The sequence below is a fragment of the Coffea arabica genome, chromosome 5c (assembly GCF_036785885.1).
Source record: "Coffea arabica cultivar ET-39 chromosome 5c, Coffea Arabica ET-39 HiFi, whole genome shotgun sequence".
NCBI classification, from domain to species: Eukaryota; Viridiplantae; Streptophyta; class Magnoliopsida; order Gentianales; family Rubiaceae; genus Coffea; species Coffea arabica.
The window spans coordinates 3220215-3282074 of NC_092319.1; the positions used below are offsets into that span (position 1 = coordinate 3220215).

Sequence of the window (61860 nt, forward strand, 5' to 3'; positions counted from 1 at the left end):
ATTATTTGTTCAGACACTCAAGGGGACCTTCAAGAGGATCTCACAGTGGATGCTTAAACCCTCAATTGGGCGCTACTTCCTTGTTTTTGATTGGTGAGTGTCAAGTGTGTGAAAAAGTGTTACGTGCTTAATTGTTATTAGTAATTAGGTGTTTTGAAAATACCGAGTCGAGTGTGTACTTTATCACACTCATTCTCATTTAAGTGAAGTGTATTTGAATTACTTGAAGTGAATATTTAAGTGAAGTGTTTCAATGATTATTTATACTATGATTGCATAAGTCGATTGGAGTGAATCTCCTCGACTCTTAGTGGTAATAGTGGGGGACGCCCAAATTTCATTGGCCGACCTTGGACTCGAGCCGGTATGGGTATGGTCGGGAATCTTGGTAGGCCATGAAAAAAACATAAACTTGATATATTGAGAGATCTTACTTGACATACTCGAGTAGTATCGCCTTATATAAAAGAAGAGCCGGCCTGGTACTGGGGTATGTAATGGTGAATGGGGAACGGGTAAGTGAAGTTTCTACGGACTAAATACCGACCCGGTTGATGGAATGTCATCGCAGGGAGGTGATTGATCGAGCATTGGCAAAGCAAGTGAAACTTAGCTCCTCAAAGCTTCCATATCCTTGAATTGTTTCTGTTTACTTTTCTCACTCGAATTGTTAATTACTTGAATACTACTGTTGTATTTGTTAAATTGTGATTGCTACGTGGATTACGTGCTTGCATGTGTGTTTCTTGGCCTCACTGAGTATTGGCTTATTCCATTAGTTTGTTTTCCTTAACAGGTTGGATTAGAAGATTTTGAAAAAGCCGACTAGGCTATACTTTTGATTGGAATCTTGGTTGTAAATGTTTAGTCAACTTTTAATTGTTGTATTTTGGGACTTGATGTATCTTTTAAGAACATGATGTAAGATTTGGATATTTAGTTAAGGAAGCGACTTTTCTTCATTTAGATTTGTATTATTTGGTATGTATTGTTAAGTTTGAATTGAATTGTCTTGAGTTCTGGCGAGAGTTGGGCAGGCGTTCCGTAGATACCCTTGGGTCCACCCTTGGGAGAAGTGAGGGCGTCACAAATTGCAATAAAAAATGTAATTGATAGTATCATAGAAAAATGAGAAAAATTATCAAAAAAAATTAAATATCCTCTTTCATTCAAAACCTTTAATAGCTAATTTTGTTTTATATTTTTCTATTATCCCATCTAATCTCTACCACTTTCAAAAAACACATTTAGGACCAATAGTTTTATAACTAGATTGTAAATCTATCGATTTTCATGTATAATTCAAAATTAAAAATCCATTTCATCCTAATAGCTTCTTACGAAAAACTAAACTAGGTGACAATGATGCCTTTTCAAAGGATTCAAGTATTTCTTTTAAATTGTACATATAATTATCTAGATCATAATCTTTTTTCTTTTCTAATTCTTTTACTTCTTCTGGACTTAGTATCATTTATATTTTGATCTTTCATAGAAGATACAATTATTATTATTATTATTTTGATCCCCATTATTTCTATGCATATAAGGAAATTTACAAAAATAGCATCTAAAGATTCAATCACCACATTATTTTCTAAATTCAATGATCTATAAGGTTTACTTGATAAAGAATAGCTAATAAAAACACATGTAGAAGCTTTCATGCCTGATTTTGGCTTTTTAGTATCAATAATCTCACATAAGCCAAACAAACCCAATCTCTTAGATGATTTAAATTAAGCTTATCGTGCTTGCACAATTGAAAAATAATTACTTTAGTATGTTTATGAGATATTCCATTTAAAATATAACAAGCAATCAATTAAAATAACTTCACTCTAAAGATCAGATGGTGCGCTAGAATTGATAAGTATCATTTTAGTCAAATCAATTAAAATTCTAGGTCATTCTATATATTTTAGAGCATGGATTAGATCAATTAGTATTAGGATTGGAACTACTTGTAAGACTATTATTATTTTCACCTTATTTAAGAATATGGCAATTTCTTGGTGCTCCATCTATCAATCTGCAAAAGATACATTATTTTTCCATGTATATCTTGCTGACGGATTTTGTTACAATGTTCACATATTTTAGCCATATTAAGAAGATTTGGGAAGAAACGTGTCTCTTAAAATAACACTTTGACGAACCACTTGAGATGAATCCATTGGTCGAGATTGTGGCCTTCTGTTGGGGAGGTTCCGTATGATAGGGTGGTTGCCTTTAAATTGTAAGTTGCCTATTTCTCCTTTGCCTACTCTTTATCTTCCCAAAATATGTCTTGCTGATGTCCAAACTAACTTCATATATTTATCACAATTGGCATAAAAAATTTCCCCTATCTAAGAAAAGACTCAGTTATTTAACCGTTTCTTGAAGGGCACCATTTTTATAGTTTCGTCAGTCATATTAATAAAACATCCCAAGAATAGAAAAGTAGAACAATATCAATTCACAAACATATTGGAACATAGACAGAGCCATAAATTTTGCTTAGGGAGCAAATAATCAATGTATATAACAATATAAACAATAAAACAAAGAAAACATGACAAATTTAAATTCTAAATTCTAAATATTAGACCTAGAATTATCTCTTGCTGTTTAGAAAAGTATAAGTGATTTCGCTTTTCTCAAAAAAATTATTTTAGAATTCAAGCAAATTAAGTTTGATTTGATATTATTGTAAGATAATATATAAAAAATCATATAAATCATATCGTCAAAATTAGGTGTTAAGAAGAATCACCAATTATAGTAAGATAAATTATATAAGTAATGAATAATTAAAGATTGACAAAAATAAAAAGATTTAAAAAATAATAATAGAACTTCTCTTGGAGTATTGGAGTTGGAATCTAGAGATCGATAGATGAATACAAGAGACTTGAACTTTTATTTGTTATAATGGCATTTCTAATTGTATTTGCTACGACACTAATATTTTGACTTTTTGTATTAATTGTATTTTTCTTTTGTATTGTACTTCTATTTTATTTGATTTTTTTTAGCCAAGAAATTAGATATTGATATTTTAATTGATGTTTTACCTTGGTTATGAGATAAGATTTTTGTGTATAATGAGAAAAATGTGTAGATAAAGAATGTAAAAAGAACTTGTCAAGAACTTTCAGTTCATAATAAAAACTACTATCAAACACAGCTCATTGATTACTAATTAGGTTTAGGAAGCAAGATAAGTGTGATTTTGTTAAATTGTTAGAAATAGTCAATATCAACCATAGGTTTTCAAAAAAATTTTAGGAAGGCAACTACCTTTTTTGGCACCCTCGCTATGTTCTTGTGTTAGAACCTTATTTAATATTATTGAATTCTTAAATATGTTGGATTCGAATCATATAGAAAATTGTATTTAAGAAACACACTTTAAAACTTAACTCATGTCAAGATATGGTCGAAGAAAGCCATGACCATAGCTATACCATCTGACTATTTCTACCTGACCAATTAAGAAAAAAGTCACGATTTGGGGTAGAACATCATTCGACACTTGCGTAGTATGGAATTTCTTCCCAATTTATGATAACCATCTTTTCTGCCACGTTAGGATTTGAGGTTTAATCAAAAGTAGGCTAATTGAACTTGTTAAACTTCTTGAAATAGTATTTGACACTTCTCTATCAACCATCTTCACTGCTTGATATTGTTATCACACTTACATAAATTAATACACTAAATCTAATGAGAAAAAAAACACTTGGTTCACGTTGTTGATTTTTTGAGTAGTGTTTCATGAGAAGTACTCTCATCTCTAGATCTAGAATAGTACGGTTAATATCTGTGATAATTCCCTGAGAAGGACATTGTTCTCCTAATCTTTCTTGTCACCATCTGATTCAAGATTCTCTAATTCAACTTCTTCTTCCTCCATAGTTTGCCAATCATTTTCTTGAACAGAGATAATATCCTTATGCTTTCTCTTTTGTGCCATCCTGCAAACACAAATTTAATTTAGAAGCTAAATTGATCTATGACAAACTACCTAATCTTCAATCAAAACAGTAAGCCTTCGAGTATAGAAATCAAAGATAAAATCAATTAACACTAATGTTGGCCAAGTGTCAATCAACTAGTTTCAAATATCCTATCCAACATAAGCACTAATTTCACAAGTCACATTGCAATTATTCATTCTTAAAGCACTAAAAATAAAATTCATACTGAAACTTTGATACCAACCAAAATGTCACAATTCATACCCAAAACAGGATACCGCTATATTTGAAAAAAAAATTAAAGACACAAGTCAGCAATATCAAATTAAACTACAAGCATCAATAAAAATTTCGAACTTCTATAGTACAATGTCAACCAGAAGATTTTAAATTTTCAAAAGAAATCCAAACTGGAACCTAGTACATACACAATTGTATACGAAATCCAAATCTAATCATGGTTTATATTATACAAAACATACTTCATTCATCAGCTAAAAACAACTTCTTTCTTTCCATCTACCATTCCTAAGAGCTATCAAAATCTACCACAAAGAACTCATCTCTGCTACATGATAATAATGTCAACTGGCTGAATGAAAATTCATTCAACAAATAGCATATATACTTCTTTATTGGGCTAAATATGTTAATATACATAATATGATTTAACTTTCATTAATACATATCCATAAATAGACCAAAATGTAGTCTTAAAAAGTAAAACACAATCATATTTCACAAATTATAACATTCACATTCATACATGAGTTCAAGACATAAAGTTACCACATAGACATTGGATAATAAATTGTTGATTTACTTAGGTTTATACGGTTTCTAATATCTATCAACTACTTTTGGTTGGTGCAATTTTCAAAATCACTAAGTACTCTTGATTAGTGCTTTTCTCTAGCAATTGTTAACTATTCTCGATTAGCACAATCAAAATTAGCTCTGTCAATGTTCATTAAATGCAAGAACTCTAGCAATTAAGTTATTCATCAAGCCCAATTGACCACAACTATAGATTCATAACAAAGAAATAAAATAGACACATTCATGTGATTTGATAGATAAACTAACTTTCAAGATTTATAAGAGTTCAATAATTTCATTTTCAAAATATAAAGAATATATACACTATTTATCGTGTCCAATAAAGAACTTGTGTACTAACTCAATGAATCCCAATGCTTCTCACCTATATAACAAGTCACAATTTCTAACCCAAGAAAGTAAAATGGCAAAATCATAAATACTCATTGAAACTCTATCCTAAATTAACCAAAAATTGACTTAAAGAAGGAAAAGTGGCATTGGAAAGTTTTTCCAAGTGAAAAGGAAGTTAATCAAACTCAAAATATTAGCTAGACTAAGAACTTAAATGAGATCAAAAGAAACTATAAGTGAAGCGCTAACCAATTGCCCACACTTGTAAGCAATTGATTTGACTCATTAAAAGGAACTAGCACTTGTTACTGAGTTGGGAAACTAATTAGTGACCAACTTCTTGAATTGGTTTGCATGCATTAAATCCATTCGACGCCAACTTAGCCAAGATTTCAATTAAAATGAATCAATTTTTCTTTTTATCTTGTCAAACCAACTCATACTCATTTCTCTATGAAAGTAATGACTAGCCCAAAACAATAACAAGTAATCACAGTAGCTCAATTTCTAACTTCAATCCCTACAAATACTTAACTACTCAACAAGAATAAAAAATCAACTCAACGAATAATGCCCAAAAGATTAAAACCAAGACTTAATTGTACATAAAACCCAATTCATTAACTTAAGACTAAAAACCCCAGACAAACTCAAGGGAACTAAATTTACCTTAATTGATAGGCAAGATAGAAGTTCTTAACTTCTTCTTGTTTGATCTGTTCTAATTCTTCAAAGATTCCCTTTGATTGAAAGAAAAAGAAAAGAATTGAGAAAGGTTTAGAAGGAAGAAGAAATTAGAATATATTTGAGGAAATTTAAATACTATTTTCCTACTAACTATTTTATATTTCACAAGATACAACTATTCTCTTTTGCACAAAAAGTCTTCAATTTTCAAGCATTTTCAATTTCACCCCAAAATTTTATACTTTATTTTAAAACCCTAAAGATTAAACTTGGGTATTACAGCTACACTATTACAAAATAGTAAGGAAGAGTAGTCTCATGAATTATTTTCAAAGTTTGAATATATGAATTAAAACAAAATAACCCATATTCTTTATCTCTATCACTTTTAAATCATTCAATCTTTCAATCAAATTATTTTTCTACTTCTATCATATAGATTTAGAAAATATCAAAAATATCACTTTAGCTTTTTGATTAGAGAACACCAGTATGTTTTGAAAAATCATCCATAAATGTTACAAACTACCCTTTACTACCACGAATTAAAATTCTTTTAAATTCACAAAAATTTGTGTAGGTTAACTCTAGAAGTTGAAATTTTTTTAAAGCTTTAGAAGATTTCCTTATTATTTTTTTATTCTAAAAGATTCATATTTGTCAAATTCATCTTTTATTTATTCTGTCAAAGCAAAATTGTTTAAATTTACCACATACTAACTATTTATATGAATTGATCGTGCATGTCAAAGATTCATGGAAGAATGCATATAAACAAAAGGGTAATGTTATTTGCACTCCCTTTATATTATTTGCACTCCCACTATCCTATTTTCATCTTAATGAGACCATATTACTCCTGCTCTAATTCCTTTTCCTACTCTATCTTGTGTTCACATGCAAGAAAGTTGGGCACAATTGTCGTACGTGTCCAAAAGGTAAAACAATTTAACTTTTGCTTCTCTTTTTCTAAATATACATAACTATTTTTAATTTATGTTTCATATTCTTATTTTAATTTCAATTTTGTAGATTTTTTTATGAGCACAATTGAGGTTCCATTGCATTATCTGGATACTAGATTTTTTTTTTGAAATATACTACAAAGATTTACTTCCTCTATGATGGTTATATGAGCTATTCTTAGTAAACTTTTTGAAATAGACTTTTTGAAGTATTACTAGATGATCTCTTTTGCTTCAAGTTAGATTGTCAAACCCAATAGCTCTACACTCTCCAAAACTTTGTGACTCTGAGTTCCAAACATGAAATGACTCGTGTCCTGATGGATGGAAGACTATTGAAGACTGGTTTCATACCTGCAGATTGTCATTGGCTAGAAACAATTCGCGTGCTTGAAGATCTCTTAGGAGCATCAATTTGCTTTATTCAGTGGATTTGACTTCACCTTTGCTTGGAATCTCTAAAACACTACATGGTTATCATTTTGTTGCATATACTAGAATAAGGGTGGATTTGATTTCACCTTGACATGGAATAAGGGTGGATTTGCTTTATTCAGTGGAGTGGATTTGATTTCACCTTCACTTGGAATCTCTGAAACACTACATGGTTATCATTTTGTTGTACATACTAGAATAAGGGTGGCTGCAATTTGCTTTAAAAAAAAGTATTAGTGTCTTATTTATGAGACATTGGTTATACTCAATTTTGGGTCATCTTTGGCACAGGGGATTTTTTATTTATTTATTTTTTTGGGTTTGAACTTTGGAATCTGTTCATATTACATTGCTAGATTGATCTTTGGAATCATATAATTTGGTGAAGTTTTGTAGAAAAATACATAATACATATAGATTAATCTTTCCTACACTGACACTATCAGTGTTTGATGAATGACAACTATGCAAATTTTGAATTTGAAATTTAACTTTTGCACACATGTCATGAATCTAATGATGATAGTGTATACACTGTCAGTGTATATAAGATTGCTCAATACATATTAGTGACAATTTTAAATTAGCCATTTTAGTGTGTAATGGAATAATTAATTGGTTTTAGAGTGTAAGAGAAAATCTAGCAAAGTTAATTCATGGGCAAGGAGATGAAATTAGGAAAGGGGTAATATGGTCTCATCAAAACAAAAATGGGATAATAGGAGTGCAAATAACATTATCCTAAACAAATTGTGAAAATTTTATTAATATTCTCAATTTTTAGTTTAAACATGCCATCACATCTATATCTTTTACCAATAAAAGTATGGAAAAATGGCCAAATTAGTCCTTCAACTTTTTTCCTTAAATCAATTTCATCCTCAATCTTTTATTTGGATGGTTTTAGTCCCTTAATTTTAGTTGCCAATTTCATCTTTTTGTGGCAGCACCACTAATTAATGTATTTCTTGCACAAGAATCACAACAAATTAAATGCGATATAGGAACTACAAGGTAGGATCATTACTAAAAAGAAAAAGAGAGTTTTTCCATGAAATAGAGGGACTAATATTGTAATTTTAAAATTTTATCATCTTCCTTAACGAGATTGCTATTACTTCTTTTAGACTCAGTTACTCACATTCGACATCACTAACACAAAAATCAATACCAATGGAATTTCCTTTTCAATCAGTGTCTCAAATTTCAATCATACTGTTTCTTCTTGAATTATAATAATTTGCCTAATTTTCATAGTTAATCAATAAATTTCTATTGCTAGTTCAACAAAATTACATAGCCATGAGCCTCTCTTCTCCAGCACACTCAGTCTCCTCTTTCACCTCCTCCATCCTCTAGTCTTGGCAGCTATTCTACTTGCCCACTTTTTCTATTTGTGCCGCTCTGCCTTCTTTCATCAATCTTTGGCTATCAATTTCCTCTAAGAGAGCCGTAGAGGTTAGGCCAAAGGAAGGATACAAACTAGTAATTCTCTCTTACGTTTGAGATTCTATGGCATGTCTCTACCACGAGTTCCACCATCTCTACCAATTCCCACGAGAGAGAAGGAAGAAATCGATTGATAAAAACTGCCACCTTTATTATCAAATTGTTTTGAAAACATTTTACTTGGCTAAATCTGTGACGCCCCCACTTCTCCCTAAGGCGAACCAAAGGGTATCCGCGGGACGCCTGCCTAGCTCTCACCAGGACTCAAGCAATTCCATTCAACTTATAGTCGGACCACACAATACAAGCCAATAACTTAGATACAATAAATGCGGAAGTATTCAAACTTAATAATAGTCATCCATTCTCCAAACCACACGTCAGAATACAGATTACATTTCGTCCAAAGGTTACATTTCCATACCAAAAGTACAATTCCAAAACCAAAGGCATAATCAAAAGTAATAACAAGCCTTAAACAAAAGTACATCAAGAGGGCTTCTCCATTTTACCTCCGAGTTCAAACCTGTCAAGGAAAACAAATCTACAGGGTGAGCAAAACGCTCATGAGGCCAAGAACACACATGCAGACACATAGTTCAGATAACACCCAAATGACAATTCATGTAATAGCTTGCAAGTAATTAATAACGCCAACAAAATGTAACCAGAAACAATTCAAGGATATGGAAACTCTCAGGAGCTAAGTTCCACATTTGCCGATGTCATTTGTATATCTCCCCGTGATGACTCTCCGTCAACCGGGTTGATATTTTCATATCCGTAGTTCACCACTTACTTATCATCCGTCCACCATACACCACTTCGGGCCCGCACGACATTTATAAGGTGATACTTTACGAGTATGCCAAGCGAGATCTCTCAATAGATCAAGCTTATCATGTAAATCTCATGGTTCACCGAGGTTCCCGACCAAGCCCATGCCGGCTCGAGTTCCAAGGTCGGCCTATGAGTTTGGGCGTCCCCCATGTATCATGTAAATGTCGAGGAGATTCACTCCATCGACGTATGCAATCATAGCATACCATGTCATATATTCAAGCATTCAACAGGTTTAAGCATGTATTTTAGGTCATGTAAACCAGGCAGAGCATGTTAGACATGAGTCATTCGTGCCAAATAAGAACGAGTGCGATTAAGTACACACTCGACTCCATTTGTTTCAAAATCAAATAGACTGAACATGTAATCAGGTAAGTCAAGCATGAATCAAGACTTTAGAGTTCAAGTAGGCATACACTTGACACTCACCCGTTATGCAAGTAAGTAATATTTTCTGGAAGTTCAAGTGTGCACGGTAGGATCCTCTTGAAGGTCCTCGTGTACGCCTGGGCAAATAATAACGTATTATCATTCATATATCCCAATTATCAAGGAAGATTGTACACTAGTACAATCTAAGAAAATTCCACGAAATCGAACCTCAATTACTCGCAAATCGAGATTCAATTAGAGTTTCTTAAAGTACAGGAGCATTTGGGTTTTTATCTTGGAAATCGAGGTTAAAATGTTTGCATAATGTCGAAAAAATAAAAAGTTTTTGGAAATCTCTATTTCCTTGAAAGTTGGAAATTTTCAGTTTTGATATGGATCTTTGAAAAATCGTATCTCACTCGATACAAGTCTAAAATTGGAAAAATTTATACCGTTGGAAACCTCTTGGAAATTACTAAAAGTTCTTAGAGGACACTGTTCCATGAATCTAAATGGAAGGTATTCAAAAATGAGTTTAAAATTGCAGTCCCAGATCACCCAGGATTGAGCCGGGGTTGGTTTTTCGCTAACTTTGAAAATTCGGCAGAATTCACTCGTTACAAACCAGCCCTTGAAATTTATAGCTCAATTAGAGGTGCAAGTAAGGTTTAGGGTAGAATAAACGGATCGAGAATCGGAGTTTCGAGCACCAAGATATGGTAGCTCAAAGTTGGGAAAAATTCAAGACTGTTACAAAATTTCCAGATTTGGTTCCGACTTTGGACCTTTTGTTAAGTGTCGAAACGGACTTGAATTGACACCAAATTTTGCAGTATAATACTCCCATATGAAGGGTATCTCTCTATCAAATTTCATGGAAAAATACCCTCAGAAATGTGGTTAATCAATCAACCAAAGTTTAGAAAAATCCTTAAGGCAATCTGTCCAAATCTAAGGTTTCAAAAACGAGGCAGTCGCCGTATTTTGATCATAACTCCCTCAATTTAATTCAGAATTGGGAATGGTTGATAGTGTTAGAAAATACATTCACAGGGCTAAAATTTCACAGAAGAAATCGTTTCAAGTTTCAGCATGCAACTAGCTCGAAATTAATCCTAAAATTGCAGCATCATCAAATCATTTCGGCAGAACGGAGAAACAGGACAGCCGACTTCAGATGAATGGTGTGGCTCACACACATGAAACCAAAATGTGCATTATACACTGTTGGAAACATGGAAACGTTTAGTTTCAAATGCCGCTAACGACACTTGATTTCGACGTCGGAGTACGGAGTTATGGATGAAATACAAACACTGGTCTGGATTACGACGAAACCGTTTTCCAGATTATTAGTTTTTGAAATAAATTCGTTTGACCCACCAAAATTCAGTATTTTTCAATGAAAATTTTTACACAACTACTAGAACATATAAACAACACAATCAAGCCATTAAATCCTCAAATTTCTGCATTAAAGCGACCGAACAAAGCAGGGGTAAAATGGGAACTTTTTGCTTCAAGAGTTCAATAACGTTTCTGGCAACAATGCACCTTTAATCTACTTCCTTAAGCTCTAATTCAGCAATAAAACCATCATCAAACATCATCACAGCCATCAACCCAAAGTGGGAGTTCATAGAGCCCACATTTAATAATTTTCCAACATCCACAACAATCCATAAGAGATCAAGAGTTAAAAGATATACTAGACTTCCAAAAATCAAAGTTAGAAGGCTAGATTAAGACTTACTCTTAGTTGATGTTTAAGACAGAGATTCGGTCCTTTTGAAGCCTGAAGAAACCGTGAAAGCTCCTCCCCTTTTCAGCTTAATGTGTTGTCCAAGTATAGAGCTAAGTGTATGTGAAGTTTTGGTTGAATCTATGGAGGTTTGGTTGTGATTTTTGTGAGATTTGTAGAAGGAAATGGTGAAGAGCTGCGGCTGTGCTATCCGTCCATTGCAGTAGCAGAAATGAAATGTGATTCGGATGCCTTTGCGTACAAAAGACGCTTAACGTCTAATATTTTAAGTATGTAAAATTTTAATTGCAACTAGTGCCCTACGCGCGCGTTTTGTGTTTGATTTCCCTCACGTTTGTTGCACTAGTGCACTAAACCTCTAGGACACTTACATTTATATAAATATTATTCATTCTTAATTGTCCCAAAATAATTGTCCAAAGTCCCTCAATTAAGCGCGCACGTGAAACACGTATTTCTAATTTAGGCGCAATAAAAATTGAAACCTTTGAGAAATTCTTATAACGATCGAACCACTAGCTATCACTCGTGTTTTTAAACCTAAATTGTCTATTTTAGGACCATTGTATAGGTCTCAAATTTTGAGCTTATTGTACTCCCAATTGGCTAAAGTGTTTAGACACGTTTTCACTTTTTCGCTAAATAAGCTTTTAAAAAAAATAATTTTTGAAATGAGGCGCTTTAAAAATATAACGAATCTATAAAACCATGTACTTCGATCTAATAAGGCTAGAAAATATTATTCGTGACAAAAATCCAAATAAATAATTATTTTAGCCAAAATTAGGGATTTAAAAAAAATAATAGAATTTTCGAGTTCTCACAAAATCAAACTTGAAATTTGGATCTTTTGCTGTGATTTTAATTAAATTCATATTATAAATTGGTTAAGTCTAATGTGATTAAGGTGAAATCATTCTAATTAAAGATATTTTGGGTTTGATTTCATTATATTTTGACAGATAAAATCTTATCTTTCTTTTGTGGCATTTTATGTTTGATTGAATTCCACTAAGAGAAGAAAAATCATGAACTGTTATGTTTCAATAAAAAAGAAGATAAACTTTAGTCCTTTATTTATTGGAAGATTTTTTTGTTTCTTTTAATAATTACTAAAACTAAGTTCCTATATTACCATTGACTTGATAAGAAATCATATGCCAGAATCATATTTATTGGTGGAGCCACCGGGTGCCCTTGTTAACCGTCTTTTCAATTCTTGAAAACTTTCCTCACACTTAGGACTCCATATAAATTTCCCATTTTTCTTGGTCATTTCAGTCATGGGTCCAGCTATTTTCGAAAAATCCTAAATAAATCTCCGGTAATACCCTGCTAATCCAATAAAACTCCGAATCTCGGTAGGGTTTTCCGGTCGTTTCCATTTCGAAACAGCTTCAACTTTAGCTGGATCCACTTTAATTCCTTCCTTAGAAATTATGTGTCCCAAGAAAGTCACTTCTTTTAACCAAAATTCACATTTGCTAAACTTAGCATACAATTGGTGCTCCCTTAAGGTCTGTAAAACAACCCTCAAGTGTTTCTCATGGTCTTGCACATTCTTAGAATACACCAATATGTCATCAATAAAGACCACCACAAATTAGTCTAGATAAGGTTTAAAGACCCTAGGCATTAGATCCATAAAAGCAGCAGGAGCATTCGTTAACCCAAATGGCATTACGGCAAATTCAAAATGCCCATATCTCGAGTTAAAAACAGTTTTGGGTATATCCTTCTCCAAAATCCTCAACAGATAATAACCCTGCCTCAAATCCAACTTAGAAAATACTACAGCCCCTTGTAACTGATCAAACAACTCATCAATGTGGGGCAGTGGGTATTTATTCTTAGTTGTAACATTATTTAAACCTCTATAGTCTATACATAGCCTCAAACTCCCGTCCTTTTTCTTAACAAACAAAACTGGGGCTCCCCACGGAGAATCACTCTCTTTAATAAAACCTCTTTCTAGCAAATCTTGCAATTGTAATTTCAACTCCTTTAATTCCGCTGGAGCCATTCAATATGGCGTTCTAGAAATAGGGGCTACTCCCGGAGTTACATCAATCTTAAAGGCTATTTCCCGTTCCGGGGGTAGAGACTCCAATTTTTCAAGAAAAACATCAGGAAAATCTTTCACTACAGGCATGTCCTCCAAATTCACTTTATCACTAGGGGTGTTAATAAGAAAAGTCAAATATCCTTGAGCTCCTTTACTTAACAACTTTCTAACCCGAATTCCTGAAATAAGTGCAGACGAAACTAATTTACCATTTACATCCAGTTTCAGGGTTGCTTCTCCTGGAATACGCAACTCCACAACCTTCATCCTACAGTTTACCTGAGCATTATAACGGGCTAACCAATCCATTCCTAAAATTACATCGTATCCCTTAATCATCAATCCCATCAAATCAGCCGATAATTTTCGTTCCCCAATCCAGATTTCACAACCTTGATACACCAAATTAGCAATTAGACTTTGATCCCCAGTAGGCGTTTTAACCTCTAGATCATATGGTAACTTAATTGGCTTCAAGTCTATCTCACTCATGAAATTAGAGTTTACAAAAGAATGTGTAGCACCTGGATCAATTAAAACCCTAACTAAACGGTGAAAGATCGGAATCGTACCTTCTACCACCTCAGTTGTCTCAGGAACTTGTTGATAGTCCAGTGCATAAACCCTAGCCGGTACTTTCGGTCGACTCCCTCCGGCACTAGTTTGCTTAGAAGCTGACTTTTCTGGCCTTTGGGTATCACCTCCCGTTTTCATTTTATTTGGACAGTTCGCAAGCTGATGCTCGGTACTACCACAAGCCAGGCACTTCCCAGACTTCCTCCAACAATCACTTTCAGAATGGTTTGATTTTCCGCAATAACCACACGAAACTTGAGGGGTCACCGCTGAACCGCTAGAAGGCGGCCTTCTTGCCTGTGTCGGTCCACTACGACCTCCTCTAGATAAAGCTCCTCTTGAAGGTCCAGCAGTCCTTGGTCCTCCCATTCCCTTTTCCATTTTGGAAGGCTGTACATTTTTACTAGTTTGTCCAGAAGCATGACTAGAAAAATTTCTCTTTCTATTATGGAAGTCTCTCACTTGAAATCTAGCACTCTCAACCCTTTGTGCCTTCTCTAAAACCTCAGTAAATGTAGCGATCTGGCCTGCAACCAGGCCCTCTTGTATCTCCACATTAAGTTCTTGAACAAATCGCCTAATCCTTTTCCGCTCATTGGTCACCAGTTCAGGAGCATATTTTGAATGTTTAGTAAATTTTCCTTCATACTCCGCTACACTAAGAGCTCCCTGTTTCAGCTTAATAAATTCATCCTCCCTCTTCTCTTGGATTAAGGACAGAAGAAACTTTTCATTAAATTCTCTTGTGAAATTTTCCCAAGTCCAAGGGGTTTGAGTTCTCTCCCATTTTCCTTTTATCAGATCCCACCAAGCACGGGCTACTCCCTTAAATTGGAAAGCAGCGAAATTCACTCTTCTACCTTCAGTGTAATCCAAAGCAGCGAATATGTTGGTCATCCTTTCCAACCAATTCTCTGCCACCTCAGGATCAGGTTCGCCAAGAAACTTAGGCGGGTTAAATTTCAAGAACCTCTCGAAGGCTCTATCCTCTCATCTTTCCTGACCCCCAGGTTGGTTAAACGGTCCAGGGTCTTGTCTATCAGCCAAACGCTCTAGGATATCAGTCATCCTATTAATGGCAATAGCCACTTGATTACCCTCAATATTTTCTTGACCTTAGATCGGTGCAGTTGCCGATCCCTGGTCACCCCCTTGAGGTTGGGCCTGACTAGTCCCTCGCCCACGACCTCGACCACGGTCTCGATCACGGCCTCGACCGCCTCTTAGTCCTTCCATGACCTAGGCGTGCCTAGCGCAAGAAATAAATAAATTATGCGATGCAAAATAGAAAGCAAGAACCAATCAAGAAAACATTGAAATTAACAATAATTTACATTAATTAGCATATCCAATTCATACAATTAGCAAGTCATGGGGTAGTCACAAAAATATAGCACACAGGTGCCACAAGAGTACTTTTAGTCACAGAAGACTAAAGTAAAGCTAGTGCCTCAGAAGTAGGCCACACAGTCATGCAAAATACAATGGCCTCAGCACTTAGCATCACCCCTGCTAATACTAGTCAAAAAGGGTCAAAAGAGGTCGATCAATCTAGACCTAGTCCGCAGCAGGACTACCAGGAGGAATCTCCTCCTCAGGATCCTCCTCCGGATCCTCCTCAGAATCCTGGGCTACCCCCATAGCCTCATCAACTAGCCTAGTGGCATCAGCTACAATATCGGAAGCCCGACTACGGACCTCCTCTCTCAGCCTAGTAAGTTGAGCCCTAGTGCTCTGGAGCTCCTCGTTAACCACAGCAGATGTGGCAACCTCGCCCTCAATCACCTCCTCAAACTCGGCGACCCTCTCGCCCTGAGCGCTCACCATCTGTCGAAACTCGTCCACCTCAGCCTGTAAGTCTAAGTTGGCAGTCACCAACTGACGACGCTCGTCGTCCAAGGCCAGTACAACATGGTTTGGGTAAACAAAGGTCACCCTACAAGCACATCGGGGATATCTGTCAGATAGGGAGTAGCGTACTCGAGTTTTCCCAACCAAAGCTCGATAGAAGATAGGCTTAGGAGGCGCTATATGACCATTGGCATGGCCATTCCCGTTAGCTGCCGAAACTCCATTTCCGTTTTCCATCCCTGCAACATAATAACACCTTTTTGGGTTAGAAATTTAAATCGCTATTTAGTTCGAATATCCTGTAATGCATGCTTACCTAATCGCTAATTCGTCTCCAAATATCACTCTAGGTAAAACTAACTTAGTTGCTAGTTCGCCCCGAGTATCATTTTAGGTATGACTAAGTCATTCCATATCGAGTCTTAAGGGCAGAGTATCTAATATGTTCCCCACATGGATTTCTAACCTAACACTCTGATACCAACTGTGACGCCCCCACTTCTCCCTAAGGCGAACCAAAGGGTATCCGCGGAACGCCTGCCTAGCTCTCGCCAGGATTCAAGCAATTCCATTCAACTTATAGCCGGACCACACAATACAAGCCAATAACTTAGATACAATAAATGCGGAAGTATTCAAACTTAATAATAGTCATCCATTCTCCAAACCACACGTCAGAATACAGATTACATTTCATCCAAAGGTTACATTTCCATACCAAAAGTACAATTCCAAAACCAAAGGCATAACCAAAAGTAATAACAAGCCCTAAACAAAAGTACATCAAGAGGGCTTCTCCATTTTACCTCCGAGTTCAAACCTGTTAAGGAAAACAAATCTACAGGGTGAGCAAAACGCTCGTGAGGCCAAGAACACACATGCAGACACATAGTTCAGATAACACCCAAATGACAATTCATGTAATAGCTTGCAAGTAATTAATAACGCCAACAAAATGTAACCAGAAACAATTCAAGGATATGGAAGCTCTCAGGAGCTAAGTTCCACATTTGCCGATGTCATTTGTATATCTCCCCGTGATGACTCTCCGTCAACCGGGTTGATATTTTCATATCCGTAATTCACCACTTACTTCTCATCGGTCCACCATACACCACTTCGGGCCCGCACGACATTTATAAGGCGATACTTTACGAGTATGCCAAGCGAGATCTCTCAATAGATCAAGCTTATCATGTGAATCTCATGGTTCACCGAGATTCCCGACCAAGCCCATGCCGGCTCGAGTTCCAAGGTCGGCCTATGAGTTTGGGCGTCCCCCATGTATCATGTAAATGTCGAGAAGATTTACTCCATCGACGTATGCAATCATAGCATACCATGTCATATATTCAAGCATTCAACAGGTTTAAGCATGTATTTTAGGTCATGTAAATCAGGCAGAGCATGTTAGACATGAGTCATTCGTGCCAAATGAGAACGAGTGCGATTAAGTACACACTCGACTCCATTTTTTTCAAAATCAAATAGACTAAGCATGTAATCAGGTAAGTCAAGCATGAATCAAGACTTTAGAGTTCAAGTAGGCATACACTTGACACTCACCCGTTATGCAAGTAAGTAATATTTTCTGGAAGTTCAAGTGTGTACAGTAGGATCCTCTTGAAGGTTCTCGTGTGCGCCTGGGCAAATAATAACGTATTATCATTCATATATCCCAATTATCAAGGAAGATTGTACACTAGTACAATCTAAGGAAATTCCACGAAATCGAACCTCAATTACTCGCAAATCGAGGTTTAATTAGAGTTTCTTAAAGTACAGGAGCATTTGGGTTTTTATCTTGGAAATCGAGGTTAAAATGTTTGCATAATGTCGAAAGAATAAAAAGTTCTTGGAAATCTCTATTTCCTTGAAAGTTGGAAAATTTCAGTTTTGATATGAATTTTTGAAAAATCGTATCTCACTCGATACAAGTCTAAAATTAGAAACATTTATACCATTGGAAACCTCTTGGAAATTACTAAAAGTTCTTAGAAGACACTGTTCCACGAATCTAAATGGAAGGTATTCAAAAATGAGTTTAAAATTGCTGTCCCAGATCACCCAGGATTGAGCCGGGGTTGGTTTTTCGCTAACTTTGGAAATTCGGCAGAATTCACTCGTTGCAAACCAGCCCTTGAAATTTATAGTTCAATTAGAGGTGTAAGTAAGGTTTAGGGTAAAATAAACGGATCAAGAATCGGAGTTTTGAGCACCAAGATATGGTAGCTCAAAGTTGGAAAAAATTCAAGACTGTTACAAAATTTCCAGATTTGGTTCCGACTTTGGACCTTTTGTTAAGTGTCGAAACGGACTTGAATTGACACCAAATTTTGCAGTATAATACTCCCATATGAAGGGTATCTCTCTATCAAATTTCATGGAAAAATACCCTCAGAAAGGTGGTTAATCAATCAACCAAAGTTTGGAAAAATCCTTAAGGCAATCTGTCCAAATCTAAGGTTTCAAAAATGAGGCAGTCGCCGTATTTTGATCATAACTCCCTCAATTTAATTCAGAATTGGGAATGGTTGATAGTGTTAGAAAATACATTCACAGGGTTAAAATTTCACAGAAGAAATCGTTTCAAGTTTCAGCATGCAACTAGCTCGAAATTAAGCCTAAAGTTGCAGCATCATCAAATCATTTCGGCAGAACGGAGAAACAGGACAGCCGACTTCAGATGAATGGTGTGGCTCACACACATGAAACCAGAATGTGTATTATACACCGTTGGAAACATGGGAATGTCTAGTTTTAAATGCCACTAACGGCACTTGATTTCAACGTCGGAGTACGGAGTTATGGACGAAATACAAACACTAGTCTGGATTACGACGAAACCGTTTTCCAGATTACTAGTTTTTGAAATAAATTCGTTTGACCCACTAAAACTCAGTATTTTTCAATGAAAATTTTTACACAACTACTACAACATATAAACAACACAATCAAGCCATTAAATCCTCAAATTTCTGCATTAAAGTGACCGAACAGAGCAGGGGTAAAATGGGAACTTTTTGCTTCAAGAGTTCAATAACGTTTCTGGCAACAATGCACCTTTAATCTACTTCCTTAAGCTCTAATTCAGCAATAAAACCATCATCAAACATCATCACAGCCATCAACCCAAAATGGGAGTTCATAGAGCCCACATTTAACAATTTTCCAACATCCACAACAATCCATAAGAGATCAAGAGCTAAAAGATATACTAGACTTCCAAAAATCAAAGTTAGAAGGCTAGATTAAGACTTACTCTTAGTTGATGTTTAAGACAGAGATTCGGTCCTTTTGAAGCCTGAAGAAACCGTGAAAGCTCCTCCCCTTTTCAGCTTAATGTGTTGTCCAAGTGTAGAGCTAAGTGTATGTGAAGTTTTGGTTGAATCTATGAAGGTTTGGTTGTGATTTTTGTGAGATTTGTAGAAGGAAATGGTGAAGAGCTGCGGCTGTGCTATCCATCCATTGCAGTAGCAGAAATGAAATGTGATTCGGATGCCTTTGCGTACAAAAGACGTTTGACGTCTAATATTTTAAGTACGTAAAATTTTAATTGCAACTAGTGCCCTACGCGCGCGTTTTGTGTTCGATTTCTCTCACGTTTGTTGCACTAGTGCACTAAACCTCTAGGACACTTACATTTATATAAATATTATTCATTCTTAATTGTCCCAAAATAATTGTCCAAAATCCCTCAATTAAGCGCGCACGTGAAACACGTATTTCTAATTTAGGCGCAATAAAAATTGAAACCTTTGAGAAATTCTTATAACGATCGAACCACTAGCTATCACTCGTGTTTTTAAACCTAAATTGTCTATTTTAGGACCATTGTATAGGTCTCAAATTTTGAGCTTATTGTACTCCCAATTGGCTAAAGTGTTTAGACACGTTTTCACTTTTTCGCTAAACAAGCTTTTAAAAAAAATAATTTTTGAAATGAGGCGCTTTAAAAATATAACGAATCTATAAAGCCATGTACTTCGGTCTAATAAGGCTAGAAAATATTATTCATGACAAAAATCCAAATAAATAATTATTTTAGCCAAAATTAGGGATTTAAAAAAAATAATAGAATTTTCGAGTCCTCACAAAATCAAACTTGAAATTTGGATCTTTTGCTGTGATTTTAATTAAATTCATATTATAAATTGGTTAAGTCTAATGTGATTAAGGTGAAATCATTCTGATTAAAGATATTTTGGGTTTGATTTCATTATATTTTGACAGATAAAATCTTATCTTTCTTTTGTGGCATTTTATGTTTGATTGAATTCCACTAAGAGAAGAAGAATCATGAACTGTTATGTTTCAATAAAAAAGAAGATAAACTTTAGTCCTTTATTTATTGGAAGATTTTTTTGTTTCTTTTAATAATTACTAAAACTAAGTTCCTATATTACCATTGACTTGATAAGAAATCATATGCCAGAATCATATTTATTGGTGGAGCCACCGCAAACGGATGAAATTGATGACTAAATTTAAATTAAGAGATTGAAAACATCCGAATAAAAAATTGAGAATAAAATTGGCTTAAAGAAAAATGTTGAAGGACTAATTTGGCCATTTTCCCATAAAAATACATTACTATCAAACTCAAAATTTTATTGAAATCAATTCCATTGAGAAAATATCCAAATACTATAAGTTTTTCCTTATTTCAAGAGTATGAAGCACATCTTTACAAAGAAAATGTTCATCTAGAAATGAAGTTTAGTTAAACCTCACTACCACCCAAAAAATGAAAATATTGATAATATAAGAGTCAATAAGTATAACTTCCATACCTTTCTTGCGTGTAGTTTTTGAAATAATTGCGATCAAAATACAAATATTTAGAAGCAACCATATCCATTCACCAACCGTTAGAAACCCCGAGTTTGTCGCTTCTATAATGATATCCACAAACAACTTCTCAATAACTATTACAATCATCAACCTTTGGCCTCTTATTTATCTAAAATTTTGAATTAGCTCTTTAATAATAAAACTTGTCAAAATACTTCAATCTATCTTCATTGTCAATTTCATCAAATTTTACCTTTAAATCTATCATTTTTAATAGTAAAATAGACTAAAGAATCAAAATTGTACTCTTTATTTTTTCTATAAAAAAATTTCATTGCTAAAATTGTTGGAAATCATCCAACAACAAATAACTAACAAAAGGAAGGAAATTTTTCAAAAAAAAAAATCAATAAAGTCAGAAGATTTGGCATAAAGAGCGAATTCATGAGCAACAAAGGCTCAGCATTAGGAAGGACATCCTCATTGGAGTGAACTAGTTGAATTAGATAAGAGATCAAAAGTTGATGATTGAAATTAGTTAGGTTCATTGAATAGAGACACAAATTCTATAATTGAAAAGTATAGTAACATGATTAAAATTTCTTTTTTCTTTTTTTGAAAGATACTCAAAATCATATTCACATGTTTTTATATGAAGGATATAGTTTGTTGTAAAATTTTTCTCATCAATAGAATTATCAACTAGTTTTTTTTTTATTGAGTTATAGAGGTCTTGATTCCAATATTGCAATGTTGAGACTTCCTTGTTTTTCATGATTTTCTTATCTTTATAAACAATAGTAATAAACAATGTGAGTGAAAATTTCTAGAGTTTTCTACAATAAAAAGGTGTAGGATTTATACAATAGAGAAGTGGTAGAAATATAAGGTTGTGATCGATTTCTTGTCTAATCTATTTTCGTTTTAGTCACATGTGTATTTTTTTGTTAACTATTTTCTATTATGAAAACTAGTAGGACATTTGAAATTATATTATTGAATTAGTTTACATTTGATCTTTTATATTTTAATTTTTCTTATTTAAATACAAAGTACATCATAACTAGTGGAGGCATGTGTCTCTGCTGGCCTGTCAGAAAAATTTATCTTTCAAGAAATATTTGTCAAAGTTTTACTTATACCCCTCACTAATTTGCATTAAGAATTTTTTTCACTTGGCTATTGAAGCCATTTGATGAAAATTATTAATAAAGCAAACAAAACACTGATTGTTGGCTATAACAAATGTGCATGAATTACCCAAAAAAAATTACAAGTATTATTAGCTTGTATCATACTTGTATTGATATTATTTTTGATGTGCATATATCGTTATAACTATTTTATAAGAACTAAAAAAACTTGTTATTGTTTGAAAAAATTTAATATTGGAACTCTTATATTTGTTAATGTAAGGTGTTATTAATTTTTTTAGTAGCACTAAACTCATTAGAGTTTTTGGATGAGCTGCACATTACTCGTTAATAATTTAAATAGGCACTTTACCTCTAATTTAATGTTTCCTGACTACAATATCCTCAAAATTTAGACTTTTATGGTTTATTTTTCTAAATCTCTTCTTACCTTCTTCTATTTTTTACTTTTTAATTTTCTTTCTTATTTGCTATTTGTTTCCTTTCTATTCTATTTATTTTTTTCACCACTCACTTAAAAATAATATTAAAAATTATTAGATTTGGGTTCTTATTTCTTTCTTTTATTTCATTTCCTCTTATAAAATTAATAACGCCAAAGTATAAAATCCAAGACATAGCAAAATATGCATGATGTAACTCTTTGAATGATAACATATATAAATATATGTATGATGTTCACCCTATGCACTTTAACATAAATTGGATTGTCAAATTATCAAATTACATATTTTTTTGTGCACATGAGAGGTTCAATAATAAAAATACATGGAAGAAAAGGTTATACTAAGGCTTGAAATAAAAGTAAAGAAAAAACTGACCAAATCTATAAATCTAATATAATGCATATTGAAACATAGGACTTTGGATAAAGAATGGATGGTAGGAACAAAAAAAAATAAAAGAAAATAACAAAAAAGAGCAAAAAAAGAAGGAACAAAAGAATATTAGATATAAAATAGGAAGTAAAATGCCTATTCAGAAAATTGAGGGTGCAAAGTATAACTCATCCCAAACTTCATATACCAAAGAATAACTTTCGATAATTTTGAATATTTTCTATAATCATTTTCCATACTTAGATTTTCCAAAATCTAAACAAATGAGAACATTATGGTAGTGACAATTCGGGAGAAAATAGAATGTTCATAATAGCAATGAAAATGATAGATATTAATTAATCATTTAAGATAATTTAGACAAATGTCATTCATTTTATGTGCCATTTCAATTACTTTATTTAAGTGGTGCCGCACTAGAATCAAGTATTAGCTAATTGTTTTCGATGACTTTATATCAAGCAATATCAAAAAAAATCAACAGATAGGATATTATTAACAAAATGAAAATTATAGCTTCTAGTTTTTCAAGTGCAAACTAATGTTGCAAGAAGAAAAAGCAATTAGTATTGCTGCATCTATTAGTATGGAAAACAACATCTCAAATTAATCAATCGCATGTAACAATTTAGTTATGAATTGCACAATAACCAATCATGCCACTAACATGGAGTCAACTAATTATTCCACCAACATGAAGTCAACTACAGTTGATTATACTAGTCGAAGAATTATCTAATTCTGGTATTAATATGTAGAACACTTCAAATATAAAAGAAAACTACATACAAATAGTAAAGTATTATCATTTGTTTTAGTACTTCTAACACATGTTTAGAGGAATAAGGATTCACGAACATTTTAAATCTGATTCTTCTAGTGGAGATGTATCGAATTTATTGCCCAAAGGCATAAAAAATGAAGGTGTTGGTGTTGTAGTAGTACTCAATGTGTTAATTACTAATGAAGAATCTAAAGGTTGACAAAACTTGACTCTTTTTGAAAAGACATACATGTATTTTATGTGTTTGATACTCACTCAATACACATGAAAATACTAGCAAGATTCTAATAGGTCTTACCCTTTTAAAAGTGTGATAAGCACTTTCAAAGCAATTTCAATTTTTAAGTGGTGCCTTACTGAAAATATTTGAACTATATACTTTGCACATTATTTGGCACAAATACAAAGAAATATTATTATTTTTTGCAAATAAAGCCTACATTTTAAACAAATGTGATAATTTTAGAAAATTCTCACATCAAAACATCATATTTGTATTTCATTGCCACTAAAATTTTTTAGTAAGTTCTATATGATTTTTTTTCCAAGATCACTTGGAATATATAGTTAATATTTATTTTGTACCTTAGCTCACTTATGAGTTGAAATGTGGACACTAATAAAAATAAAAGGTTAATCTCAACAAAAACAAAAGGTTTTAAACAAACTTTAGCATTCACAAATTATTACAATGAGCTGTTTCCTAGATTTAAACATTATAAGGTCTAGTAATTACTTTATATATGAGATATCATTTTGAAAAACCTTCCAGATGGATTCTAATGATAAAGTAGGCACAAACTCAAGAGCATAGTATAAAAAGTACTAGCATCTGTAAAATTATATAACAATATCAATGATATGAACTATATGTCAAGTGTTGCTTAATACCTGCAAAAGTCAAATATCTACCTAGTAGCACACAAAACCAACGTTAAAACTAGAAGTAGATTGACATCACACCTTTCCAAAAAATGAAAAAGAAAAGAAGATGAAGGAATACAAAAAAAAGGAGAAAATTACCTGAACAGTGAGTTGATGATCTCTGGATCTGGAATTCGTGTGGAATTTGGTGATTTGTGAACTTGTGGTATTTGTTGAAGGTAGAGAAACAAAAATATGAAGTTGTTGATGGTGTTGAATAGAGAAATTGCAAATTTTTAGAGAGGGTTTTAGAATTAGGAAATTAGGTTTCTTCGTTTAAGAGGAAGAAGCTAGAGCTATTCATTTCTTTTTTATGATATTTAATAATTGTATACAATTTGTTAAATCATTTTTTCAGACAATTTATGAGGCATATGCTTTTAACATCCAACTTTAGAGGTGCGCCCAAATGTTTGGGCGTATGCCCTTAGTTCTTGGGCATATACCCCAGAACACCTTTGCCTTATGCGATCATATAGGGGTAGTCTTGAAACAGGCCACCCCGTGAACGCCTTTCAAAACATTGAGTAGTCATAACTCCACAATTATTCAATCCTCTAGCAAAATTTTGGATCAATTCCTTCTACCTAATTGTCAAAAACCTCAGTTAGATTTTGCACATAATCCCTAAGTGGCATTGTAAATTCATGGTGGTTACAACAATATTAGCAAGACCAATGGTAGAGAGATCTTAATTGAATTTTACTCATGTCATGGATATGCATCTAATTCATTGTCCAAAGGCATGGATGCTGAAGGTGCTAGTGTTGAGGATATGGACCAACACACTAAATTTTTTGTGAAAAGTTCTAATTAGTAAATTAACTTGAGTTGATTCTTCTTCTGGATCTTTATAAACTCATAATTAGGGATGGCAATGGGGACGGGTGCCCGCCAGGGCTCTCGGGGCGGGGGGTGGGGCGGGGGCAGGGGGGAATTTTTCCCCCCCGCTTAGAAATGGGGCGGGGGGCGGGGGAGTATACCCCCGCCCCATCCCCCGCCCCGCCACCCTCAAAAAAATATATATAATTATATATAATATGTAAGTTAATTAGTTATAAACTTATGATAATGATATTATTAGTTAGATGTATTATATAATGTATATTAGTTTATGTAATATAATTGATATTATCAATTATATGAATAATTATACATGTCTACTAATAGAATTTATTAATTAGTTATACTAAATTTACTAATACATTTATACTAAATTTCTAATTACACTTAATAGAATAACACTTTTTTCTCAAAAAAAGCACAAACACAATAATGAATTAGTGATTGTATTTGTACTAAAAGTGAAAACTTGACTATTTTAGTTATATTTATTTCATCATATTGGATTGTATTCAAATAACTTCTGTTTGATTGTTTTTATGAGTTTCAATTGTAAAATTACAATGAATAATAATTTGGTGATGTGTTGATATTTTAGTATTTGATTATTTATTCAAATTTATCTATGATAAAATTATATAATAAAATTTTATTAACCCCGCGAGGGAAGCGGGGCAAGGCGGGGGTCGAGGGTAATTAATAGGCAACGGGGCAGGGGGCGGGGGAGGGGTCCCCCGCCCCAACCCCGCCCCGTTGCCATCCCCCGCCCCAACCCCGCCCCGTTGCCATCCCTACTCATAATACTACTATACATCCATATATATGACTTGATTCTCTTTCTTGGACCTATTTATGGATGCAAACGATTCTCGGTGTGTTTATATTACAGTGAGAAATTGACACGATGTTATCTAACATTTGAGAATTGGAATGCATGATTTTGTTGGGAAGAAATATGATATTATCATTTGTATAACTTGTTTTTGGGTATTATAGAATTGCAATTATATATCTTATAACATTAGGCAAATGTTTTTAGAAATATTTATCTTAATAGTACACTACATTGTTAATGAACACTTGAATCTTTTCTTTAGTTGTGTATTTTATCAAATAGGGAGAACAAACTCTTGCCATGTGTAGGTAAGATACATCGATCCAGCAATAGATTTAGTTGAAACAATCTTATCACCATGGCTCCACTGCTCTCTTTTTAGTTCAAACGATCATCAAAGTACAGGTATGTAGTGTGTTAGTGCGAGTATCTCGAGATTGTCCTTAGTATGGATTCATTAATACTATAGTATAAGCATTTGGATGATCTTTGAGCATGTCACAAACCAAAAAGAAAGCACATATAGTGATGTTTACTTTTATTTTCATATTCATCTTGGTTAATTGGTTTTATTTTAAATATATAATTTTTGGTTGAAGTATACATGTTAGCCTCTCTTTTTTTTTTATTGAAACCCTAGATTCATTTTTTATTTTGGGACTATTTTTCAAATAATCAATTGTTACTGTTCTAATTACAGGACAAAGTCCCAAGGAATGCCTCGACAAACATTGAAGAGTAAAGTCCACTTGCTAAAGTTGATAGTTGATTTGCCAATTCCAAAAATTGCTATTTTTATGCGCCTAATTTCTGAGATTGTCCACTTATTTGCAGTGTGCCAGATGCGGCCTGGATGTATGTCGATCCAGAAACTGGGGAACTTCGAGGCCACAATGATCGTTAACTCTATAGATATTTGCTTCTCACCATCATCAAGCTTTTTTCCACAACCTGTAGAAATCCCGCATTTCCCATCTTTCTTTTTGTTCTGCTTCTTCTCGTTGGTCATACATGTTAGCCTCTTATTCTTTGTCACTGAACATTTTAAGCTATAATGCAAGTATGTAATCCGGATTATTCTTTCCTCTAGAGTTTAATATTCCCATGAAGTAGATCTTTTTAGCATGTTCTTTATTTAGTTTTTCTTCAAATTTTCTTCCTTACATTGTTATAATCATATCACATGCTTAAAACGATACCTTTTGGGACATCAAATATTTTTATTAATATGTGCAATGCATGCTCTTATAAAGATAGTGAGTTTTAAAGAGAAATAATTTTGAGTGTATCAACTTAAAAAGAACTAGGGTGCTTTTGAAGGGTTTTTTCTAAATCATTTTTAAAAAGTTCCTATACATACTTTTCAAGAAGTATTTTTTGATAGTTCTTTCTATATATGTAAGGGATAATTTCAAAAACCTCCCTTGGGGTTTCTGCTAGTCTCACTGGCCTCTCCTTTGGTTTTCAAAATATCAGGCACCTCCCCTAAAACTAAGTAGCTGATAACAAATCCCACCCAATTCAAAAACACAAATAATATAAAATTCGTTTCAAGAGAGAGAAACAATTTGATTCCACAACAGCCCTCAAGATTTGCATTAGTGTGTTAATTTGATATGAACAGTGCATAACTAATGCAACAAGAATGAAATTTCAGAAGGTGTAAATAGAACTGATAGAAAGGCAAAATTTTTGTTGCACTTTGAAAATTGGAAACCAACATCTCTTTTTGCAACCCTTTCTAATAACATCTATTTGCAGCAGCCAATGTGTAAGACTCTATATAACAACAGTATGAAGTGGCAACAGAGGATAAGCTAAAGCAATAGTTAAATGAAGTGAGCAGCTGTAACAGCTAGAAACAAACACATGGCTTGTTCAAGCAATACACGTGAATCATGGTAATAGAAACTATCCTATGCTGGTTTTCTTGATTAACTAACCAGAAATTAGAAAAAAAAAAAAAAAAAAAGGTCATCAATTCGCACTTTCTCTATTTAGAAGTCATCCACAACTAATATCTCGCATCTCAATTCCATACAAAACAACACCTATGTTCCATAATAATGAAACAAACAATCAAGAAACTCAAGAAAAAACACTATAATCCATTGCCGAAAAATCTCAAAAAAAAAAGAAGCAAATCACACAGAACATAATACAAAGTACATAATGCCATATTTTCCATTTTACGCACAATCGAAGATAAGATTTAATCACTTTTCAAGTCATTATTAAACATGATCACCAACAACAAACTTTAAAATCTGCAACCAAAATATAAAATTTTCCAAAATTTTGCAGTAGAAAAATCTTAGAGGCTAACATTGAGACATTCACAATTACCAAATTTTCCCGCTCTTTCCGTGAGACCAAATTTCCTCTTCAAACTTTTTGAATTTTTTGAAAAAACTCAATTTCTCTTACTCTAATTGAACACTAAAATCTGATATATTGCTTCAATCATGTACATCAATTAGAAAAGGATGTTTAGAATTTGCACCCATGGCAAATTAAAAATTATTTTATCCTCCAAATTGTCATTAATTCAGTTAAGCCTACTAATTGAGGGCTTGAGTAATAATGTCAACATAGTTGCAAAATATCTTATTAGTTATGAGGGTAATTATGTCATTTTGTCGGAATCAATTTACGAATTGAGTCCAATAACCTGACAGGGTAGGTATATGATATTTTGAAAACCTTAGGGGAGCCCAATGAAAATGTCATAAACCTCAGGGAGGTTTTTGAAATTATCCCTATATGTAACTTCGAAGTAGACAATAAGACCATGATTCAAACTTTTAGTATTTATATATTTCAAACTTACTATGATTCAAATATCTCATGGGAGGTAATTGCAAACTTAGTATTTATTTCCTGTAGATTATGATTCAAGACTAGGATTTGTCTAAAATTGCCTAAAAAGCGATACTAAAACAACAAGTCATTAAGAGTGAAATGAAGGACAAAGATAGGGTTGTGCGTATGGGGAAGGCAATTTATGGCTGACGGGTAGATAGAGTTGCAGGTTGGGAAGAAAGCATGACAGGACTGGGTGAGAGATAGGATTGCTTGGTGAAGGAAAGGGAGGCAATGCTTGTGGGAGTGGGAAAGAGGTAAGATTGTGACGAGAAGGGAGACGGGGCTGCATGGTAAGAGTTACAATGTAAGAGAGAGGTAATGTGAGGGAGAAAGATTGGGGCTATCAGTTGAGGAAGGGTGATCTATATCCAAGCAGTTTGTGAAGTTGCGGGAAGGAATGAAAAGTGGCAGGAAAGGGACAAAAAGAGCTGGCTCATGGGTAGACGATGGCAGGGAGATGGGGTTGCTCACTAGTGGAAGGGCTGGCATTGGTGATTTTTAATGTACATATTGGTCTAATTCATGTATTTTCAATATATTTTTTTTTTTGACAAAAGATTTGCACCTCCAGCTAGAGCTGTTAATCGAACCGGGCAGCTCGCGAGCCGAGCTCGACCCGGCTCGATAAGAGCTCGGCTCGGCTCGTTAACAAAGAGAAACGAGCCGAGCTCGAGCTCTAATAGGTACTCGTTTAATATACGAGCCGAGCCTGCTCGGCTCGTGTAAGCTCGGTAGGCTCGAAAAATAAGGGCATTTTCGTCATTTTAATGTGTATGGGGTACTCTGGTCAAAGGCATCTCCCGTCCGTCTGTAGCCCTAATTCATGCTTTCCTCCTTTGGTCTTTCATTTTCTCCTCCCACAGCCGTCACCCCGCAGCCTCCATTTTCACGCCACCGTACGCCGCATCCCTCAGCCTCCATTCTCACCACCGCCATTCTTACGTTCCACAGCCCTAATTTTTTATTTCCCCTTTCTGTCATCTATTTTCCCGTTCCACAGCCGCAGCTGCCATTCTCACGCCGCCGCACCCCGCAGCCTCCATTCTCACGCCGCACCCTGCAGACTTCATTCTCACCGCCAGGCGCCATCCCTAATTTTTGATTTCCCCTTTCTGTCATCTCTTTCCCGTTCCACAGCCGCAGCCACCATATGGAGCAGCGCCATACGGAGCCACCTGGGATGTCATGTTTATTTGCAGAGAGTCAAGTAAATTAAAGCAGCTGTCCATTTTGCACCAATTGCGGTTTTTTTAATTTTTGAAATGCAGATGGCTGCTGTTGCTGCGTTGTGCGTGCAATATGAAGCTGATTTTTCGACCCAACATGAGCTTCGTAGTCAAAGCATTGCAACCTCTGTTAAATACCAGGCCTGGAAATGCTGGTGAAACTGGTCAGACGTAGATCTGTGGCCAATTTTTGAGTTGCTAATGCTCCTCAGGCGAAAAATACAGGAGCTTGAGCAAAAGTCTCTCTTTCACTTTGACACTGGATAAGTGTCAAGTGTATATGATATATATACATATATATATATATATATATATATATATATATATATATATATATGCAGCGAGAGAGATTTATTTCCAAGATTTTAAAGTAAATTTTGTACTCGAGAACATCCATCCGTGTTCCTTTCTTCTTCTTCTCATTATTATTATGCCCATCGTTGTTGTTGTTGCTGTTGCTACTGCTATTTTTGCCCCTCCAGTCCCTGCTCTATTCTGCTTACATTTGTTTGTTCATGTTCATAATAATGATAAAATGTAGCAGGATGTTGTACTCAAAATGTGGTTAATGACCCCCTCGACAGAGTGATTTACATAAAGCATATGTGGGTTTACTTTTTTTTTTTTGGCTTTTGTTTTAAATAAATAAATAATAATACTGCTGCTGCTACTAGTACTAAAATAGAGAGTATTGGAGTGGTGCCAAGCCAAATTAAGAAGTTGAATGGCGAGCTCGAGTTCGAGCTTCGAGCTCGGCGGCTCGATTTCAAAACTCGAGCTCGAGCCCGAGCTCGAGTTTTCTATCAGCACATCGAGTCGAGTTCGAGCGCCTTATAGAGCTCGAATTACTAATCGAGCGAGCTCGAGCTAGCTCGATTAGAGGTTCGAGTTGAGCTCGATTGTCCTATGCTCGAGCTCGACTCAGCTCGTTTAACAGGTCTACCTCCAGCCAAACGAAACCCAAAGTGTTGCTCATATTGTACCCGAATACTGCATAATAACCGAATAATGCACCAACTCCGGGAACAAAGGCGAAAGCTCCATAGCAGTTGGTGTCAATAATCAAGATGCGGGACGTTTGTAAAGCATGCATGCGCCTTTGCTCATACTGTATATACTTTTAAGAGAGACATATATATATATATATATATTATCATTTCGACAAGAAAAAAAATACGACACAAACTCAGAAACCAAAAAACATGACAACGAGAGCCTCTGTAAAATTATATGACGAGGTCATCAATAAGAAACTATGTATCGAATGCAGCTCAATACAACAAAAGCTAAATATTTTATCCAGTAGCAAATATTCTTAACAATTATTCAATCCTCGAGCAAAATTTTCTATCAATCCTCCCGCCTAATTGTCAACTACCTCAATTAGGGTTGGCTCATAGTCACTAGGTGCCTCGTAGCCATGCAAGTTCATGACAGTTGCAGCAACATTAGCCAGGCCAGCACCAGGGAGACCTTGACGGAATTTCACCCCTGGTGCCAATCCAGGACCACCAATTGCAATGGGTACCTACACAGAATCCAATTATATTCATGAAGAACTACTTAGGCAAAAACACCAATTTAGTAAGAAATGCATGTCACAGTTTTCCCACCCAAATGATAATACCACATCACGTCGGCAAGCACCAAGAACAAGATGCCAGTATAACTATCTAATCCTGGAACTCAGATTTAAGGAGTTTGTACGTACCGGCTCCAGTGTGTGAGAGGTAAGAATTTGAACGTTGCCATTCTTGTCCAGAAGAGGTTCCCCTTTCTTGTTTCTCTTCACCATATCCTCAGCATTTCCATGATCAGCAGTTACAACATATATTCCACCCACTTGCTCAATTGCATCAAGGATCATCTACGAACAATCAAACAAGTTCATTCAGCAATCAAGAATAATTCTGCTAGTTTCATCAAATAGTCCTTTACAATTAAAACACCAACCAAACTTCTGTAAGCTGCATCTCATGGCGAACTCCCCTGGGGTTTACTCAAATATCACAAACTTTGCCCAACTCCAAAAGTATGGTACTAATTCAAATAAACAGCACCAAATTGATAGTGCATAAAGAGCCAACTTACATCATGCCCCATCTCATAATGATGACAAACATGGATACAATTTGAAAGAATTCGATTTTTATACTGAATTCTCCAATTAATCAGTCCTATAAATTCTTTGTCAGAAGATAGCCAGACAGAAACTAGTATCGACAGTGTCCAGCTCTCAAACTGCTTTGCAGCACAAAGTCAAACCAAAGACAAGGAAAAGTAAAACACCAACTCAAATAGCCAACAGCATAAGACGATAGATTTCTAACGTGTATGTAGGTTTTGAAAACCTGCACAGGCATAAGGTCTCTCTCCTTCAAAATATTCAGTCTGAAAAAAATGAAAGCCAGCATATCCTCACAACACACAGCAATTAAGACACTCAAGTGAAACACACTAGCATAAGTTGCTGCACAAAGTGAAATTGTAAAAAACTAGTTTGATTATTTTTTTCTCCTCAAATTTTAAAGATAGGTTAAAGCAAAAAGAAGCTGCCAGCATTACCTTTACAGCATCATCTGCTGCCTTGCAAGCCACAACTGTTGCTTCAATATCACCTGTATGCCCAACCATGTCACTATTTGGTAGGTTCACTCGTACCTGCAGGGACATCACCACCATAGTTAAAGGCACTCATTAAGTTGTTATAGTTGAAGAAAAATGTTTTAACTTTGAACCTACAAGAAATTTACCTGGTGGAACTTGCCGCTGAGAATAGCATCTCTGGCCTTCTCTGCGATCTCCAAAGCCTTCATCTTTGGCTTGACATTGAAGGTGATTCCACTATCACTAGGAATTTCAACATATTCCTCCTTTGATGGGTCAAAATAACCAGACCGATTCCCATTCCAGAAAAAGGTGACATGTCCAAATTTAACAGTTTCGCTGTGGACAAGAAATAAAGTAATTGTATTTGATTACTCAGGTCAATACAATTCATGCACAATCAAATTTACAACCAAATAGCAAGATCCCTAAAGTAAAGATTCATATCAGCGGCATTTGCTCCATAAAAGTTTCTCCATACACTTGAAAGAGCAAAGGATCCCAAAAATCACCAAGCTTGTCAACAAGTATAGTCATCAAATGTGGTACCTAACAAATTCCTCATAATAAGCATAACATAAAAACTTTGACTAGAGCCATGTCCAGGAAGCAGGAGAAAAAATATCCCCAGAAAACAAGAGATCAATGAAAAAAACTTGTTCAGAACATTCAACAATCTCATCCGCTAAATGCAAAACAAAAATAAAGAACTGCATTTATACCAACACACCTGCAAGCAAAAGTACTAACGCCATTATGCACTAAATATTCACCAGATGTCCTCTCAATCTCAGGAGGAGAAACCAGGTAGTGACTGGGAAGCTTCAGTTCACCATCATACTGAAGCATTCCAGCATAACGAATTTTAGGGAATCGAACTCTGTCAAATTTATCAAAGTCTTCATACTCGAGGGCCTTGGCTAACATAACCATGCGATCTGCGCGGAAGTTGAAAGTGACAACAGCATCACCATCCAAAATTGGACCAACAGACTTTCCATTCTCATCAACAATAACAAATGGAGGTAAGTACTGGTCGTTGGCCTTGGGTTCCTCCCTTAGCTTCTTGACAGCCTCAACAGCATTTGTAAACTTATGTGGAGCTTCACCAAGAACTTGGGCATCCCAACCTCGTTTAACAACATCCCAATCATTCTGCAAAGAGTTAGTACCAAGTATAGTAAGTGCATCTACTAAACTAGGAAGGAAGAATTACATACCCTCACCTACCATATAAAAAATGTGGCTAGCACCTATTACAGTAGTTGTGAAGTAACAAAAGTAAAAGAAACATTATTTAGTCAGTGTCGAACTTCAGAAACATTGGATCAACTTTTAGACCAAAAATCATGTCATCCAACAAAATCAGTTAGGAACCACATCCAACTCCTAAACAATGTACAAGCACATCATCAACATTTTGAGGATGCATTGTTTGCATTTTTTTTTTGGGGGTTAACTTGAATATAAGCCCAACTCCCTACCACGATAGAACAACCATACTAGCACGAGCATTGTTTGCACATTTTTGTGAACATGTGCATTAGTGTATACACATCAAGAAGTCCTCATGAAACTGGTCTACTACATTTGACGAAAGGGCTTCAAGATGGAAAACGAAAAAAAAAAAAAAAAAGTAGAAGTCGAGTCCTATGAGAAAAATGTAAGGCAACTTATAAAAAGACAAAGCATCAATGATACCAAAAACAGTCACCACAAACAGCTAAACCAAATAGTGTAGCAGCACGTAAACAAAATGTAAGATGCAACAAACACACTTTCAAAAGAATTGACCATCAGTTGACCAGCAAAGTTCGCTAGTTATTTGCAGAAGAGAAGTTTTTAAATAAGGCAAAGCAAGAATCCAGAATTTAAATTGACAGCAGCCTCCAAAGAGAATCAAATATTGACGCAATATAGTCACCTATGCCTTAATAAAAAAAAATGAGCACATGAAAGTAATTACAAAGCACAACATCTCAAGAAAATAGAAATGAGTGCACACAAAAGTCAAACACCTATGCTTTACCTCATAACGATCCATTGTGACATACATTCGTCCGCCACCAGATGCAATCTGTGCATCAATACCTTTCTCTCGCAATTTAGCAAGATCATTCTCAAGAGTTTCCATAAAGCCTACACTTGTACCATCCAATACATCACGTCCATCAGTAAGAGCATGGACCCGAATTCTTTTGGCACCACGCTCACTGGCACCTTTAAGCAGAAGCTGTACCATAAAAGTAATACCAACAGTGATTTATTCTGCTTAGGTCAGCTAAAGTATAAACTCATTATGAGGCTTATTCATTGAAAGGAGAAACTCATAGACAGAAAGGTAAATCAATCTTAAAATCCGCAAAATATACCTGTAACTGATCAAGCCTAGAGTGGACACCGCCATCACTCAACAGCCCTATGAGGTGTAATGTTCCAGTTTCAAAAGATTCCTTGATATATTTGAAACCTTCATCATCATATATCTTTCCAGACTCAAGAGCTAAATCAACAAGTTTTGCTCTGTCCAAATGCCAAGAAATTTAAATCATGTCCAGCTCTAGTTAGAAAATGTGAGTGTTGAACTTTAAAGACTAGTTAAAGGGATAAATTTAGAACTCCGAGATGAGCTAATGGTAGTGAACAAAGTAATGCTGATAGTTTCGAACAACGAGAACACTCATTGGAGGCAAACTAGTGCTACAAAATAATTCATCATTCAAAAATATTGTCTGTGCTCTATTAGTACATTCAACCTCAATAAATTAGAAAATTTTCATTAGGAAACCAAGAGATTGCTAAAGAAAGCAAGCTATAGAGAAAGGGTCTATGATGGCAGGTTCATATGGTACAGCTACATTGCATTCCTGACCTAAAAAGGAAACTCGTTTAATGCATTATATGTTAGTCAAAGTGACACAAAAAACAAAAGAGAAAAACTGCTGGTAATGATTCGCTTGATAAATCAAAGTTAAAAAAGAATTCTACAATGTCCGATCAATATTTATTAGTACCAGTTAGCAACAACTAACACAAGAAGATGCTAATCTACTTATAACGTAGTAGTCAGCGAAAAATATAGAAGAATTATGCAAAAATAAAAATTCAAAATACAAGACAGCAGTTTGCTAGCTCTTTAGACCTTGCTTTTAATCAAGCCTCAATAAATTAAAATAAATTTTGACTACATTGGTTACATTTTATTAAAATTAAACTGGACTTCTGCTTTTCCTTGATCAAAATAAAAGTCAATTCTTACTATGTCCTAATAAAAAATTTCAAAAATTATTCTAAATGGTCAATTTGGTTCATTATAATTGCACTTATTACAATCAATGAGTAAGTAACAAATACTAGATGGTCAACTAATTGAACTAAATTTAATAAATGACACCAAACATCAAACTAGGTAAGTCACTACTCAAGAGCACACTCGTATAGATTTTCCTATAGACAAAACAGTTTCCATAATTTATTTTAATCCCAGAAGCAAAACATAAAACATAAAAAAATTTACGGCAAACTGCACACTGCTTAAACACAATTCAATGATAAAGACCATGCAGCTTTCATTTACATAAGTAGTACACAACGGCGAAAAAAAAGCATCCCACAACCAAAAAATAAAAAACCTCAAAATTTTCTCAGTCTTCGATAAGGGAAATGTTAAACAAACCAAATCATTTGTCATAAAAAACAAATATTTGGAGAAAAAAAAAAGAAAAAACATAGATCTTACCCTTGAGCATAGATCCTGCCAGCACCAAGGGCGTTATGACCAACCTCGCTATTCCCCATATCATCATCCGTGGGCAGCCCCACAGCTTTCCCGTGAGCCTTCACCAATCTCCACTTCTCAGGAGCACCCTTTCAACCCAAAACCAACAAAGCGAAAACAAAAGGGAAAAAAGCCAGCAAACCCAAAGTTTCAGCAGCATAACAAAAATGATACGCAAAAAAAATCACAAAAAAAGCTCAACTATTACATTCTTGAGGGAATCCATGACAGGAGTTTCGGCAACATGGATACAATTGTATTGATTGGGATTGGCTTCACCCCATCCATCCAAAACCACCATTGCAATAACCTTCCCTTTGGGAAGCTTCGGGTGATCATTCAATTTCCATGAAAATCCTGAGCTACCCATTTCTTTTCTTCCTCTTTTCTATCGATTCAATCACTCAACACTACCCAAAAGAAAGAAAAAACCAAATAAAAATCCCAGAAGTTAATAAATCCGCTACTGCTGCAGCAACAATAGATCACAACCAGAACCAGATCTATATAAATTTCAAAACAAATAAATATAAAAACCACTTGGGTTATCGAAAAAATTGAAAATATGAAAACAAAGAAATATAGAGAGAAAAACCTGTTTGTAGAAGCAGGAAAACCAGTAAGATGGCTGGATTTGATTCGTATATATATAGAGAAAGGAGGCTGGCTTGGGGAGCGGTTAGTTGATTTTTATTTATGGAAATGGGAGGAAAGGACGAGAAAGAAGAGTCGCCAAGGCGGCAGAAAACGTGATGTTTAGGTGGGGCTTTTTTGATTTGTTTCTTTTTACTGCGATAAGACCCCGAAGTTCTGGAAATTATGACTGAATCCCTGCAATATACGGTTATTTAACAGACAGGTCCTCTATAGGATGGAGGGGATTAGCAAATGTTTTGTGCAGGCAATTATTCATGGTAGAGGGCTAGAGGCTCCCACCATATTAGCAATGAAGCATGGAGATAGGGATTTGGAAGAGAATTTGAAATCAATGGTAAACTTATCGATTTATAATTATTATTTTAGATATAATGAATCTTCCTCGAATATTAATAATTCAACTTATAATTATATTGGAAAGATGATAAACGAATCGAATTTTCTTTAAAAAATAAAAAAGCAGGCAAGAAATTTAACAAAAAGAAAAAAGAAGAAAAAATAATCATGTCTCTGCATTTTAGGCCGTAAAGATGAACTATGGTTCTATCCTTTTTTTTTTAATAACCTCATTTTTAGTTTTTCTTAATTCTAGTAATTAGTGAGGGTAAATATGTCAGCTAATTTAGATTAGGCCATTCCCCCAAATAAAAATAGGAACCTACATCATTTCCCATGCCACTCTTTGCTTATAAAAATACAATAATGCCTTTATATGTGCATTGGCCACTTCTTTTTGTTGACTTTTCATTAAAATTATCAAAAGTAAAAGATACACATTAATTCATGTCCCCTATACCACATCAGTTTGTTAAATAATTACATTAAAGGCATACTTTTTCACCCAAAAGGGTATCTACTCAATTATTTAGGCAGGCAGGGCTTATTTTAAATATGCCGTAGTATATACCAAAGATGCTTCTTACAGTGCTTGTTTCACAAGAAGGTCTACTCCTCAAGTTGACCGCTGAGTATAGCAATTTAGCTTTGTTTTAAAGCAAGGTGCTATTTAATAAATCTACCACAAAAACTTTCATGATTCAGTAACTTTAATGAATAAACTCCTTGTTGATGATTATTAACTATTAAGTACCCCAATTAAACCCTTGTTTATTTATTTAACCCTACACAATTCGAGAGTTTAGAAGATAAATCATTAAAAATAATTCCGGAATTTGGCAGCACATAGTTTCTTGTAGAGATACAAATGAAAGTATTATTATTTTTAGGCTCATATTCTTTTTTTTTTTTTCCTTGAGTTTGTTGTTCAGAACTTTTGACCGTAGTCCCAGAAAACAAGTTCAAAATTCCAATGACCAATGACCAAGAAATACCTCAACAAGGCATAATGTCCATTTTATGTTCCACAAATGGAAAATTGGTATGAATTTTGTCAAAGAAGAAGTACTATACAGGAAAAACCAATCACCCATCAAGTCATAATCAACCAAACATGTTCAAAACTTTTATGAAAAATGGTCATAACTCTATCTACATTAACCAACGTGGCACCTGCAAATACCAACTAATTTTTTTGAAGTGCCAAGGGAAACTTTAATAAATCCACGAGCCAAGACAATGACACTTGGAAGAAGACAAAAATGGTACTGCCGAGAAATAGCTTTCAACTCTGGTCAACTACAACATCAATACATTAGTATTTGTCTAGTCCCTGAAAGTAGTGGATCAATGTGCCACTAGTATTAAGGATTTCAAAACAATTGCACAAAGCAAATGGGATCAAAGTTTGTATAGATTCGTCCTGATAATTTCTAACAATCTCTCAAGGGGTTTTCAAATCCCCACAAACAAGTTTGAATAGAGGTAAAAAGTGTAGTCTAATAGCTGCGCCCCCAGTAACTCCACTTCTTGGCTGGTTTTCCTGAGGCAAAGCACAAAGTCCCTTCTGGCAACTCTGGCTGGTCAAATGGAGAGCAGAGGGTCTTGACCGCTCCCATTTCCCCTTTTGTCCGTTCTTTAACAGACTTCTCCACCTCCTGCAAAAGGAATGTCAACATTGCAAAGAGCAGGCATGAAATCCATGAAAAAGTAGTCGTGCTGTTCAAATTAGGAGAGAAACAAATGACATACCTCTTCATCGCACCATGGAGCCAAAATCAGCTTCTTTTGGCTCAGAGCTTCAAGGAACTCCTCCCAAGTTTTTACAACCTTGATGCACGCTTCTTTCTTTTGTTTCGCAACACTGAACAGGTTTTGCTGGATTTCATCCAGCACTTCTCTTACCTTTTCAACCAAGCTATCCATGGGGATATCAGATTTAGCCGAATTATCCCGGCGTACAACACGCACCTAAGAATGAGGTAGTGAAACAGTGATTAATATACCATCTAAAATATGTGCCTTCACCTTGCCACTTCAAGCCAACGGAAAAAAATAAATCTTTTTCCACTTCATCCTGGGAAGCATAGAGAACAATGCAAACCCAAAAATGCAAAAGAACAAGCATAGTTCCAATTCTGTTTACCTGCTTGTTAGCAAGGTCCTTTGGCCCTATTTCAATCCTGAGAGGGATACCCTTCATCTCCCAATGTGAATACTTCCAGCCTGGAGAATAATTGTCTCTGAAGTCTGCTTCAGCGCGAATACCTGATTCAGACAATGTTTTCACTGTTGCGGCACATGCATCTAAGATCCCTTGAGTATCAGCATCCTTGTAGGGCACTGGAATTACAATTACTTGGGTTGCTGCAACTTTTGGAGGCAGCACCAGGCCTTTATCATCGCCATGAACCATTATCATCACCCCAATCTATCACATGGCATAAAGAATGTAAAATACAGAAATTTATACCAACTCTAACAAGACAAGTCCATTATTAAGATAAAGGTATATTACTGTTCGGGTGGTGTACGCCCAGGAATTCTGCCAGACCATAGCCTTTTCCCCCTTCTCATTTTCAAAGTTAATCTCAAACATTTTTGCAAAATTTTGTCCCAAGCAGTGGGATGTTGCTCCTTGAATACCTCGGCCAGTATTTGGAATAAAAGCCTAGTAAAGATTTACCAAATCAGTTTTGTACAAAACACTGACAAACAACTGTTGATTACAGTAAATTCAAAGAAGTTCGTTCATTAGAGTACATTTGCAAATCCAGTACCTCAACAGTTGTAGTATACAGTCCACCAGCAAATTTCTCCAGCTCACTTTTCTTCCCCTTTATAACAGGAACAGCCAAGAACTCTTCATATATACGTCTATAGAGCTCTAATATATCTAGAACCTGAAAATTTTAGTTAAAAGATTAGTGTGAGCATGGAAAAAAAATGGCTATTCTCTGCAAGTGGATACCATCTAGACTACATTAATAACTGCACAAGCATCAGCGTGATTCTTTCCAGTCCTATTTTGAGTATCTTACATTTCTTTTGTGTCTGCACGGAATAACATCAAACTGATGAATAAAAAAACATTAATCACAAAAAAAGATAGCGCCTCTAGCGTTCCTGCTCTTTCTTAAATATCAATACAACACCAATATGCAGGGCCAAAATGCTTCCTACCTTTGCTTTTTGTTATTTGTATACTTTCAACTCTCATCAAAGCAGCATTCAGTTCAACTATGACATGTAATATGGAAGATAGCACAAAAAAACAGAATGATATAAAGAGTAACTTGAATTTTGGATAGTATAATGGCCCAAAGAAGTTGAAATAGGCTTAACAAATACTTCCTTCCATTCAATAGAGACAAGTTAATCAAGTTCTCATAAAACATACTTATTCAACCCAATTTCCACTACATATTTACAGGTAATAAGACGGCTGATATTTGATGTACATTCAGCAGTATTCAAGACTTCATTACACCCGGGACAGCAGGTTCTGAACCCGAAGTAGCAATAAAGTGTGCCTAGATGATTTCCGAACTGTATAGGAAAGAACAAGCAGTGATCCTTGGACAATGTCTCAACTAAAAAGTGCATGAGAGAGAGAGAGAGAGAGAATACACTACAAACACACAACGAAGACAACAGAACCTTAAAGGTGACAAACATGTATGCTCTTAAATTTGCAGCAGAACCAAGAGAATAAACTTCAGCATTTTCCAAAGACATTTCATTTCTTTAAGAAAACTAACCAGCAGAATATTCATCTTTGTTTTAGCTGAAGGATAAATAATGGCAACTACATCTACCAAATAAAAGGTACCTCAGCATCTGCCTCCTCCTTTGTAGCAAAAGCAGTATGCCCTTCTTGCCAAAGAAACTCACGACTCCTGCAATACGCAGAACACCATATAATCAATTTTTATTCCCAATGGTAGTTGCAGAGAGATAATATGATGCAAAAGCACCAAACGTTATGGGGACAAAATAGCAAGAAATAACCCAACATACGAGGCCAAAAGGACAGAAAACAAAGTGGGAGCAGGGGAGGGTTCAGAGGGCTTTTATCAGGGGCTACAGGTGAACAGTTTATGGCCCATCAAGCAGGGTCTCCCAGTATAATCATTTAAGAAAGTCAAGTTCTCCTAACTGCTAGAGAAATCAAGACAATCCAAAAGATTGAGCAAAAGAACCAACCCCAAGTAGTCCTACTAAAAGCACCTGATAAATGGAGTAGGATTGCTGAACTCCCATCTTACAACATTGCACCATTGATTGAGCCTCAAAGGTAAGTCTCGGTGTCCCCTTATCCATTTAGAGTAATAAGGATACATGACAGTTTCACTAGTTGGACGAATAGCAATTGGAACTTCCAAATCAGATTTCCCTGACTTCGTAACCCAGGCAACCTGCACAGAGCCATAATTGAAATATAACGATAGCAGCCGGGCTTCGGATCAAATTCATTACAACTAAGAGAAATACTGAAAGGCATAGTCAAGAGAACTCAAATGAAACAGAATGGGGTGTTGAAGAGATGGTTCAAGTGTGAATTAGAGCATGCTATTAAAGATCCAATCACCGAGGTAGCACTTCTATCATGCCATTAGGATAGCAAATCAATAGCAGAACAGATACAGATCCCTAAATCTTAAATACATACAACACAATTAACCTTTTGTAAGAAGAGCCCTCTACATTTCAATCTTTATGCAACTGGAATCTGTTTAAAGTCACTACTTCCATTTAGTCCTATGAATTTTCCCCCAATGATTAAAAGAAACATTAAAAGTCAGAAGACGACTGTCACCTGGACGCCTTTTGTTCCACAAGCTTTATATACCATATTTATAGCAATAAATGCTTTTAAGAGCATTTCCATGTACAAATACTGAGACAAATGAAATGTCATACCAGTGAAGAGAACAACAATTCAAGAAAAATGGCAGTTATGCTACAACTTCTCATGAGAATTGAAACTGATGCAATAATTAGCTCTCCAGCTTAATTGAATGTAAAAATCATGACAATTGTCAATGGGCCTATCATCTTATTTCCCTATACAGTATAAACAATTTAATTTCCTCTCCCATTTTATACCCTATACACTATTTACCATTTAATTTGATTCACAATCCTCTCATATGCACACAAGATGCAAATTGCACTAAATGACACATGGTCTCCAATCCAGAATTCAGTGATTCAACAAAAAGATATCAGCAAAAAGAAGAAAAGTAATAACACATACCTATAACTGTATATAGACTTGGTTTCAGATTAAGCATCAACTATGTCTTCAACATAGCTAAGTCAATTCAAAACAATAGCACTTCCCCAATGCTCAAGAAAAATGGAAAAAAATAAAGTGTTATAGAAAATTCCAAAGTATGATGCAGAGGCAATAAGGTTCAAGAAGATTATTTTCTAACACGTAGTTAACAAACCATGAAACTTCAGAATACAATTTATTGAAGGAAAAACAGGAAAGGGAACAAATCTTACCTCAGGTGCAAACCCCTCAACGTGATCCTTCTCTTTTTCTAGAACACCAGGCGATACAAAAAGTGGGAAGTAACAGTTCTTAATCTTCATTTTCTTAATTTCAGCATCAAAGAATTCCTATAACAGCATAGAGTATATCAACATGCGTATTACATTGATTACTGGTTCACAAATAACGAGATCCAAAAGATTTAAATATTGTGTACTCTGTTAAATAATCCGCACTGCACACAAATCTCATAACTTGGCACTTATAGACACACAAGGTACCTGCAAGCAACCATCATGAGTTTGCAACCAAAAAGTATTTCACACTTACTTGCATGATCTCCCAAATGGACATCGCCCATGGCCGTAGGACGTAACAGCCAGAAATGTCATAATACTCGATCATTTCACCACTAACAACTACCTAGGGAAATTAGTTGAGGCAACAGAAGAGTCATGATCAAATCCAGAAACATGTTTACCAATTTGTGCAGAAGCCAGAAAGAGAACAATAAAAGTCCTCAGAAAACAGCAAGCTGACAATGTTCCAATCAAATGGGAGTGTCATAAAAGTAGATCCTAACACAAAAAAGTCCACTGGGTTGCAGGAATATGTCAGCAACAGAACCTCATTATTCTCCCATCAAAATTTGGATCCCAACAATTTGAGCTGGATATGCTTTTTTAAAAAGAATGACAGAAAAAGGCAGTCGTAATTCTTAATAACCACTAAGGTTCTTATTTAAAGAAGCAGGACCTTTACCATAACAGTTATAAACAGCTTAAATGTAGCACGGATGCATGATTAACTGAAAAGGAAATATTGTAAACCTCCTATCCTCCTAACTATTGTTATGACCTATAAAGGAAGCTCTCAAATTATTTCTTCTTATGTATTGCTAAAATTCTCTTTTTTTTTCCAGTAATTAATGCAAACTTTCAACTTGCAAAAAAAATCCTTGTTCAAGTTCTAAAATTACAGCTACTGCATCATATACCACAAATGGAGGCATAATTTGCAAGGATATTGTAATAGGCTAAGAACAGATGAGTATAGGTAGCCCCCAATGCAATGTCCTATCTTCTTGTGTGCATCCCAAAAAATTCTTGATATCATTTAGCATTTTATATTACTAACTTCTTTTGCTTAAAAAAAAAATCTCAGCTTTCAAGTTTGCATGAAATATTTACATTTTCATAAACATTACTTCAGTCCCCAAACAACCAACCAAACACACAAATACATAGGTAAACAAGCAGTAAAATACAATATTTACTATATGTTAAGAAAGTTATTGTTTTACCTCAGAGTACCACTCTCCAAAATTCTCATCCTTCTTGTTGGTGAGACCAAGACCAGTCTCCTTTTTCACTTCCTTCTTTTTACCCTCTGCAAAATTAACCAAACTCCATAAACATTTCTACACAAATATGAACAACCAAATTACCATAAACAATCTGATAACCAGTATTACTCACTATTACTACCACCCTTGGCACCACCATCAGCACCCTTGGCTTCCTTACCAGCCATAATCGAAATCAATCTGATATTTTGGCAAAAGGCTCAAAAAAATTACTCCATATAATTAAAACACAATTACAATGGTTGTAGAAGAATAATTAATAATTTGAACTCAAAAGCAAATTCTTCAAAATATGTATTAAATCAAGAAAAAGCTGCCTTAGCAATTACGCATTTTCATCAATGCGTTTCATGTAGTTTTAAATTGTAATTATATGAATTTACTTACGAGCATTATGTCTGTATTCAGGTTTTCCACCAGCAATTTTGCTATGTCATAATATGATAAATGAAAATTCTACCAAATTACATCATTAGCATCAATAGCATAGCATAGATTTTATCGCATAACTTCAATGAAACCAAGGAAATGTTAATCTTACTATATAGATATGCTAAAATCACAGTCCTTAAATTAGCTATTGACTTCATTCTAGTAAGAACTAATCGCCACAACAGAATGCAGCTGAAGAATTTCTCAAAAAATCTTTGTGCCATCTTTAGACTTTGGGCATTAGACCTCAAGTTAAAGCAATATAGATTCAATCCTAAACCAATTATATAACATCTAAAAACTCATGAACCACGCGAACTAGTAGAAATTGAATGCAGTACTAAGTTTAAGAACAAATTGGCCCCAATTAAACTTTACAATTTAAAATTTGAGGAAATTAGGTGAATTAAACAATTTACCCACTGCAAAATCAGAAATTTTACCTTCTCCTCCCAAGCTTCAGCTGGCAACTCGCGCCCCAAATCACAACCGATTCTGAAATTTAGATCAAGAGAGGTTTTGCATGAATTTATGCAATTTCAGAGAAGTATTAACAGAAAACGCTGACCCCCTCTTTTCTTTGCCTTACTCGACCACAAGGTTTTTTCGTCCTCTCTTGCGTGTACTTTAAAGCAAACTCAAGGAATTCCTTAATCAGCTTCTTCTCTTGTATTAACTTCAATGTGTAACATACTAATAGAAGTATAAAGATCTTCCCTCCGAGTTAGAGTTATTTATGAGTTCCTTTTATTAGTTTTTACAGTAACTGAAGGAATTAAATAATAGTATCTTGAGTTTCTTTTAAAAGTTCCAGATGCAACCTTAAAGGACTAAAGAAAGAAAAGGAAAACGAGCCTACAGAGAGTATTAGGAGTTCAACCCGCGTCTCTTGCCGACATTGAATGCAGTACTAATTTTAACAACAAATTGGCCCCAATTAAACTTTACGATTTAAATTTTGAGGAAATTAAGTGAATTAAACAATTTACCCACTGCAAAATCAGAAATTTTACCTTCTCCTCCCAAGCTTCAGCTGGCAACTCGCGCCCCAAATCACAACCGATTCTGAAATTTAAATCAAGAGAGGTTTTGCATGAAATTACGCAATTTCAGAGAAGTATTAACAGAAAATGCCACGAGTTTAACAACAGCTATGGTTAAGCCGGAAATTAGGCCTTAATTAGGAAAACGAGTAGAAGAAGGGAGAAATGAGGACAGTTAAGACGGAGAATTTTGGTCAACGGACTTACCGGCGCCGGCGAGGTGATCGATCTCTCTCCTATCGAAGCTGACGGCAATGAAGAGGATCGAGAGTTAGGGTTAGGAATTTCTGATTTGTTCTCTATTTTATTACCCTCAGACTGATCTTTTTGGATTTCTAGGTCAAAGGATGGTGAAATGTTCATCTAGCATATTTGGGAAAATTGCCAAATTCGTCCATCACATTTTTGAAAAAGCATTTTCAGTCCCTCACATAATGTGAGTCACATTTAAAATCAATCAAAAGAGTCCTCCAACATAAAAATTTTATGCATTTAGTCCCAAAACTCATTTTTGCATAATTTTGTCTAGAGCTGTTAATCGAGCCGAGTCGAGCCGAGTATTTGGCTGCCGAGCTCGACTCGAGTTTAATTCGAGCCGAGCTCGACTCGAGCTCGTTAGGAAAACGACCTTTAAAATGTGTTCGAACTCGGCTCGTTAAATGTACATGTGGTTCGAGTTCGAGCTCGACTCGTTTATCACAAACGAGTCGAGATTCACGAGTTCGAGCTCGAGCTCGTACAAATTAACCTTAATAAAAACCTATAATTTTTAATTTTTATAATTTTGATTTCTAAAATGACAAATATGCCCTTCATTAACGAGTTCTAACGAGCTACTCGAGTATCAAACGAGCCGAGCTTACTCGGCTCATTAACTAAACGAACATGTTTCGAACTCGAACTCGACTCGTTAACCAAAATTAACGAGCCGAGCTCTAACGAGCTTTCGAGCTACTCGATTAACTTAACAGCTCTAGTTTTGTCAATCAAAAAAAATGCATCGCCTATCTCATATATCCGTAATTTTGAGGGCAAAATGGAAACAAAATTCGTTTCCGTTCACAAAAAAAAAAAAAAAAGACCTCCTATTTTCTCATTTTTCATCCATCAAACTCTATTTCTAATTCTCAAACACTAACCCTAATTCTCAATAACTAGGGCTGCAAACAAATCGATCCGTTCGCGATCAGATACGAGTTCAAGTCGAGTTCGGTCAATATTGAACTCGAGTCGAGTTCGAGCTAATCAAGTCAAACTCGAGTTTGAATTCAAATTCAAAAATACCAAACGCATTAGCTCGCGAGCTAGATTATATATATATATATATATATTTTAATAGTAAAATTACATATATATACCTAATATTTTATTATTCGTTAAAAATTATTATTTTATTTATTTTTAAAAATAAGATAATTATTTTTTATTTTTTAAAAATAAAATAATTATTTTTTTAAACTTGAACTCGAATTCGAGCTCCACTCGAATTCGAGTGGAACTCGAGGTCAAGCTCAACGAGTTGAGTTTGAATTCAAGTTTCGTAGAATTAATTTGAGACTTGACTCGATTAAATCAATGTCGACTCAACTCGACTCACCTCGTTTTCATCCCTATCAACAACAAAACTTTCTGTAAGTTCAAATATAACACATCTAGCCTTATAATATTATATAATATACACAACAAATCATGACATTATGCTATTTAGACAAAATTTTATATTGTCTACTGTGATTCACTGGTGCGTTTTGATTATTGTTACCTTTTTTCCATTCTGATCCCTATGCATTTTTCTTCATTACCTTTTGTCAAGGTGCATTTGCTGAAGTTTTGTTATTGAGAATTGGGGTTTGGTTGTTTAGAATTAGAAATAGGCTTTTAGTGGTTGAAAATTGGGAGAGGGTGGGTCTTTTTTTGATGAACGAAAATGAATTTTATTTCTATTTTGCCTCGGTAATTATGGGCACATGAGGTAGAAATGCATTTTTTTGGCCAAAATTTTGAGAAAAAAATGAGCTTGGGACCAAATAGGTAAAATTTTTATATTTGAGGGACTATTTTTATTGATTTTAAATGTGAGAGACCAAAAAAGTTTTTTTATGAAAATATGAGGGACCAAATTAGTAATTTTTCAAGCATATTATTACTACTTTTTTTTTACTTTGGAAAATTGGCCTTTTTGGTCCTAGACATTTACACCAAATTCAATTTCGTACTTTATAATTCTTTTAGCCAATTTAGTCCTCCAGCAATTTTATAACCTTCAATGCAGGACTTCTTCTACAGCTTCACCACATTTTACATATTTTATGCAACCAATGCATATTGCTGTTCATTAATGAAGAAGGCTGAATAGTCATCACTCATCATTACACAATCAACGGAGAATGAAGTATCTATATAAATAATAGACATGCACACACCAAGAGCTTCTACCAAGTCACTTTCTTCTTGACTTCCGTTTTCTGTTTCCTTAGTTTAATAGGTTTCCATTTCTTGTTCTACGAGTACATGTTCATCAAAGAAAAAAGAATAAAAAGGGCAAAAAAAGAGTAAACAAGAGCCAGAGATCATAAACCGCTGATCCTGAGATTATAGAAACTGCTGCTGAGATTGAGATCATGGAGACAATTCATGCATCAGGTTTGAGTGTTGATTTAGGTAAGATCTTTCTCTTTTTTTTTTGCTTAAATTTAAAAGCTTTTGATTACTGGGTTATGACGTTAAAAATGCAAATGTATTAAACTTGGTTTCATTGCAAGAAGATTTTCCTATGGGTGAAAAGTACATGACCCCCATAGGAAAATCTTCTCGTAAACTTGTATTTGATGAATAAGTTCCTCCCTTTTTGGAGAAGGATAAATTTTCGACAATTATGAAGATGTGGTTAGAGTATTCTGAAGCGAGCACCCAAGAAGTAGTAGATGGTCTAGCTAATTAAGTGGCAAGATTGGTGGATCAGTTTCTTGGCCCTACCAATTCTTAGTCAATTCTGGTCATGCCTTTTTCACCAATGTTGGTCATATCTTCTCATTATCAATTATTATTCTCCAGAAGTTAGACACTTCACTTATTTGGCTATGCAAATAAGATGTCTATATACTCGCTAAACGTTATGTTCCATGCTTTCCTAAATTTCTATATCAATAGAGTATTCAAATTTCAAACTGGAGTTTGGTAATTCAGAAAACCTGCAGTAGAGCAGCATGGCGCTAGGCCCTAGTAAGTCGTAACCTTGTAGTATTTTAGCATCTGCAATAGAAAATGTATTCTAACTCCGTATAAGAATTTGCCAATGACAAAATAAATGATCCTTTAGCTGATGGTCTCCATTGTATTAGATTGTTTTAACCTTGTTAAGTAGGAACATGACATCGTTCATCGTTAAATGTCTACCATGGTTAAATAACTTGCATGTAGTTCTGCTGACAATGCACTGTCCCATTTATCCATAGTATTCATTAATGCAATGGTACTCTCTATGTGTAGAAGATCTCCTGGCAACATCATTTATCATTAAATATCCACCACGGTTTAAAAAAAAAAAGTATTACAGTAATTTTTTTTTCCAAAATTTCTTGAAAATTTACAATCTAAAGAACCTCACAGTGTTATGAATATATTTACTGAAAGTATGCAATCTGAACAAGTCAAACTCAAGTGACAAGTTCGTGAAAGTCACTTGAATTCAATCTCAAGCGAACATAAAATTATCGCATTCGAGATCAACGCAAGAAAAGCAACTCAAATTTTTTTGCTAATTTTCGGATTATTATTTGGATAAATTATTTTTTATCCCCCTGTAATTTGGTATTTTACCACATAACCTTTTATGGTTTGAAAATCTATACGTAACCTCTTATGATTTGGGTTAAAGTGACAGCGTTAGTTTTTTCATTAAAACTAAAAATCAATAGTAAAAAGTCAAAGTCAAACTAATAAATTGACAAATTCACTCTTTCACTAATTTTTTTCTTTTTATTTTTTATTTTTATTTTTTCTTTTCTCTCTCTCTCTCTCTCTCTCTCTCTCTCTCTCTCTCTCTCTCTCTCTCTCTCTCTTTCTCTCTTTGGAAAGAGAAGAGATAATTTTGAAAACCTATACTTTAGTTTACACAATCTTAATTTTCTCAAAATACAAAAAAATGGAAGGAAAATAAAAAATAAATAGATAAAAAACAAAAAAGATGGACGGGAAATATAAAACAAATAAATAAGAAACAAAAAATACCAAATCTTTTTTTACTACAACTATCATTATAGGTTTTTAAACCAAACCTGTAATGGTATTTTCTTGTTCTTATTTATCTATTTTTTTATTTCAATTTATTCGTTTTTATGTTCGAAGGAAAAAATAAAGAAATAATGAATGGATAAATTTATCAATTTATTAGTTTGATTTTGATTTTTTATTATTGACCGTTAGTTTTAACTAACAGTCACATATTAACCTAAAATATAAAAGGATTATATTGTATATAGTTTTTTAAATCATGAGGGTTACGTGGTAAAACACAAAATTATATAGAGATTTTAGAAAGTCTAAGACTTTTTAAAGGCATTCGAATAAAATGCATGTTACAGTTCATCATCACACTCAACATCACAATGCACCGATCAGAATCTAGGAAAAGTAAGAAAAGCTACAAACTTAGCCACCTTGGTTTGCTTAGTTTCATAGGTTTTCTTCACTTTGCTTTCTAACAATTAGAATTAGACGATGGCGACAGTTGATATATCCGGTCTGGAGATGAAGGTTAGTTCGGCAGCAAGAAATCTAGGCAATTCCATAACCTTTTTTTCTCCCTCAAACTTCCTGAACTTGTTGACTCTAAGGATGTGGCTTTGTTTGGTCATTGCTTTCATCAATCACCAAATTCATTTTGTGCAACTTCTAATTCCAAGTTTCTAATCCAAAGCAGGGGAGAGAAAAGGGGGGGAAAGGTTGTGCGAGCACCATAGAAGGAAGAGGAGGACCAAATTCTAAGAGCTTCAAGTGTTTGACGCTAGATTTCTTGAATATGGAAGTTATCTCCTATTTTTGTCTTTTGTTTAGTACCTTTAGAAACCAAAAAGTTATATACTGTTACATTATTGGTTTGGGGGAGTGGGTGAAAGTTGTAGAATCTTCCATTCTAATTTTTGTTAATAAACACAAAATTTTGGTTTTATTTACAGAATAAAGGAAATTTAAAAGAAAAGTATAGTATTTTTTGGTTTAATCCCTCCACCACTGTAATGTACTAGAAGGTTTTAGGAGTACTACTTGTCAAAATGCTTAAATATTGTATTAGCATTAAGTTAGGATATTACTTTTTACGTAATATCTCAATTAGCACACAAGTTAGGATGTTACCTTACGTATTAGCATCAATTAGGATATTGCCTTTTACATAATTGCGTCAACTAAAATAGTGACTATATAGCTAGTCTTAGATTGATCATAAGTAATTGTCTAGTATCATTTTAAACTCAGTCGGAACATTGAAAGCCATAAATAAGCATTTAAAGTATCCTTCCCTAATATTTTATACGAATCAATTAGGATATTACCATTTGGATGAGCATCAACTAAATACGATTACCTTTTGGAAGAAAAGAGCCACAAACACGCAATTGAAGTATCCCTCCTTAATGTTTTATGTATTAGCATCAATTAGGATACTACCATTTTGATCAGCATCAATTTAAATTATGCAGCCAGTCTAACATTGACTGTAAATATATTTGGTATCAATTTGAATCAATCAAAATACATTTTGTGTCACGTAGCATAGATTAGGCCGTTATACTGTTTCAATTGGTATAAATTAGGATATTACCTTATACTATAATTTTCTTTTTTCGGTAAGAATATGAGTAGAAATGAGTTGAGGGATTAAAAAATATGTGTTTTTCATTTGTAAGGACAAATAATCATCATTTCGTATGTGAGGGGAGTATTGGCTCAGCTTTGACTTTATGAGCAGCCAAACTTTGATAACTCGTTCTCCTTTAAGCTGGTATTCTACATCGTAAATTATTAATTCTTTGGATCATTACAGCAGAGGTTTCTTTTGATTTTCTTTTGTTCATAATTTTACAACCAGAGATGAAGAAAATTCTTAATCACAAAATTATTACCCGCCCCTGATGACAGCGCACGGTTGTCGTTCAAAATTTAAAAAATGTGCACCTGCTGTCGTGTTGATTCAACATGGCAGCCGTTTATATTTAAAAAGAAAAGACATTTTTGCCTGCATATAATTAGAAATTGGCTCTATCAGAGCAATAATTGTGCGCTTTTTTTTTTTGTTTTTTGACCAATACTTTGTAAAATTAGCCCCTAAAATGCCAATTTGATGGAAATTAGTTCCCATAGTAAAAGTGGAAAAGTCTATCAATAAATAAATAAGTTATGTACGATTAATTGTGAACGTAATAAAGTTGAGATCTTCGAATTTAAAGGTCCTAAATTCCAATCTTCCTTTCCTCTTCTTCTTAGTTATTCCCAAAAAAAAAAAAAAAATTCTCATGTTGAGGACTAGACCTGCCCACAAGTTAATTCGTTCCCTTATCATGTAACACCAAACTTTAGCGCTGATTTTCATTAGACATGAAAATCCACATAACAATAACAAAACTGATGCCTTAAAAGGTTCTGAATTTCCAAATTAGGACTGTAGCAGAAAATATGAATAAAACTTCAAAATTTTCTGAAATCAATAGTAAAGAGTACTCTAACAATTGTAAAAACCTAATAAAATTAATCATGTATACAAAGATTGTGTATATTATAACATTTTTTAAGTATACCACCTAATCTCAAATTGAAGTTAAATTTTTTTCCTTTCGCACTATCGATAAAAACAATATTGACATAAATCCAATAAGAAACGAGACACAAGCCAAAGAAAAAGAGACAACGATAACTAACATAACTAAACCCATTTTATTTCAACATTCTTGACATAAAGAAAGATTTTATGGTAAAAACCACAAAGAAGTACTGGGAATCAGGCAACCAAAACTACCAATTAATCACTGATTCCAACGACGTGTTCAAGCAGCGATCACGAATGGGGCTTTATAGAAACCCCTAGATATGAAACGATATAAAAGCCATATTGTAGTACTAAGACAGACCAGGCCTATAGTACCAAGCAAGCCGACTGTTATGAAGTCCCCTTTTGTTCTCGAAGACTCGTGAGTCGCAATTTTGATAGCGGCATATACTGCTACTATTGACGCTAGAACACCAAAAACCGACATAAAGATGACACGAACGACAAAGCGAAGGGGCAGCACCACTCTCGTCTCCTCACTGCCTGCCATCTTCTTCTGCCAATTCAATTCAACTCGAGAGTGTCTCTCTCTCTTTTTTTTTTTTTTTTTTTTATAGAGATGAGATGACCAAACTTTAATTTCAGTGGTCTCGTCCGACTTTAGTAGCTTAATTTCCTTTCGCGTTTCCTTGTAAGAAGGGATTCCTTTTCTGTTTATTTTTTACAAAATATATAGTATCTTGTACCATATCTATCTACAAAATATGTTTAGGAGTGACAATTTCTAGTACATGTTATCATATTAAATCAAGACTCAAAACAAAAAATTTTCTAATAAGATACTAATTCCTAAACAATCAATGTGCCATAACTTGGATTTCAATAGAATTACCAAAACTCTAACTTGACTAAAACACTACTAAATAAAAATATAGAAAATTTCTAATTTTGAGTCTTGATTTAATATGCCAACATTGTCTCTCTTTTGTCTCCCCATATACATTGATTTTGTGAAATATATCTCCTATATATTTATGGTGAATTTTTTGGGTTCTACACGATGCGATAGCACGACTTGAACACAACTCAGAGTTAGCATGTACTAATGAGACCCGAATTCATGTGAGTCATTATTGGGTCAATCTATTAATGACACAACCGAAAAAAGAGTTGGGTTGGGTCAACCTGCAGGTTGGCACGTTAACCCGATAAAAAAATAGTTTTTTAGAATATTATTAATTATAGAGGCAATTTTGGTAATTTCTAAAAGCTAAAAACCTACAAACCAAACTAATAAATTATCAACGTACTGTAGGATGGCTCATTCGCTGAATTCCGAATGTAATGCAAGACCTCCAACTCAATTGTCTAATTGTTTTCTCGTAAATTATGAACCCTACACATTCGTTGAATTTGCAAGATGCTTCGATTTGTCAAGGTGAACATTTTCACATTCGTTGTTGCGCTCACATTATAAATTCAGGCTTCTAACACAACCAGTAATATTATATGAGGTAACTAGACTTTTAACATTTTGATTTTTTTTATGTAGTTATGCATTTGTAAGTTGTGTCTAAAGATTAAATTTTTTTTTTCATTGTGCTACTTAGGTGGATTGAAACAATGGTTGAAGAAATGGAGGCCTATTAGGTGGATGGTTGCAAAGGCTTACAAGTTTGGCTTGAAGATTGCAACTAGAAGATTCGAAAATTCATGTTTAATTTTGCTTAGTTGTTAAATTTTTCTCGGTTGAAAACTATAAGTTCAACTTCGAAAATTTTTACTTAGAAAATTTTTTTATGTATTATGTTTTAAAAATTTGAAAACTTTAATTTGAGGTTAATGATTTAATCTTATAAATAGGTTTGTTCATGTTACAAATGATTATTGTGACATAAATTATTTAACGGGTTGTGCCGTATTGACCCATTAATAAGCAGGTCATGACATAACACGATACGAAAATCTAATGGGTCGGGTTAAGGTTGAGGTTTTTCGATACAAACACGACAACGACATGACATGACCCATTATCACCCCGAAAGATGTTTATATTCAATAAATGAAAATATTCTAATTGATTCACTCTTAAGCAAAATCATGAGAAGGGAATCTTTCCTTTCCTTTTTAAATAAAAATATATATCTTACTTCTTCTTACTAGGTCAAGAGAGTGAGTTACATATGGTAACAATATTTGGTCCTCACCGCCCAAACAAAAAACCCTAACACTTAGGGGTGATAATTTCTGGCATAACATGACAATAAGACTTTGAGCATGACCTAAAATTAACATGTTTTAACATGATTCGAACTTTAGTAGATCTGTTGACCTTGGTCGATCAATCCTTGGTTTTGATGATTAACAAACCAAAATGTAGATTTGGTCTAATGTTTTTATGTGAGAAATTTGTTAGAATCAGGTTCAATGGTGTCAAGGAAAGAAAACCAACCAAATGAAGAAGCAAAATCAGGTCACTCATGTCGGACGGCCAAAAGGAAACTATCGGACGTCCGAAAGGATGAAGAACATCAAGAAGGAAACTCTGTCGGATGCTCGTGAGGAAGCATCGGACGTCCGGAAGGATCGGACGCACGCCTCGGACGCACATCGATCGCATCGGACGTCCGAGAAATTTCGCAAAGATTTGATGACTCTCTGCCTACGTTCGGACGCAGGGTTCGGACGTCCGACAGGTGGTTCGGACGTCTGACAGGCACCTGTCGGACGTCCGACAGGCCAACGGCTAGTTTTGACAGCAATTAATATTTGACCGTTGGAGAGTCTTTTGGAGCCATTTCTCACCTTCTATAAAAATCCCAAAGCACAAGAAGACTAGAGACTTTTGCCAACACAAAATACAAGCTTACAAGTGAGATTTTTGAGTAGAAAGATTTTTTGTTGGTTGTATAAGGGGTTGGGGAAGTTGGGTTGTGAGGTTGCTCAAGTGAAGGTTACTCTCTTGGAGTAGTAAAACCTTGGTGAAGGTGAACCAATCACTTGGAGTGGTAAAACCTTGGTGAAGGTTGCCTCATTTGTATAAAATAGTTCTTAATTGGGTGAGTGATCTTTCAAGTGTAGGTTGTTGAGGGTTAACTAGAATAGTTGTAAAACTCCTTGGCTCAACCAAAGAGTATTTGGGGTGAGGAAGGAGTGAGCCTTCACTTGTACATCTTGGTTAGCATCGCCATCAATTGAAGAGGCTATTGGTTTGATATTTGGTTTGCATTTCTTATCTTTTCTCTTTAATTAAGTTTTCTTTATTGTGCTTAAATTTGATATATCTTTGTGCATCATTGTGAATTTGTTTGTACTCATTGGGTTGCACCGGGCTCTTACAAGATCATTATTGAGTCAAACGGTTAGTGACATGAAGGTAAGCGGGTTGGGTTAGGTCAACCTGCAGGTTGACATGCTAACTAGATAAAGTGCTTATTTTTTTTATAATAATTAAATAGTAAAGCGGCCACTTTGAGTATTTAGTATAAAAGTAACAATGATCAAATTTGGTCTGATGATTTGCATTAGAAGTTTAAAAAATCACAAGTTTTAGATATTATCATATATGGAACTACATAATCGTGTTTCTAAAAGGCTGATTGGATTGCTTTTGCTAGAGACTTTTTGGAGAAAAATTACTTTAGCACTTTTTAGGATGTGATGTATATGAGATAAAAGGTGACTAAAAAAATGTATAAAAGAAATATTCACAAAAAATTGAAAAAATTTTCAAAAAAATAGCAATCCAAATAAGGTCGAATTTGTAACTTATTTTATGTTTGGAAAGCTTCATTATCTTTTTTTGTTGAATGTTTTGAAAATTTTAAATTTTATGTTGATTATATATTTCAAAAAATTTATTGTGTGTTTGAACAACAGCAATATTGAATCGATTACTTGATCAAATTGGTTAAAAAAATTGATTAAAATGCTAGGCTATTTCTAGCATAGCTCAGTAGGTTGATTTAGCAAAGTAATGTATCATATCATAACTATTTTAATTGTATAAAATTTTTAACGGATTATGCAGGTAGGATTCAGTCAACCAGTAAACAAAATATGTTATGACACGACATGACATGAAGGTCTAATGAGTTGGGTTAGGATTGAGATTTTGACATGAACGCGATAACAACATGACACAATAAGTACATGACATGATCTGTTGCCATCCCTACTAACACTTAAGTTTTACATATAGTTTAAATTCTTTTTTTTTTTTGGTCTTGTAACTTGGTTTATTAGTCACTCACATGCCATTAATTGAGTTGCTTTTAATGTTTAAAGTTTGCTACTATTCTGCTTCTTTTCCAAAAAAAAAAACTTAATTAACACGTGACTTTATATAACTAATTTCGTCAATAGTTGGAAAAATTTATTAATTGTCCAAAATTTGCTTCAAATTGAAAACATTATGAACCAGATTTATTTTTATCAGAACTTTGGAAACTGGAATCCTACCGAGTATCAGACGTTGGGGACTAAATTTGACATTTATTAAATTTTAGAGACTAGAATCACACAACTGTCAAACAGTAGGAACTAAAACTATATTTCTCCTACTTTTGTTTTCAAAAGCTGAAATAAATGTCCATAATTCGTCCAATTCAGGCTACTGATTGTTTGCATAAGGCCATAAGTATGATCCTGATTGCATTGCTTCCCAACATCTTTATGCTGTCACGTTATAAGGCCCGGAAGGGATTAATGAGAAAATTGCTCCCGCAAAAGCATCGCATCGTGATCTTACATGAAAGCATGGGTACGTCTAGCATGCTATTAGCCTTTACGTCCTATTTCAACCATGTCTAATGTGACAACTTACCAATTGTTTGATCTTGACATGTTTTTTCTTTTTCTTTTTTTTAAAATAGATTATTCTTGCATACACTTTCAGTCAGTGTTGTTAGACTGAGATCAGACTAGCTAGTCCGATCATGGATCGGCCTTCTTCTTAAACTGGTTTGTAGCACAAATCTATTATAATAAAAAAAAATCAGTCAAAACCATCAAAAATTGACCAAACTAGTTACTCGGTTTGACTGCTTGACCCGATTCTCAAATATTTCTTTCTTATTTTTCCCAAACATAATTTGAGTTATCTACATTATGAAACTTTTATTTATTAATAGGAATAAGAAATCGCTACTGACTTAGTATAAATACCAAAATCATTCGCTTTCCTAAATGATCTCTAAATCAAGAACTTTCATCCATATCAACTTTTTTTATTTATTATCAATTATTCCAACTTACATTATAAAGTCATTCCCCCCCCCCCCCCCACAAAGATCTCAAATTGGGGTATGATTTGTTTTAATTTAATTTTTCAAGTAATTTTGCAAAGTGGACATATTTGAAACATGAAGTCACATTTTTATATATAATTTTTAGGTATATATTTCATTGCAAATCTAATTTTTTTGGAACATTTGGTATGGTTGTCTGAATATAATCAACAATTTAATTTTAATATTTCTGAAACCTATAGAAATATACAATAATTATGACATCATGCTGATATTAGCAGATTTTTTAGAACGAACCGCTTGATCCAACCAGTTGATGCCTGATCCATTAGTTTAGCCGAATCATCATCTGGTCCGAATTTAATAACATTGCTTTCAGTTTATACAATAATAGATATGGATGCATGTCACCTAATCTATGTCTATATGTATTGCAGAAAGGGTTTTTAGTGGAGACCCTCTCAATTGACTTCTAAGCTTCCCATTCTTTTTTCTATATTTTTGTATTTATTTTAATACATAAAATCTAATTAAAAACTTTACAATAGTGGGTTATAACCAATCTTATCACCAGTTACATTTAAGATTAAAAACTTTCCCACTATCTGCTTCATAAACCGTTTATAGTTTGTTATTTATACTTTAAGTCCTTTTTTCTCCTTAATTAAATAAAATACATTTGTCTAGCCAAATTTCTCAGGGATAATTGATTGGTCTCATTCTAAAATTATACATCCTATTATATCTTTATCACTTTAACCCTTTTTACTCCTTCATTAAAGAGGATTAATTTGTTTAGCCAAATCCTCTAATGAGATTAGCGATTAGTCCTATTTTTTAGTTATTCACCCAATTATTTCTTTATCGCTTTCCTTCTGGGTACAATAATCATTTGTCAAAATCTTCTAATGATATATTTGATTACTCCTTTTTTTTAATAATTTATGTTATCATTACTAAATCAATTTTCTTGTGGTCTTAAACTTATCTTTTCTTTTTGTATCCACCAAGCTTAGGGCACTTTAATAGGTTTGCTTTTTATAATTTTTACAATTTTTATGTTAGATTTTACGTAGTAGGTTTTAAAATTTTAATGTTGAAATTATACTCTAACATTAAATTTGGAGTATGCAAATAGCAATTATGACATTTTATTTGCACTTAGAATAAACTCAATATTAATATCATGCAAGCATCTAGATGATTTTTCATTTAGCACATGTACATCAAAAAGTGCATGCAAAGAAAATTTTATGTATGAATTTTAAATTAATAAAGGTGTATTTAGATGGTTGCTTTTGGTGGTGTTTTAGCAAAATTTTGATAAAAAGATAGTATTTCACCAAATTTACACCTGAAATTAATTTTTCTTGATGATTGCAATTCTAGCTTTTTATTTGATTAAAAACACTTAAAAATGAGGCAGCAAATTGGAAAGATAATTCTAACTTTTTATATGTCCAAAAACACTTAAAAAGTGAGATAATAAATCCTAAATGGTGAAAGGATTGGAAAGATAGGACTGTAGGGTTAGGACAGGTAAAGATTAGGAGAGAGTTATCAAATTAGATGATTCATGTGAGTTTAGGCAAGTTATAATTAGGTTAACCTATATATACCTACTTAGTTAATGGCTCCAAAATGACCAGTCGTCAATGAATATAGTTTTATATAAGTTTGGATTATCCAATCACCCATTCCCGGCCCACTGCTAAATTTTACTTCCTTTTTCGTCCAAATTTTGTTTAGCAACAAAATAGTATATCATATCAACATATCAAGTTAATAAATAATTTTTACCTAAAGAAAGAGAAAAAAACATAAAAAAATTGCTTAGAGGAACCTAAAATGGTGATCATAGTGAGCTTCAAATGTTGTCACTCTATGAGAATTTAAAAATAATTTAGGTATTAACGCAAACAATTAATTAACACTCACGAAATTTATTAAACTTTTATGAAAGGAATGGAGGAAGTAGGATAAATTTTTAAAAATAAAATAATAGAAATTAAAGAAGAGGAAAAATGATGAATATATCTTTAAAAAAATTAGAATATAATTATTGGAGTAATTTAGATGTATCCACTAATGATTGAGTTTAAATCTATGTCTAATTTAATTAAATCAAAATAAGTGATCAAAATTTGTCAATTTCATACCCACTAATTAATGGGTTTAATTGGGTCACCTATTTGAATCCAATTAAATTACATATGCAAACTCATTTGTTAAAAGGCGAGCCACATAAATAGGTTACCGTTTATAGTTATAAATAGATGGAAATAATAGTAGAGTAGGAGACAAGTGAGCTGCAAAATTTGGTAAGAGATTGGATAATTATGTGGGATCAAAGTAGATCAAAGAGAAAGTAAGATTTGATGAAGCTAGAAAGGGTTGCAGGGATACAACAAAATTGGGTAGGATTTGAAGGAATGAGAAAAGGTTGCAGAGATGCAAGAAAATTAATTTCAGAAAGTAAAAAAAAGGGTAGTGGCGAATAGGGAAAGTATTGAGGTAGATAAAGTGGCACAGAGGGGGAGAATATGGGAGAGAGGGGTAATAATATTGTGTTTGGCCATATTTTCCCTCTCTAGTCTCTCCCATATAAACCCGTGCATAGCACGGGTCAAAATACTAGTTCTTGTATTGTTTAAGAATTTTTTTCTTGTTTCTCTTTTTGGTTTTATGTTTGCCTATTTCGTTATAGTACTTTTTACCGTTGATTTGCCGAAATTTTGAAGTTTTATTCTGATCTTCTGCTATAGACCTAGCTTTTCTAAGGGTGGGGATAATTTTTGTATTGTTTTATTGGCGTGATGTGGATTTTCGCATGACTAATGAAAATCAACGTTACAAAAAAGTCCGGTCTACTATGCTAAGGGAACGAATCCTGAACACGAGACTGATCCTTAATTTTTTTTTTTGCTTTCAGTAATTTGTGGCAAACGAACAACTAATAATTTGTTTTCGACACATTTATCTGTTTTCCTTGTCACCGTTAATAATGTTTGTGTTCTCAAGCCCATGTAAGGAAATTGTCACATTGTTCATAGGGCACTATTGCCAAAAGCAGAAAGTTAAAAAAAATTTCAAAAAAAGGAACAAATATCATTGGACCACTGTACAGATGAAATTACTATGCTGGGCAACGGTAAGCATCTATCTGTATATAAATTTCTCTTATTGTGTTTAGCTTAAAGCCTTCCTAGACCACCAAGCTAGCTACAATGTGGTTTCCTTTTTTTTTTTTGTTTAAGTAGATTTTTTTTTATTTTTATCAGTTTACAAAATCTTATTTGTAGACTTACATTCTATGACACTCCAAATTCATCTATCTCTATATAAATTTTTCTTCATGCTTTTTAAGTCAAAAGTCTACCAAGAGCTCCAAATTCTGACCTTATTTTTTTGGAGAATATATATTGCAGAGAAGATTTTTTGGATAGAGCCTTTAAGAGAGCTCCCAGCTCTTGATCCTTTTTGCTTATATTTTTGAATTATTTTTCCCAAAAAATTAGTGCCTTGTTGTCCCAGTCATAATCACACTGGTCTCTTAGTTTGAAAGTTAGATCAGGTGTTTCAACCAAATCCACAAGATGTTTTAACCAAATTCACAAGGAGAGTTATCTTCCAATGACAAAGTCTCTATTTGAATTGACTTCTATTATCGGATATTTTTATCCCTAAGTTTAAGGATTTTAAAATTCACATCATTAGTA

General features: G+C 34.1%; 2 protein-coding genes across 4 annotated transcripts; both read right to left on the reverse strand.

The window, feature by feature from the left end:
• Positions 1-31596: 31596 nt before the first annotated feature.
• Positions 31597-37534, reverse strand: LOC113690252 (2,3-bisphosphoglycerate-independent phosphoglycerate mutase). Its single transcript, XM_027208089.2, has 10 exons — positions 37388-37534; positions 37001-37202; positions 36754-36881; positions 35387-35537; positions 35044-35247; positions 33745-34169; positions 33161-33353; positions 32973-33068; positions 32119-32274; positions 31597-31935 (listed from the first exon to the last, which is right to left on the reverse strand). Exons 2-10 carry the CDS (start codon positions 37160-37162, stop codon positions 31771-31773), a joined length of 1680 nt encoding a protein of 559 aa, XP_027063890.2. The 5' UTR covers positions 37163-37202; positions 37388-37534; the 3' UTR covers positions 31597-31770.
• Positions 37535-39031: 1497 nt separating this feature from the next.
• LOC113690408 (proline--tRNA ligase, cytoplasmic) lies at positions 39032-46475 on the reverse strand. Of its 3 annotated transcripts, XM_072050432.1 has the most exons (14): positions 46337-46475; positions 46100-46151; positions 45530-45581; positions 44767-44834; positions 44592-44677; positions 43619-43711; positions 43300-43416; positions 42016-42203; positions 41618-41684; positions 40566-40688; positions 40304-40456; positions 39932-40216; positions 39538-39756; positions 39032-39443 (listed from the first exon to the last, which is right to left on the reverse strand). In XM_072050432.1, exons 4-14 carry the CDS (start codon positions 44819-44821, stop codon positions 39285-39287), a joined length of 1545 nt encoding a protein of 514 aa, XP_071906533.1. In that variant the 5' UTR covers positions 44822-44834; positions 45530-45581; positions 46100-46151; positions 46337-46475; the 3' UTR covers positions 39032-39284. The 3 variants fall into 3 exon arrangements, with proteins under 3 accessions (XP_071906533.1, XP_071906534.1, XP_027064097.2); XM_072050433.1 differs by lacking the exon at positions 43619-43711; XM_027208296.2 differs by lacking the exons at positions 44592-44677; positions 44767-44834; positions 45530-45581; positions 46100-46151; positions 46337-46475 and having other exon boundaries at positions 43506-43636.
• Between the last annotated feature and the right edge of the window lie 15385 nt (positions 46476-61860).

Bases quoted from the DNA above. Each gene is read 5' to 3' on its own strand.
- LOC113690252 (XM_027208089.2), bottom strand. From the start codon at position 37,162: ATGGGTAGCTCAGGATTTTCATGGAAATTGAATGATCACCCGAAGCTT. The intron at 36,882-37,000 runs GTAATAGTTGAG...TTGGGTTGAAAG, and splicing joins TCATGGATTCCCTCAAGAAT to GGTGCTCCTGAGAAGTGGAG. The intron at 35,248-35,386 runs GTATATTTTGCG...TTTATGGTACAG, and splicing joins CTAGGCTTGATCAGTTACAG to CTTCTGCTTAAAGGTGCCAG.
- LOC113690408 (XM_072050432.1), bottom strand. From the start codon at position 44,821: ATGGCTGGTAAGGAAGCCAAGGGTGCTGATGGTGGTGCCAAGGGTGGT. The intron at 41,685-42,015 runs GTGCTTTTAGTA...TGCGTATTGCAG, and splicing joins AATCCTACTCCATTTATCAG to GAGTCGTGAGTTTCTTTGGC. The intron at 40,689-41,617 runs GTACCTTTTATT...TAAAATTTTCAG, and splicing joins AGGAGGAGGCAGATGCTGAG to GTTCTAGATATATTAGAGCT.